The 72089-nt window shown below is 33.0% G+C and overlaps 2 protein-coding genes across 2 annotated transcripts; one reads left to right on the top strand and one right to left on the bottom strand.

The window, feature by feature from the left end:
- The first annotated feature begins 22186 nt into the window (after positions 1 to 22186).
- LOC143229523 (coiled-coil domain-containing protein 6-like) lies at positions 22187 to 57326 on the top strand. The gene is made up of 8 exons (XM_076461985.1): positions 22187 to 22741; positions 29349 to 29498; positions 41592 to 41823; positions 45385 to 45546; positions 45699 to 45855; positions 48082 to 48185; positions 49092 to 49237; positions 52217 to 57326. Exons 1-8 carry the CDS (start codon positions 22529 to 22531, stop codon positions 52361 to 52363), a joined length of 1311 nt encoding a protein of 436 aa, XP_076318100.1. The 5' UTR covers positions 22187 to 22528; the 3' UTR covers positions 52364 to 57326.
- On the bottom strand, positions 57318 to 70378 carry Tim23 (translocase of inner mitochondrial membrane 23). The gene is made up of 8 exons (XM_076461986.1): positions 70162 to 70378; positions 62155 to 62222; positions 61221 to 61314; positions 60941 to 61028; positions 60383 to 60441; positions 60052 to 60162; positions 58587 to 58735; positions 57318 to 58297 (listed from the first exon to the last, which is right to left on the bottom strand). The coding sequence occupies exons 1-7, from the start codon at positions 70226 to 70228 to the stop codon at positions 58620 to 58622; spliced, it is 603 nt and encodes a 200-aa protein (XP_076318101.1). The 5' UTR covers positions 70229 to 70378; the 3' UTR covers positions 57318 to 58297; positions 58587 to 58619.
- Between the last annotated feature and the right edge of the window lie 1711 nt (positions 70379 to 72089).

Below are 72089 nucleotides of genomic sequence, written 5' to 3'. Positions count from 1 at the left end.
GCGATGTCTACCGACAGTTCTTTTTCGCACATAATTAAATTCTCATAAAGCTTCCTTGTACTGCCAAGTGAACCAATGTTTTTAGCAGATGTTAGTCTAGGTGACGTGTTGTCAGCCACAGCGACACAGTGAAGCCTAATCTGTATGATCTTTTGATAGCAGAGAGAAAGGGATATCATCATCTCATTGTGCAAAAGAAGACAAGAGAAATGAAAAAAAAAGCTTTCGTTGTCTCCCGCCCCAGATCCATGAACACAAAAGTGAGAACATCCCAGAAAGAGAGGATTTGAGAGAGAAAAAAATGTTTTGTTTATATGCTAAATTATGAGTTAAGCCTAGTCTCAAAATGCTATCCCGTAGCGTTATGGACCGTTTAGATGCAAATCACTCTTTTCATTGCAGCTCATACCATTCTTAAAGTCGGTGACAAATGACTTAACTATTTTCTGTCGGTAACGGGATACATTATTAACAGCAAGAAGCACTGTATAACGTACTTGACAGTTAGGGAAGTAGTTACAAATGCTCAGAATCATTTACTTTAGGTATTAAAATATTCCACCTACTGTTAAGTATAAAATAGTAATTTATTTAAATGAAAATAAACGAGTTAGCAAATAATTGAAGAATATTTTAAACGACATCCTGACTGGAGAAAAACTAGTCTTATAAAAGCGATTGAAATTATATGCAAAAAGGATATTGATTTTTTTTCCAGAAACTAGGTTAAATAATATCAGATATTACACTACTAACTGCTTGTTTTTTTACTGAAAGGCAGTGAGATTTTTGTTCTATTGAAATCAAATGATCTAAAAACATCTAACTAACTGCTAAGTATGCTTTTTACGCCTGGAGACAGTGGAGACAGTGTTTAAACTGGTAGGAATGAAAAAAAGAACAAATTTCTGAATGTTAAAAAAAATAAATTTATCTTACATTAGGCTAGATACAAACAAATGTGTTAATAATTTATGAGGAACTTCTGCGCTGATAAAAGATTTAAAATGCTTAGAGAGCGTTTGTTTGTTTATTTCTGAATTTCGCGCAAAGCTACACTAGGAATATCTGCGCTAGCCGTCCCTGATTTAGTGGTGTAAGACTAGATAGAAAACAGCTAGTCATCACCACCCACCGTCAACTCATTGGCTACTCTTTTACCAACTAATAATGAGATTGATCGTAACATTATAACGTCCCCACGGCTGAAAGGAGAGCATGTTTGGGATGAGGGGGATTCGAACCCGCGACCCTCAGATTATGAGTCGAGCATCCAAATCACCTAGTCATGCTGGGCAACATAAAGAGCGTTCACTTGGTTCACAGTAATATTCGATGTATTAAAAACGGGGCATCGCCTCCCCTCCTCCAAAACAAGTGTATTTAGGTTATGCAGTATGCCTCTTCTATCACGCAAGAGTAAGAATTACACTTAAGACCCTGACTTACATGCATGCACAGCAATCGATTTGTATAAATATATAAGTACACCTTACAACACGATCTCGACCCCAAACACGACAAATACACAAACCATCCCATAAAGGCTTCAGTTTCCACTTAAATTCAACCTGATTAAATATATAACGTTTTTGCCCTGATAGCGAAGTGCCTCTTTGAATGGGGAATAGACTCATGTATAGTTATAACGGAAAGGCACTGCTTCAACTTGGAATTCCGTGGTTACAGTTAATATAGCAAATAAGGTGTTCTACTGCATATGTACTTTTTTATTTATGTACTGGATTTATTGATTCCTAACTTTACATAGCTTCAACTACACAATATTTGTTGATTCCTAACTTCACATAGCTTCAACTATACAATACTTGTTGATTCCTAACTTAACAGAGCTTGAACTATACAATATTTGATGATTCCTAACTTCACAGAGCTTCAACTTTACAATATTTGTTGATTCCTAACTTCACAGAGCTTGAACTATACAATAGTTGTTGATTCCTAACTTCTTAGAGCTTCAAATATACAATACTTGTTGATTACTAACTTCACATAGCTTCAACTATACAATATTTGTTGATTTCTAACTTCACAGAGCTTCAACTATACAATATTTGTTGAACCATATCTTCATAGCGTTTCAAATATGCAGGACTTGTTGAATCCTAACTTAAGCTTCAACTTTTATTATATACATGAAATAATCACAAACAGTATATTTAAGCTTTGTTTTTATTTCGTGAGAACGTTTTTATCTTGACAATTTATTCAACCAGAAATGGTAAAATTAAATTAATTAAACCTGAGAAGAGGTACATCATTAGTCGGACTACATCTGTCTGAAGTATAAAATTAAATTAATTAAACCTGACAGGAAGTGAATCACTAGCCAGACTATATCTGTCTGAAGTATAAAATTAAATTAATTAAATCTGAGAAGAACTACATCACTAGCCGGGCTATATCTGTCTCAAGTATAAAAGTAAATTAATTAAATCTGAGAAGAAGCACATCACAAGCCAGACTATATCTGTCTGAAGTATAAAATTATATTCATTAAATCTGAGAAGAAGTACATCACTAGCCGGAGTATATCTGTCTGAAGTATAAAATTAAATTAATTAAATCTGAGAAGAAGCACATCACAAGCCAGACTATATCTGTCTGAAGTATAAAATTATATTCATTAAATCTGAAAAGAAGTTCATCACTAGCCGGAGTATATCTGTCTGAAGTATAAAATTAAATTCATTAAATCTGAGAAGAAGTACATCACTAGCTGGACTATATCTGTCTGAAGTATAAAATTAAATTAATTAAATCTGACAAGAGGTACATCACTAGCCGGACCAAATCTGTCTGAAGTATAAAATTAAATTAATTAAATCTGAGAAGAAGTACATCACTAGCCGGACTATATCTGTCTGAAGTATAAAATTATATTAATTAAATCTGACAAGAAGTATATCAGTAGCTGGTTTATATCTAAAGTATAAAATTGAACTAAATAAACCTGAGAGAAGGTGGATCACTAGCCGAACTATATCTGTCTGAAGTATAAAATTAAATTCATTAAATCTGACAAGAAGTATATCACTAGTTGAATTATATCTGTCTAAAGTATAAAATTAAATTAATTAAACCCGAGAGGAGGTGGATCACTAGCCGGACTATATCTGTCTGATGTATAATCTCGTTGGAAATATTCCAAAGTTTAGTCTGCAATTAGTAAGTTAGTAAGTGTAAGCTTAACTATTCTTGTTATAAACTTTTGTCATTGAGAGTTTAGAATATTGAGGTTTCTAATTCTAAAGGAATTGTTGAAATAGAGATCATTAGGATATCAAGACTATACTTAATATTTTCCTACAAAAGGAAAAGAAAAAAAAGAGTGGGGTAAATAAGGCTTAGGAAAGCTCACCTGGCTCAATTTAATATTCTTAAGACACAAAGTATTCTAAGGCGTATGCCAGTCAAGAGAACAGACATGTGGTTTGGGACTGCCACCCCAACCGTATGAACAGGCACTCAAGTTCGTGTGCTTTGTACCATGCATCAAAAAAACATTAATTCTTGGTTGAAACAAAAACTGGGTGAAAAATAGCATCAAGATTTAACGTGTCACTTGAGTCAGAAGAATATACATTTATCATCATCAGTCGGAAGCTAACCAGCGACACCAACGGCGAATGAAACAAGAGGAACTTCATTCATTTATATTCTGCACAGGTTAGAAAATTCCCATGACGTAAATACGAGCAACAAATTAAAACCCACCAATAAAACTTTTAAATTCACAATCCTGTACTGCTTTCAACAAGTTAAAATTATATATTACATATTGTGTGTATATATATATATATCACTGTGTCAGAATTAATAAATTATTAATAATCGCGAACATATAACTCGTTACCCAGCACATATATATCACAAAACATTCATTATACAAGTGACATAGGCTGTTATGATTAACTATTCTGTTTAAAATTAAAATAATTAGCTAAATACATTTATCATAATTATTTTTCTTTGACTACTGTTTATAACATAGAAAACTGTCTCTATACAAGATAAAAATTACAAGTCAGTTAGTCAGAAGTATAATATCCGAACTTAATTAGTTTGCAAACATTTCTGTCGTCTTACCTCTTTGAAATTTATAAGTTAGCTGTTGTACGAATGCCAGCATTAGTTTGGTCATTCCCAGGGATACTTCACATTACGTTTTTTGTGTGTGTTTTTTTCGGGGGGGGGATGAGAAAGGAAGAAAATAAAAGATTATAATTTTATAATTTAAACCATGGGAGAAACTGTTATTTTGAACCCATCTCTAAAGTTGAAGTTTGAACAGTTGCACGCTGTTCTAACTGACATTCTAAACTTATTAGCATTATAGCATGTCTGTATAATAAAGTTATTTACTGCCTAATAATAATAATAACTCAGACAGACAGCAAACAAACTTCGCCAAGCTGCCATAAACGAACATTACACTAGAAAAATTCAAGCTAATTCACTCTATGCACTTGAACCGTTTAGCATAAGCTAGTTTGTACCTCGAGTTTTATGGCAAACCTGACATATCTTAGTTTTCAACACACATTAGTCACTATCCATTTTCAAAGTTGCTTTCTGAATGTCAAAACTTATGTAACAAACAAGTGAAGATAAAAGAATGAATATTTAGGTGTTTCTATGTATATTGAGTGAGGCTTAGATTTCAGTTTACTAGTTCGTGACTTGTTTCTTATTTACCTGAAACTCATCTTGTTTCCACTTTCAACTCAATCCCTCAATCTCATAGAGCATCTTGACAAGCTTTGCCCATCACTTGATGGAGACAAATGATCTAAAAAGGATTACACTCGGCGTCTCTTTCTAGGGATCTTCATTGTCACAAGCGTGATCTACATGCAAAGAAACCTCTTAACAAATTCCGGTGTGCTTTGTTTTTATACGTCATAGGGTGGCGCTAGTTTTAGTTAATACTTAACAGTATGTATACATGTACCTCTTATCTTGCTGCCTCACCCTTAAAGGCCTCCACGGTAACCAACATTTTAGGCTTCAGAACAGGTGGTTAATCTCTCTACTCTGCTGTAATTAAATCCCTTGTCCTAGGCTACGAAACCGTGTCACTATTTTTGAATCTTATTTTACACCAGTCGAGATATTCTGTGTTTACATACTCAGAAGAAAAACAAAACACTGAAGTGTAGACAAACACGATTCACCCCATGGCATTAAACGAAAGTTTGTTTCTTCGTAAGACTTGTTTCGCGCGTTATAAACAAGAGAGGTATATTTACTGGCTTCAAGGATAGCATTCACAAACTCTTCTCAATGCTGTTATAACTGTTCCACCTTTAACATAACGTACCTTTCTGCTGGAAGTAGCATGGTAATTAGCGGGTTTCCGTCCTGTTGCCACAGAATCGTCCTTCGTGCCCTGGAACCGTTGGTTCCTTACAAAAGTATCGGTCAAACCTCACTGTTCCATTAGAGTAGCCCAAGAGTTGCTAATAGGTTATTACCTACTACTATCATTATTACGATAAACTACCTCCATCTAGTATATCAGTTCAAGATTAGGGACGGCGGTCCTGAGTAACTTTTCTCGAATATCGAAACAAATAAAACATATGCCCGTCACTGTTAGCAGAACTTTTTTTTTTCAGATATTACAAGTAGGCTTACACGTAAGAACTAATCGAGTGCTATTATAGTAAACACATATTTCTAGCTTCCATGTAAATCCACTCAAATATGACATCCGAGAGCAAGCACAAAAATACATTGTAGACAGACATGTGGAAAACATGAATATTTGATTGTAATAATTATTTTAAATGCATCGTTTATTTGTAGTACTTTCATTCGTGATACAGCCCAGCATGGCCAGGCAATTATAGCACTCGACTCGTAATCCGAGGGTCAAGGGTTTAAATACCCATCACACCAAACATGCTTGTCCTTTCAGCCGTGAGGGTGCTATAATGTAACTGTCAATCCCACTATTCATTGGTAAAAGAGTAGCACAAACGTTGGCGGTGGGTGGTGATAAATAGTTGCCTTCCCTCTAGTCTAGCGCAGATAGCCCTCGTGTAACTTTGCGCGAAATTCAATAAAAACCAAACCATTCTTGATACTGATGAAAAAATACTCGCTTGTTCGAGCACTTTTCACAGTCAACTGTTGTCAAATTTGTAACTACTGTTTTTGTTGACAGTTTTTTTTAGAAGTGAGGGAATTTAAATGTTTGGTTTCGTAGATTAACTCATTTTAATAACAACTCTAAAATAGGGGTTCGAGCTCGGTACAGTAACTATCGTGCCGATGAGAGGTTCCGTGGTTCGAGTCCAAAATCAGTCGCATTCTGTACTTTGTAGCAGTTGAGTGTGTTATAAGAAAGACAGTCAAATCACACTCTTCGATCGAGAGTTGACGGTGAGTGGTGTTTAGGATCTTCCTTTCCTCCAGTCTCTCCAGTCTAAAAATAGGTGGCGCATATAGACCTCGTGTAACTTTTCACGAAATATCACCAAAAATAAACAAAGAAAACTAAGCCTTACCAAGTAGTAGATAAAGGAAGTTATGCTATTTGTCGTCACTGGGATCACATTTGCAACAATAAATCTTGTCATATTTCGACTTCTTAGTTACGAATGGTTTTCTCTATTTGTACCTTACACTTTTTTTAATGTTTCATTTTTAAATGAAAAATTTATGTAGCTTCTATAGTGCATTGGCCTGGCATGGCCAAGCGCGTAAGGTGTGCGACTCGTAATCCGAGGGTCGCAAGTTCGCGTCGCGCCAAACATGCTCGCCCTCCCAGCCGTAGGGGTGTTATAATGTACGGTCAATTCCACTATTCGTTGGTAAAAGAGTAGCCCCAGAGTTGGCAGTGGGTGGTGATGACTAGCTGCCTTCCCTCTAGTTTTACACTACTAAATTAGGGACGGCTCGGTGCAGTGGGCTAACAACCTACTCACTTAAATACCTGTTGAAGAATCCGCAAGTGATTGCGGCCCTATGTTCCTTGATGGAATCTAACGGTGATAACTAACTAACTATACTGCATTACTGCAGTTTCATGTCGTTGTTATTTTCTTTTTTTTTTTTTTTTGTGTTTGTTCTGTATTAGTGTTGCGATTGTCGATAGTAGATGGCACCAGCGCCTTCGTAACTAAATTAATGCGTTGTCGAGGTGCAGGCAGCTGTTGCTGATAAATACAGTTTGATATCATGTTTATGCAGTACCATTAATGGGCACTATATAACGTAAATGAACTCCATAACAATAAATCCGCAGCTGGTAACCTTCTCATGATGAATTTGCTTTGGTATTACGGAAGGTGGAAGAAGTTGGACCCTCATCTAAAACCTATTCTCAAAAACAGATTGTATGAATAGAATTTTCGAACTTAAATTTTGCTCCACTTAACGCTGAACTAGATACTCGTAAACTGAAACCTATCAAATAATTTAGACGCTCAGTACTGTGTGTTATTGACAGGACTGACAGTTTAGCAACATTTCTTTTTCTATAGCTTGAATTATGGTAACTTAAACTACAAGATATTTTCATCGTATGTGTGTTAAGTAACACACGACATATAACATCTCAAATTTTTATTTAGTTTCTTCCTATTTTGTTTTCATTCCTTTTTCGGCCAAACCTTGTCTTCACACCAAAAACGTTTTTGATTAGATTAACTATGAGCAACTTGATTAATATCTGCTAATACCATTAAAGAGCGTAAAGAGTCCTCCTGCCTGTTTGTTGGTACAGCTTATTTTCAATTAATAAATAACGTCTTTCATCACAATCTGCTGTTGAAAGCTCCTTCAAGAGATCCGGCATGGCCAGGTGGCTAAGGCACTCGTCTCGTAATCTGAAGGTCGCTGGTTCAAATCCCCGTCACACTAAACATGCTTGCTTTTTCAGCCGTGGGGGCGTTATAATATGACGATCAATCCCACTATTCTTTGGTAATAGAGTAGCCCAAGAGTTGGAGGTGGGTGATGATGACTAGTTGCCTTCCCTCTAGTCTTACACTGCTAAATTAGGGACGGTTAGCAAAGCTACATGAGGGCTATCTCCACTAGTCTTGGGCTACTCTTTTACCAATAGTGGGATTGACCGTACATTATAACGCCCCCACGGCTGAAAGAGCGGGCATGTTTGGTGCGACGGGGATTTGAAGCCGCGACTTTCAGATTACGAGTCGAGTGCCTTAACCACCTGGCCATGCAAAGCCCATTTTAAAGGAAGTGGTACTTCGAATAAAGAAATTTGTTCCTAGCCCTAGGCAAACTTACATACAGCTAGAATATTAAGATACACCGAATTTTATAACCATGGTAACGTTTTCTATATTTTCTAACGTTTAGCACGAGTCACGAGGAATAGTGAACAATCACGAGACGAAAGTAGGCTAAGGAATTTTTTTTAATTTGGAAATTAACTAATAAACACACAACGTTACATAACGTTATTCGTTGTCTGTATAAAAAAGAGTAACTGATAAATAATATTCTAACTGTAATTATATTTTAATATTTTATGAAAGTGTGTTTCACTTTGCTTTCTATATCAACACAAACACTGCGAAGCGAAGATGGAGACAGTAAGAGTAATAAACCCTCTTCTAAATAGACACGAGAATAAATATACATTTACTTAAACAACAATAACAAAAATTCATATTTTAGAACTTAATGTAAAACGGAATATTTCATGTTCTCAATAATAACAATGAAGTTAACATTACAATATCTAGTCAGCATTTTCGTGCACAAATAACTTTTGTGTTCGAGTCAAGATCTATTAAATAACACAAGCTGAGAATTGTTTTCTGATACAATGATCAAACAATTGGTTTTTAGTGGACTAATCGGCTCGAATTGGCCAGATGGTTAAGACACTCGATTCGCAATCCGAGAGTCGCGGATTCGAATTCCCGTCACACCAGATATGTTCGCTCTTTTAACCGTGGGGCATTATAATATTACGATCAGTCCCACTATTCATTGGTAAAAGAGCAGCCCGATAGTTGGAGGTGGGTGGTGATGACTAGTTGCCTTCCCTCTTGTCTTACACTGCTAAATTAGGGACTGCTAGCGCAGATGGCCGTCGTGTATTTTTACGCGAAAATCAAAACAAGCCAATACAGTAATCAAACAGTTGTTTTGATATACAATATTTAAACGTAAGAATAGACACGAGCAGCACGAGATTGTAAAAGAAATTGTCTCTCTTTACTTTTTTATTCATATACCACACTGACTTAATAATAAGTTTAACGGATTATAACGTTAAAATTTAGGATTTCCTATTGTGTAATTTTGCACTTAACACAAAAATTTAAAAAGTTTACACTACTCATTGTAAGCCGTATACGTGTGCATGTATGTACAATATCAACACTAAATTATTACAAATTCTGAAACGAACAGCATTCAGTCACACAAAATACTCTCTGACTGTACTATTGACTGAGCTTTTTTCTCATTTTTTGAAGAAATCTCCACATACATCTTCTGCCGAGATGTGAAGAGGACATATATTAGGTTTTGGCTTGGTTTGGTTTTAATTTCGCGCAAACATACACGAGGACTGTCTACTTTAGCCATACCAAATTAGCAGTGAAAGACAAAATGGAAGGTAGCTAGTCACCCACCGCCATCTCTTAGGCTGGCTACTCTTTTACCCATACATAATGGGATTGATCGGACCATAAGAACGCTTTCATGGTGAAAGGGAAAGCATGTTTGGTGGGGCTGGAATTCTAACTTGTGACCTTCAGATTGCGTGTCAAACGCCTTAACTACGTGGCCATGCCGGGACGAATGTATTAAGATAGAGATGGTGATTGGACATGAAGTTCTTAAGATAACAACGACCATTATTAATTAACGCTATTAGGAGAAAAGCTTCAATGGTTATACACAAATATTTGAAGGCACCACCCCATAAATCCTACATCTAGGTGTATGACACCAGAGAAGAACCCTACTTAAATCATAAAAGATTAATTAAAGACATATCATAAAAACAATTTGTAATCACAGTTAACTTATTAATGTTACATCAACGTAATGAAATACTAAAGAATGTAATTCGTGATGTTTTTAAAGAAAATATTAAATAATTATTGAAATTAATTGAATGAAATATTTACGCTTCGATTGAGGCTGATGTCGCCTCATTATTAGCAAAGATCTCATCTTAGATTTTAATAGAAGAAGGTAAAGGTTAACAAAGATCCATGAATCGCTGATACTCGTAAAAGCTCTTAGGTTTTCTAAGTTTAACATGTAAAAACATTCTATTTTGGGAACATTTTCTGTGATTATTTCAAACATAAGCCCGGCATTGCCAGATGGTTAAGGCACTCCACTCGTAACTCGAGGGTCGAGAGTTCGAATCTCCGTCACACCAAACATGTTCGCTCTTTCAGCTGTAGGGTGTTATAATGTAACGGTCAATCCCACTATTCTTTAGTAAAAGAGTAGCCCAGGACTTGGCGATGGGTGGTGATGACTAGCTGCTTTCCCTCTAGTCTCACGTTGCTAAATTAGGAACGGGTAGCGCAGTTAGCCCTTGTATAGCTTTGCGCGAACTTCAAAACACAAACAAACAATTTCAAAGGTTATTTAATAATTATTTAAGTAACGTCAAACTATCTATTTGTTGTATCTGTTGTTTTGTTTTTCCGAAACGAATAAATGATATTAAAGAAAGTAGGGAATCTATCCTTCCACTTGAATTTTCCAAATGACATCCTTGGATATTAGTTAAAGTATGTACGTGAAATACAGTATTTTTTGTGGATCTGCTTATATCTTCTTTTTATGCGAAATCATATTTCAGCCAAGTTCTCTGTCTCAGCTACTAAAGGATGGTATGAGAATTGTTGTTTCAACAGTACTTATGGTCAAATGATCAACTCCAAACAAGTTCCAAATAACTTAAGCTACTTAAAGTCACATGTGTGAAACGTCAAAAAATTGAATGATGAAACTGCTCTTGATAATAAAACCTATTTTAAAAGTATTACACAAAAATGGAGGAAAAACTAATTCACCAAACACATCGTTTTGTCACCAAGTCAATGAAATAATTCGTTATTTAATTTGTGTTACTGTTTTGTTAAGCTTAGTCTTAGCAGAAGTAAATCTTTCTTGAAAATATGTCTGATTTTCTTCAACTACTCTAAATTTAGATTCAGTCTGATTCTAATTATGAACTGGATAATACAAACAAAACAATAACGGCTATTTATAACAGAAACACTAATGCTGTGGGTCACGATGAACATATAAAGAATCGTAGGACAAGTTACGTGTATTTAACTTGACATAATTTGCGCTTTGGTAGAAAGTGTGTTCCTTGAAGTGCTCGTGTACATTTTAAAACGAAGAATCTTGGAGAGAAGAGTATTTTTCTGCTATTAAAATCTATACCTCTTAATATTCCAATTTGACGCATACTTCTTTACGTTTTATATACTTGTTCCAAAGATCAAAAATAAAGTTTAAGTTAATATTTTTTTAGAAGGGGACGGTAAAGTTTCATAATGAATTTGTTTTATTCATGAGTTGATTGTTTGAATTAGAAAAAACTTTATTAAAAAGTAATGTTAATACAATAATGTATCAATAATATGAAAAACTACTTTTTGTTACATTTTAAATAACTATGAAGCTTTGTAATTAATAATTAAAAATATAATAAAAGTTACAAGTATCAACATTTCTAAATATTAACATGATACATTCTTACTTTTTAAAACATAGCAGGATAATATCTGAAAACTGTCTAAAAAAAATAGCCCAACCTTGTGATTTATGACCACCAAAACGTTTTTGATCCATCAACTAGGTACATATGTTATTTGGTTGTGACTAAAATAACTACATGACATTTCTTGAATTTTCTTAAATGGACCAAATGAAAATGTGTAAAAATTAAGAGGTTATAAACTCTGAACCAAAAAGTCCCCCGTTGGTACAGCCGTAAGTCTACAAATTCACAACGCTAAATTCAGGGTTTGATTCTCCTCGGTGGACTCATCAAATAGCCAAATGTGACTTTTACTATAAAACACACACACACACACACGCGAGAGGATAAAAAGAAACATCGTCGTTAGTGCTGTTATCTGTTGGCCGAAAAGAAAACTATATTTGTACATATACTCAGCATAGAAAACTACTTTTTCTCGTGCTCAGTACAAAACAAGTAAAAATACTAATATTGTCATCTGTAAAATATTATAGCGCGGCTTCAATGCGTTTTATTAAGAAATATAAAACTTTAGTGTTAATTATATCAAATAAAGGATTCGAATTTCAGAAAATATAATAATGTGATAACTAAATCACTTTCAACAATAAGAAAATTTTCATTACAAACTTTTTTGAACAAATATCTTAAACCATTACTATAAATGTGATTTGTTTTGTTCGTTTGTGTTTTGTATTATGGGAAGAATTTTTCTCTCTTTTAACACTTTCTCAAATTACAAAGGTAATTCACTAATAGGAATATTTTTGTAAAACTAACCTTTTCTGTAAATAATTTATTAGCCTTTATCAAGTTGATTTAGTTGGTTTCATGAAATAAGTTGAAGTGTCATATTTAATAAAAGACTACCGCTACTCATTTCTGTCGAGAGTATATTAAAGAAATTAAACCGACTTCATTTTCTTTGATGATAGAATATAAAGCGAAGAACAAGTCGGTCATAACTTTTGTGTTCTTCAAACATACTCACCCAAAAAAATATCAAACGTAATATCTTTTGAAAGAGTTTGATGACGTCGACAATTTATAATTGATTACCGGAATGAATCAGAAAAACAAAATTAGTTGAAAATTGCAACAAAAAAATATAGCCAAAAAATGTTAGTAATTATGTAATACGTGTGTTACATTTTTAAAGAAAATGTGAAAAATAAGTTTCGACGCATGCGTCTAAATGTTTTATGTATTTTCATGTCCAAATTATTAAAAATAATTTTTTAATTAGTCTTTCTTCGCTCTTTCTCTCTTGTTTGTTTGTTTTTGGAATTTCGCACAAAGCTACTCGAGGGCTATTTGTGCTAGCCGTCCCTAATTTAGCAGTGTAAGACTAGAGGGAAGGCAGCTAGTCATCACCACCCACCGCCAACTCTTGGGCTACTCTTTTACCAACGAATAGTGGGATTGACCGTCACATTATGACGCCCCCACGGCTGGGAGGGCGAGCATGTTTGGCGCGACTCGGGCGCGAACCCGCGGATTGCGCAGCGCACGCCTTAACGCGCTAGACCATGCCAGGCCTTTTCTCTCTTTTACCTTTTTTTTTTCTTTAAAGAAGAAGGTTTAACAGTGAATTTGTTTTACGCATAAATTAAATATTTATTTGACATATTTAATTGCGTGAGACGTCGCTTTTCTTTCTTCTTTTGTGTTAATACTGTTGCTATGCGAAACTTAAGTAAATATTAAGTATCATTACATAACATTCCGCTAGACCAATGTTTCAGTTTTTTAACTTAAGCCATCTCAGTTGGGAAATTCTTCAGATTCGTTTAAACTCGGACCGGCATGGCTAGATGGTTACAGTGAATCCCCGCCCTACCATACATCCTCGTTCTTGCAGCCTTTCAGAGAGTGATGATGACACGGTCAATCCCACTATTCGTTAGTAAATGAGTAGCCCCAGAATTGGCGGTGGGTGATGATGACTAACTGCTTTTCCTCTAATCTTCCACTGATAAATTATGGCGATTAACACAAATAACCCTCATGTAGCTTTGCAGGAAATTCAAACCGAACGGATCTGAGTCTTGTAAGTTCTACGAGACATTCTTTGCATGATCAATTTCTTTTGCTGTTGACGTACCACCCATTCGCCCAATCTTCATTACTGGTCCAGTTTCAAATTGTAACTTTTTGCATCATATAAAAACATGTGACTAAATTATTATTTATTCAGTTGGAGTATGTTTTATACTAGACAATTTACAGGCCTTCCTTGTATCAAAATATAATTTGTATAAGAGCATGTAATTAAATTATTATTATTTATCCATTTAAAATACATGTATGCCTTTATACTAGGCAATTTATGTATTTTCTAAGCATCAAAATATAATGCTCAACATACAAAACATTACACTAAGAATCGTGTAGCTCCTCCACCCAGTACATGCACACTGAGAACAACGTAATAATATGACAAAGAAATACAAAAGAAAAATAGAAATAAAACATTCCAAACATTTTCAACTAAGTTAATAATAATGGTTGAAAATTTGCCAGTATAAATTAGTTACATTTATACGTCTTCCAGTGGCACAGAAGTATATCTGCCGACACACCGTTAGAAACCGAGTTTCGATACCCGTGGTGGACAGAGCATAGACTGTGGAGCTTTCTGCTTAATTTCAAACAAACAAACACATTTATATGTGATACTTCCAGTAACAAATAACACTCCAACCAGCGAGAGACACTCACTACAAACTTTCCGCTAACTAACAAGAACACAGCATAGTTTGTATGTATGAACAAATTGAAATGTCACGACACTTAATGAAATATTGATTCATCTCTTTACTTACATTTTTATATGCTCTCTATAATTGTACTTTTGGTTTTCATCGGTAGTTCTATGTGTATATAATTTCGTTTTTGTTGTATAATCGTTTCACTAAATGGATCAGGAAGAAAGTTTGTGATATTATATCTTAAAAAATGGCAATATAACAATAATAAATAAGATGGGTGGTTTTGAAGTTCGCGCAAAGCCACACGTGGGCTGTCTGAGCTAGCTTTCCCTAATTTGGCAGTGTAAGAGTAGAAGGGTCCGGCATAACCAGCTGGTTGAGGCACGCGACTCGTAATCTCAGGGTGGCGAGCTCGAATCCCCGTCACCCCAAACATACTCGCCCTTTCAGTTCTTTCTAGTCGTGTTTGTTTTTGAATTTCGCGCAAAGCTATGCGAGTACTATCTGCGCTAGCCGTCCCTAATTTAACAGTGTAAGACTAAAGGGAAAGCAGCTTGTCATCATCACCCACCGCCAACTCTTGGACTATTCTTTTACTAGCGAATAGTGGGATTCACCATCACATTATAATGCCCCCACGCTGAAAGGTCGAGCATGTTTGGTGTGACGGGTATTCGAACCCGTGACCCTCAAATTACGAGTCGAATGCCTTAATGACCTGGCCATGCGGGGCCAGTGAAGTTATACCAACAGCAACCAGTTGGACTTAATATAGTAGTACCTTAACGTTTTAGTATTTATGTCCAAACGTAATGCTGGGGAGTATGGAATGCCAACTGCAAGAACAGCTTTGCTATCCGTTATGTATGGTACTCTAATTGTTATCTCTCTTACTCTTTTTATTACCTTTTGCAAGAAACCAACTCCTCTTTTCTGGTTGCAAGAAGTGGAAGGTAGTAAGGATGTGAAGAGATGTGGGTTTTTTTCTGAGCACGTGAGGCTAGCAAAATTGAGGTTAAACTGAATAGATTGTATTAGATATTTGTTCTGTGGGTAGATTTTTATTTTCTATTTTTCAAGTACATTGTTCACTTATTTATGTCCTCCGCTAGTACAGCGGTAAGTCTACGGATTTACAACACTAAAATCAGGGGTTCGATTTTCCTCGGTGGACTCAGCAGATAGCCCGCTGTGGCTTTGCTCTCAGAAAACACACACTCACTTATTTATATGTTTTTTCTTCTCTACAAAATTAAATCTAATTATATACATAAATTACTGTACATATATATTAGTACTACACATTGTATACTGACTTATAATAGCCTGCCTCCAGTTCCTGCAAAATGACTTTAACCTTTCTGGATTACTTTCGTAAGATATATCTCGGTTCATCAGTAACGATCTCGTAGTGCGTTGGTATCTAGAAATGATCCAACACAACTCATTTTCCATTTCAGACATCATGAAATAAATACTCACCGATAGAACTTAGCTAAAGCGTTGTAACTACTATACATCAACTTACACTCAAGGAACACAACTCTCTCACCACATGTAAAAACTTTCCAAATGTATAGGAGGGAATCAGGTAATTGCCAGTCAGTAAGATCTTCAGAGGTTTAACCCACTCAGCTGTTTCAAGGGAGTTATTCCCTTTAAACATACAGTGACATTCCACCTTAGAAAATTCACTTACTAGCATGGTAACCAATGATCACTACATCCTTTGAGTCGCTAATTTTTCAATAATTTGATTGTCCTGTCGTATGAAATAAAACACATGTCAATCAAAAAATGTAGTATGTAAATTACGTTGGGAAATACTATCTCATATCTGAAAAAACAAGGCATGTAAACTGCTTTTACAAACTTCTAGCTACCATATTCATTTATAAAAACCGATGGTGTACTAGTATTTAATATACTCATTCCATTATCTTAATGTGTTTTTTTACAATCAATCAGTTATCTGAGGGATATCTCCTTCAGTGAAACTCGATCAGCAGTTAATCTTATAATCAACAAACCATCCCAACTGTGTAATAATCAATGTTAATTAGGCAAGATAGTGCGTACGCTGTACTGTAAACATCACTTGATAACTTAAAAGCAAACATCACCTCCTCCTTTCAGTTAGTAGTCTTGTAATTAGTAAACACCCTTTTTTTCATGATCATCCAGTCCCAACCATATCGACTGAAAAATCTACATTGACAGCTTGGCCGACTATTGGAACCGTATTTTGCCTCTAACTCCATTGTTTCCTCACGTTGCTAATCATGGACAACCAAATAAGTACTTTTATCTTTTTATCCATCATCAGGTGAATCAGAATGAATAGGGACATCATTATCATCATCTTACAACTCATTGATCTTAACCTCAGGATCCTTATCAAACCAGTATATAAGAGGTTTGTCTATAATGTATGGATACAGTTTATCTATGTGCTTCATGTGCACCCTCTTTTCACTGTAACTCGTACAGCAATGGACCAATCTGCAAGAATATGAAATATAGAACTATCTAGTCACATCTGAACTGCTTCTTTACTGCTAGCATATAACATACTTCAATATAATTTCAACATTGGTACATCCATTCATTTACTGTTTTGTCATAACGCTTCTAGTGTCATCAAGCAGCTTTTCCAAGTTATTGAGTGGCATTATTTATGTGCACATTAAGTAATGCAGCTTTAACTGAATCATGTATTCCTGTAGACGTTGTTGAATATCTGCTCAGGGGAGAGGAACATACATCATATAAACAGGGAGTACTATTTCTCAGTCAAATATGTACATGTTCAGTAAGCAGCCTTTAGAGTTAAGTTTAGCTTCCCTGCATATCGACCGAATGCAAGGCAAGCATGTTTTCTAATCAACTTAGACAGAATTAACAAACTTAACAAACATATACTTGGTAGTTTGTATTACAAATTCTGCCTAACCATCTGACTAGATGTGGTAAGATGAAGTACATGTCTTTGCCCACGCCTAAAAATTTATACAACTCATGGGAGGAAATGGTAATTGAAATTAGCTAGCTGATACTTGTGGGTCTCTTCCATTTCTCCAAACTGTGCTATCCAATGCTTTGACAACACTTCAGCTATGGACTACAATGATGTATCGACCAATAGATAAGACTCAGTATACTTTATGAAGCAGTCAGTGGCAATGGTGTGTACCAATGAACTCTTTCAGTCCTTAGGAGTGTATTAACAATATTCTGTTTTAATGGAAAAATATCGCGTTTTCTTAGCCAATTCTTTCTTTGGGTGGCACGCATCATAATATTCACATAAGTGTCAAACATTTTGACTCTAATGGGGCCAGAAGAACCATGTAAAACGTCGGAACATGTGTGAGAATTATTTTGGTGTCATCAGCCTTTGTATTATCCAAAGTCTGAAGAATGTGTCCCCATGGAGCTGTGGAGACCACTAGCTGCAGTACAATTAGAGAACAGCAACTTCTGGATACCGCACACATATCTTCCTACATTTATAACTGATCATACAGGTACGACATACAGGTAATGTGCATCCATGCTATGTTTCACCATTTGTACTGGTTGGGTTTGACCTTGTTGTCTGGAAAGAAATTCCCGTGCAAAATCCGTGTTTTGAAACTTCCAAAATGTTAATCATGACATCCATCCACCAATTAAATCTGGTATTCTATCGGCTTGAAATTTATATGGTATAAGTTGTTTCAGCTCCCATATGATGTTCAAGATCAGGGCATCCCATGAATGAACAAGGTCTCATCATACAATAAGATAGTCCATCCATGTTTCTTTATTGTGGGCTGGGGTGATGCATTATAACAAAGTCATTTTGCAACATTATTATCCAATGTTCTGTCATCCATTTCACATATTTAAAGATCATTAACCATTTAAGTGAAGCATGGTCTATCCTAATGGTTAACCTCCTACTAGTAGTGACAATTATGTCTTATGACAACTACCACTAGTAATGGACTGGGACTAAAATCGGCCATAGCATTTAAAACAATCTGATCGAATTTCAAGCTATGGACTCTATGTCAAATTATTTTTCTGTACTTAAATGATAGTTGTCTTGTTTTGTGCTAGTATATTTTTAATAAAAATACCTCTAAATAGTTAAGTATATCTCATTTGTATTCACTTAAATTAGTTACTTTATAGTATGTAAACCTATGAGTAGTTATAAATTCTCATTCATATTTTTTACGATTTTTTCAAACGAAACGAAAACGTAAAATATTGAACAGACCTCAACCTGCACGTATTACTGAAACAAAGTAATATATTTAAATAACACCTTTTTCATTATTTACAAAAAATTATTCACTTTACACACCACCATAATCAGCGACTACTATGTCGTGTACAGAACATACATCCTGGAAAGCAAACCACACTAATAAAAAAATTGTAAATTACTTTACGGAATAAGGAAATTTTGCAGGAGTTCACTCACAATTCTGCAATTATGTCAGTTACTCCATCCAAACCAAAATTCATGAGTTTCTCTTGTTCTGTTACTATTAGTATGAAGGACTCCAAATGCTCTTTTGATACACTGTTTCTCAAGTGGTTCTAGATGAACTTCAAAATGGGAAAGCTTCTCTCACAGATAACTTGTCTGAAAGACAGTCAGTAAGAATTTGTAGAATAAGACAATCACGTTATAAGCATCATTTAATAAGTTTTATCACCATACAGTTTGATAGCAACAAATAAGCAGTACTTATATGAAAAGCAAGTCTTATCCACTAGCTTCATTTCCATGTCATTACATCCTTTACCCTTTTTGTCTTCCACACGTATTTCTCTTGCCAACTTGAGAGTATATTTGTCTAGTGCTGATGTCTTCAATTTGTACCAGTGTAAAGGTAGACTAGTTAATTCACAATATAAATTTTCAGATGTGACTCTTTCGTCAAATATGAGCAAATATTTTAAATATTTTGCAGAGGTGGTATCTGAAGTTCATAATCTCTTATGTTAGAGAAGTTCTTTGGATCCAGATTAAAAAATAGTTAAAAAATGTGACCAATTGTCAAAACATTAGCGACGCAAACCAGATTTTTCTCCCATTGCAGACCCAACAGTGTAAGTTCCATTAATCTGTTGAAAGAGGTTGTTATATTACACGAGCCAAATAGCATGATGTGATACTCCTACAAGCCATCCCTTATGCTAAAAGTAATCTTAGGTCTACTGCCGTTATCCAGCTCAAATGTCAGAATTCAAATGCTAGACCTAAATGATTTATCTAATGAGAACTACTGTTTCGACATTAACTGTGTTATAAGCACTAGCTAAGACCCTAATACCCCAGGGAAACTTACACAGTGGTTGCCTTATCAGACATCGATTGTTTGTATCTATTTGTCCCAAGACACTATCGTTCAACCTAATCCGCTATCTGGTCCAATATATATATTAGCATATTAAATCAAAACGTGAATAAATTTCTATTGTTTCATTGGGTCTAGATTATTTTATAGTTTTCAACAAATAATCTCAGATGTGTTGATATTCACGTGCTTGCCTCTGAAAGCTGTGCAATAGATGCAACTATAGCGTTATTACTAGTCTCAGTTGCTTCCACTTCACTTACCATAGTTATGACTATTCCAGCATAAAGCTGGATAGTTGAATGTCCATAATTACGAATCAACACTGAAACGTCATTTTTTTTTGAGAGATAATTGTCCAAGCTAATTCTGCCTGTTTTAAGGAAAGGAAATAGCTCATTAAATGTATGGCTTCTATAACTATATTACACAGTATCAATACTCTAGACTTCATCTATAATAAACAACAGAACATCACTTGTGTACAGAGAGATACTGTCATTCCCTCTGCTGCATACGCTCATGAAGCCCAATAATTGACAATGGGTGGTGATGGCTAATTGCCTTCCTCAGTACATCCATCTCCAGAATGTCAGATGCTAGTTATGAAGTAGAAGATAGTATCTTCTTTGTGCAAGTAACATTTTCTGCACACTGCCATGATATGTCTCCATTTATGTTTAATTTATCGCCATTTGCCACCGTGAAAGCCATCCAGTCTCAAGAGAATTGGGTTGACTACCAAACCTTTTGGTGCAAACTGTCTGCTGTTCTTCTCATACTGCATTAGTTTTCTTGTGTTTTTGTGGCAGGATTTACCAATTGCTGTTGGTTCTTCTGGGCCTGTTGAGCCACCATTCAAAATTAATAATCTTACCTACTTTGTTGCTCAGACTGGGGAAACAGCCCTGGCTGGTAGATATCATTCACCAATAACACACCAACTCCTTCTTGACTTGTCTTGACCAGAGCCTCATGGCCTGGAATGCCTCTAAAAACCGCCATATATAGTTTCATAATCTCAGTCGTGTGTGCTTCACTTACATCAAAAGTGATTCTCAAAAGTAATGCATGATCTGCTATTCTGAGTAATCAGACCTTAGCTTATTTTCTTGATTCTATGGTTGCAAAGCAATCGACGACTGTAACCTTTATAATATCAGTGAAGTCCCATGCACAGGAGAAAACTTTTCATATACTCAATATCTCTTACACAGCAGTTTCTGTCGGCAGTAAATGCTCCCTCTTGGTTGTGGATATGTGTACTTCGCGTATAAAACATTATTTTGAAGTAAATAGTGTTGATTTAAATACGGTAATTGAACATTTCAAGTAAAAGCAATACACGTCTTAACATAAAGTAGAAAGCATTTGAATAGAATCATGTTTTCATGACGCCAAAAATTTGTCCATCCTACCTCCTCTACGATATTCTTCGGTTGAATTGATCTCCACAAAGAGTCTTAGATAGGTCTGATTTATAACGAAAGGATAGCCAGGATAGATTGCAAAATATGTCTTCATTTAACTACTAATTGAGGTTAAGCAAAGAAAAAACAGATTGGGTTTGATGTATGACACGAGATGAAAACAATCTTTATTCAATATATAAAACACTAATGATCGCCTGATACTGGACTCCTGTAACTGATGTTCTTCCATGACGATATTTTTCTCTCTAATAACCACATCATTAGGGATTCTTTGTAGAATGTTAAAATCTATTATCTCTTACTAAACGAGAAACGTCCAATTTACCAATAGCGATTAGTGATACCCACGTGATTACTCATTCATTTTCAACATAAAGAGCAACAAAGAAACAAGGGTAACTAGAACGTATACTTAACAATTTATGGACCATTTGTTACTCGAAAAAGCATAGGTTCAGAATAAACAAAACGTTTTAAAAATTAATTATACAGTAAAATAAAAAGGTATAAAATGCAACAGGTCCGATGCTAGCAGGTGAGTCGGGAAGGCCACCCTCCCTTAAAATGTCGTTAGCTCCCCAAACTAATGTTGTTCATCAATCTAATTTTAGATTTGGATCAGTTATATACTTCACTGCACTCCTTCCCCCTTGCCCCAATTTAAAACAATAAACAAAAAGTGGAGCAGGGATGGAACCGTGGTATGTCTACTTACCATTATAGTTCAGATTGAATATATCAAATACTGTTCTTGTTATCCATAAATATTGTCTTTATGATGTATCTTTCATGCATAACTTCCAATAAATGTTACTTATGACAATGTTAAAATCTATTTAAAACCTAATTTTTCCTATAAAAAAGATTTGAAATAACTCTTCCTCCAAAACACAAAATAATCATACGAGTGTCTCAATCAACGTTTTATGTAGGCGCATAATACATTATTCATCTATGTGCTTTAGAGAAGGATTTATTCAACCATAATTTCTCTATTTCTACGTCTTGAATGTTGTTTAAAAAAAAAGTCTTACAGCTTTTAAGAGTGAAGTAAAATTATTAAAGGTTATTTTACAACAGTTTTATTTTTTGTTAACTGCAGCTGTATGACGAAACAGAAAGCCATGGGGCGAGAGTAGTAAATCCCATGCGATGGTATTTTTTCGTTTAGTGAGGGTGTCAAACAAGTAACGGACGTTGAGATGTTTGCTTAGAGTTTGTTTTTAAGGAAGTTTAGGCCTCGTGTAGGACATATAAGCTATCTTTTTGAATATGGCTGATAGCGCCAGCGAAAGTGATAGTAGTTCTGTTGATGGTGGATTAATGATGCCTCCATCTCCAGTAACACGTGAACAGTTTCAGAAAAGGAATGAGTCCTTACTTCAAGAAAACAAAGTGTTGAAAATGGAAATCGACACTTACAAGCAACGAGTCAAAAGTCTTATTGAAGAAAATCGAGCTCTTCGTCAAGCAAGCGTAAACATTGTGAGTTTAATTTATTAATGTAAAAAACTAATTTGTATTTTGATAAGTAATTGACATGCCAATAAGTCTACTTATTATTAACTCTTGACAATCTTGATTGCGTTTTGCCCTGTCACATATGAGATTGGTGACACCGATAATGAACATTTGTCTGTTCCTACTCCATGATTCATGTAAATGCTTCAATCTCTTTTTCTTTTTTTTTGTTTGTAGTTACTATTATTAACACTAATAGCAATGCTGCCTATAAACATTTACACTTGATATTAACTAATTACTTAATTCAGTCAGATGCATTGATTTCTCTACTATGCAACATTGACTGGCTTCCCTGCAACATTTACTGATATAAGTTGTATTTTCACTCAGAGTTCAATATGTCAGCAGAAAATAGGTATATAGCTGATAGTCAATATTAATAAGGAAAATTGTATCGAATTTAAACTTGAGATGCTTTTGCTTGTCCAATCAAGTTAACAAAATAGAAATAGGTTTATGGTCATACCAAATATTACATAAACTTTATTATATATCTTGGATGTTATACCAGTGTGAAGGTTTCAAATAATGGTATATTTACTAAATGCAATGTACTTAAATCTATTTAGGTATATCATTAGCAGTGGGAGGGGTTGGTTGCTATTTTGATGTCATGTTGTTTCATATGGTCATCAAAATTTGGAAGAACCTGTTTAAAAAAAATAAAATAAAATAACTGAAAACATCTGTCAGTGTATTTATAGGTAAGTAACAATACTAAACTAGCTTAATGCATAAAAATGGAAAACAATTTTATTCTCATGTAATGTGAACATTTTGCATTAAATCATGTCATTTTAAAACTATGAAGTGTTTACCTGGATCAGTGGCCAGTGCTTGTAAAATTGCTGATCAAGTTTCAGTTATGGACATAGAGGTAATATACGAACACTTAAACTTATCTTACTGGAACTGGACCTCTGCCACAATGAGTCATGGTGAAAAGACTGGCTTGCATGTAAGTTAACTTTGCTAGTATGCAGAAGTTATCACAGTAAGAATCTTGGCTTTTGAGTAAGTTATTCTTGTGTGAAGCCAAAGTTGAATTGGAACATTCATAGGTTAGGTAGACATATCTTTTAGCATAAAGTATATGCATATACCATTGTATCTTGTTACCAAATCAATTTAATAACAATTCAACTATAAAAGAATTAGATTGTTACATTGAAACTATGTTGCTTCAATTGTTTGTTAAATTTCTTGCAAAGATATGTGGAAGCTGTGTGTTCTACTTGTCCCTGATTTTGAAATGATAGACTAAATATCTTATCTAATAACCACATTTTCTAACTATATATCGTGAAATTTGTATGGAATGCAATGTAGAATTTCAGCTACACTTGTGTTTTGTATATTATACAAATATCACTTCGCGGGCTATCTGCTGAATCCACCAAGGGAAATCGAAACCCTGATTTTAGTTGTAAATCCATAGACTTACTGCTATACCAGCAGGGTGCTTACTCTTTTATACCTTAAATATTAATAATAAAGTTAGTCACTTAAACTTGTACTTTCACTATTTTTACTAATTCTGTAACAACACATTCATCCTAGGAGTAGCACGGTAGTATGTATTTTATAACTTGGCAATAATCTACTTTCAAAATTTTTTGAAGTAGAGACAAATATATACATGGAGAGATTTGAAACAAGCTTGAAATGCAGTATGTGTGTGAAATTTTCTAAGTAATAGTTCATATCAACATTACTTCTTTGTCATTGCATAAAACATCACAATAATTGACATTTTTTAATTTTTTTTTCACAGTTTGAGATTGAAATATTTTTCTATTGTCATCACTGTAAAATAATTTTTCATTTTTTACATGTAACTTTTTGTAGATGTAACTGAAAAAATTTTAGAATTAGAGACTTATTTTTATATTTTTTATATGAAAATAAAGGAGATAAATATATAGTATATAACTGGCAGTCTTCCACAATTATCTCTTATTTTTGGTATCACATATACAGCTCCAAAACTGCCAGACAGTGTGAACTTTCTTGATATGATGTTATCCCATTAACTGAAGACATGCTACAATAATTGTATTCAAGTTACATACCAATTTGTTTTAGTGAAGACCAATATTGGAAGAAAGTGCTGTCAAAACTAAAACATTTTTGTACTCCTTTCATAGTTCTGAATAAGGAGTACAAACTGTTGCAAAGTATCATTTGTTCTGAATAAAATATATGAAGAAGATTTATTAACATGGGTGTCAGATTAAAGGACTGACGTGAAAGAAAACCTTTAATCATCTTTGAGTTTGTGTCCTTTGTACTTCTCTCAAAACTTGAATCAAAATTAAATCTTGCACTGATGAGTATATAGCTGAAGTCTTCAGAGATGTTGCAGACAGTGTTGAACCAGAGAAGATCTATGCCTTGGTCAAATTATGCAAGTGTACTGATAGTTGCACTAAAAGAGAAATATTCTCACCTGTCTAGCTCACATGTTGTGATCCTGCTTGTTGAGGACAATCAGAAATTCAGAATTGTGAATGAATGTGCAGAAGCAAGCAAATGGACTATAAAGTTTTACAAGAAAAAATAATTCCTCAATAAGTATTCAAACATATTTAAGTTTAGGTAAGGGAGAGAGAGAGAGAAATTGCTCATTGGGGATCAGTTATGCAATTCCATGGTAGTCTTACAGGTCAGCATCTTCACCCTTGCCCATATTCATAAAATACGTGCTGGAAGGAAGTTTTTCTGGCTGTAATTGAGTGAAGTGTTGGGCCTGTTGCCTCTAGTCTTGATTACTATTACAAATTTTAAGATGGCTAACCATATCTGTTCAAGGTTGTAAACATCTTGAAGAAGATGGCAGTACTTTTGAAAGAATTTTTTGAGGTAACCACCTTTGTTAACAGCTAAAGAACGATGTTTGATATTTTTCAAGTTGCATGTTGGACCCAAAATAGAGATCAAGACTTGTAGATAAGTGAGCAGTATGGAAGTTTAGGCACAATAATAAAGGTAGCTAAGCATATTCCAAATGTGGACCTTATTGTTATTTCGTATGATTTGGCTAAATAGAAAGACTAGACACAAATTATGAGATAGAGAAGCTTGAGAAGTATTTGATCTTTGGCACAATGAAAAGGATGTTGGGTATTGTCAGTTGACTAAACTTGCTATGCTAGAATTAAACATTCCATCTACTGCCAATGTACAGAATTGCTAAACTTCTTGCTGCACACCATAATCTGCACTTATTGTAAAATGCCCTAACGAATGGCAGCAGTGTTGATTAAAAATGAAAAGCAAGTTTGGGAATTGAACTATTGGAATTGAAGACTGGAAATCAATAAAATGATTTATGAAGATGAAAGATCAAGAAAAGATGCAATGAATAAAGACTAATTCTGAATGTTACTACAGAGATTAATGATTTGGGAACTATGTATAGTGACTGTTCGGGTTTGAAGTTTTTTGTTTTGTTACAATTAATAAGAAATACTAAAAATTAAATTAAAAATCACTAGAAAGAAAAATAATCCCTACTATATAATTAATATGCTTTGAATTTCAAATCAAGAAAATGTCTTCAGTAAACAGGTTACTGGAACTAAGATGTTTAGCTTTGGCATTATTTGTTAACAGCAATATTTTTAGATACTAATATTAAATAATTATTCCAATTTTGAACAAAAGAAATAAATGTTGAATTCTTAAGAATGCAGAATTGTAGGGAAATTAGATTCCTACATGTCTTAAATTATTTCATTCAAATAACTCTTTTATAATTAATATATGTTAATTATATATGGATTTTAAGTGTGATTGAAAGGAATTGATATATTTTTTAACAAATTAATTAGACATTTAAAATTTTGTCATTTATCTATCATAGGCTCTTAGCATTTCCAACTGCTGCTTAAATAATTAACAATACACATGAGATACCAAATAAGTATTAGAAGTTTTATAACACTTTGCAGCAAAATTTCTGTGCATCTTCATAACACAGCATATTTAAAGTTTGTATGTTTAGCATAATGTTATGTTATTCATACATCTATTAAACTTTCTTTTAAACTTGCTCAGGTTTACTGCCTACACAAGATCAAAGACAACCCATTCCATAGATCAACCACCATATTTGAAAAAAAAACTGTATTAGCTTAAGATGTCTTCTACCTTGCCTAAATTTATATTAGTGTACCTTAGTTCTATAATTCTCACTGTTAAGTGAGGAAGATGTTGATGCATCAGCAGTATCAATTCCTTTTACAGTCTTAAATGTCTCAATTAGTTCCCCTTTAACTCTTTTTTTTCAAAAGAAAACAATTTTAAGGATCACAAGCTCCCCTCATATGACAACCCCTCCATCCCAGGTACCATTTTAGTTATCCTCCTCTGAACCCTTTCCAACAGTTCACTGTCTTTCCTAATGTAATGAGCCAAAGAGGTAATATGATATTCCAAAATTAGCCTAACCAGTGACCTGTGCAATGAAATTATAATGTCTTTAGACTTGTATTCAATATTTGTGTAGGTACAACTTAAAATTCTATGTCCTACCACTAGCAGCAGTACACTGCTTGGATGGCATAAGAGACTGATCAACCTTTACACATAGATCCTTTCTTTCATGGCACTGTTATGGTTATTCCCAACCAAATTATACTTATAATTCAAATTATGATAATCCACATGCATTATTTTTGTATTTATTATAATTACAACTCTTCTGCCATTTATTTGCATAACTCACAAAATTATGTAAATCCTTTTTTAAAGTAGCAGCATCCTCTTCATAGTTAGCAACACCTAAAACTTTTATCATCTGCAAATGTAAGTAATTTATTCACTATTTCTTTATCAGTGTCATCGATGTAAATCAAAAACACCATTGGTCATTTGAAAGAACCCTGGGGTACACCACTTACAGCATTAATCCAGTTTGACTGAACTCCATTTCTAACAATCTTCTGCCTTTTTCCATCATGTCATTCTTCTATCCAGTTAGTTAACTTGGGGAAATATTATCCAGGGGCCTTATTGATTTTTAAACTTCCAAATTTTTTTATATCAAGCTCAGAATTAATGCAGTCACTTTATTCAATCATTTCCACTTACCAGCTGGACAAGATGTGAAATACTACTTAAATCTTCTTTAATAAAAACAGAAGAAAAACAAACTTAAAAACCTGCAACATTTTGTACTTGCCAGATATTAGCCTTACTTTATTGTTCCTCAAGGCTCCTACCTCAATCCTAACATTTTGTTTATCCTTAATGAATTTAAAGAAATAGTTACTGTTAATTTTTACATTTACAGCCAACCTTTTCTCATTCAGTCTTTGTGATGTCCTAATTTAATGTTTCACTAATATTCTTGATCCTCTGTAATCTTCAAACTCTCATGTCACAGCAGTAAATTTAAACTTTATTTCTTTTAAACTCTGTAAGCTAATCTATTTTTTTAGTTGCAGCAATTCATTTCTTTCTAGAAGGAGTATTTTTACCTTGGATGTATAAACATTTATCTTTTAAATTTTTCCACTACTGATGAATGTCTCCAAAAACTGCATTACCTGTTTAGAGGACTTGCAATCCTAATTTTTACATCAAGGTTGCAAGAAGATTGTGACATCATTTTAGGTTGTCAACTCAACAGTTGGTATTTAGAAATTCATGCCATTTTCATAGAAATCTACCATTGAAAATAAATCATCTGACTTATCTGCATTCATTCTGATCTTGGAAGGAATATACAGTACTGATATTGTATAACAAATCTGAATGTATATTATTTAAGTCAGTATCTTGCTTCTCACTTAGTGTTACACTTAATACTTTTGTTTATACCATTTTTACTTGTTGATTTGTTTATGGTAACCCTTTTTCTCCAGTAATCTTTGTTAATTAACTTGTTTGGTTATTTATTACATATAACAAGCAAATAGTAACTGACTTTTTTTATAAACCCCAAAGTACAGATAAGTAAAATTAACTTGATAATGAAAAATTTTTCTTATAGTAATAAATTTTTATCCAGTGGTAATATCATCCACAAACTATAGGACACGTGTTACGTGATGTTAATGTTTTATAAATGTGTCTTAATGATAGCGTTAAAATAGTATTTACAAATTTCAAATAAAAATTTAAATTTTGAAATGATAAAAACAAATTTGCCCTTAAAATGTATGAAGATCATATTTTTAGCTGTAACTTTCTCTAAAATTTAGATGTATATAAAATATTAGTCTATAAATTTATGAAATTTCATTATTTAATATAAATAAACCTAAGGAAAATGTGATACCCAGCTTCCTTTATATTTGTACTTTAAAAATAAATCTTAATGTGATGACTTCTGAATTATTGAATAAGTCTCAGGTTCTTAAACAAATGGTGAATCATTGTTTTTGATTATGTAAAATTAGGTGTTAACATTCTTTATGTGTTATTTTTCTTATGTAATGTGGTTGCCTTTGAGTTCTGCAGTCTGTATAAAATAATTATGGTTATTTGTATATTTTATATTAAAGTATTAATTCAGAAATTACTTAAGTATATTTAATAGTTGATATTATTAATGATATAGCAAGCCAAGGCTGAGCAAGAAGAAGAATTTATCAGTAACACGTTGTTAAAAAAGATCCAGTCATTGAAGAAAGAAAAAGAAGCCCTTGCCCTAAACTATGAACAGGAAGAGGAATGCTTAACCAATGATCTGTCTCGCAAGTTGAATCAGGTTTGTAATGGTAGTAAAACTTAATGCAAAAAAATAAGCATTGTTAAGATTAAATTTGGAAAAATGTGTCATTTCTGAGGGTTGTATATTTAGCTGGTCATAACAAAACATTGAAAAGTTTTTTATAATATTTGTCCTCTTGCTAAGCTATTCTCAATCTGTTATTTAGAAAATTAAAATATTGTTTATTATTTATATGATAACTCTAAGTTTAGTAATAAATGTTAAAATTCAGTGTCTCTCACTTATTTCTTGTTGTATTAATTGTATATATTATTATATCACAAACTTGTCCCCTGAGCAGCTGCTGTTTAATAATGCTTTAGATATGATAAAGGTTTGAGCCCTGAATATATGCTTTATGATGGTTTTATTAGAGATTACAAGATGGCTGAATATTTTAAAAAAAAATTTCTTTTTTAAAAGTTAAGATATAAATATTCAGAGCATCTAGTGAGAAGTATTGTAATTGATCTGAATTGATGAATTAATGAAGTCTTGTGAAAGTAGAACCTTGATACTAGTGGAGTGCCTCAGAAATCATGACAAGGCCCTTTTTTTTGCTATTTTCTCATTTATTAATACATTAATGATATTGATAACTAGTAAGTTAGAGAAAGTGATATTTCCACTATGATAAGGAAAAAAAAAAAATCAACAGGTATTTGTGATACTTCTCTTGTCAAGAAAGAGTTAATAATAGATAAAGCACCAGGACCATAAGATTCTTCTGAAGGTTTGAAAGAATGTAAAGGATCAGTTAAGTAAGCCCACCCTTTCTCTCTCAATTATTAGTTGTAGGTCAATAGATACTAAGTAGCTGCCTGAAGGTTGGAGAGTTCTAATGTTACTCTTATTTTTAAAGGACTGTTTCCTGCTTCTTCGACCCCTTCGTATGGATTCGTGTACTTGATGAGAGGACCTTCCAGGGAAGTTTGGTTCTTTCACTTTACCTCCTCTGGGATCTAAACATCCATCCATGTGTTTGCTGTGCATGGTGACCCATAAAGGGGAAGAGAGGATCCTGGTGATTGAAGGGTCCAACCCTAACACACAACTTTGGCCTTGAATTCCTGTAGATGGGTAGCCTTGGGGTGGCCCCTCTTGGGTCAATTGGCTGGTCCACTTGGGCTAAGGCCAACCAAGTACCAGTGTTGGATGTTCTCAACGGATGTTGTGGACATTGTATCTGATGCTGGTGTTTGGGTATAGGGCTAACAAAACCATGGCATTGCTACAGTGTCCTTGTTTGACATTGTAATGTGTCCTCTCATAGGGCTCTATGGTGATTGGAGTCAGTGGGCACTGAAATTTCCTTTTTTATTATAGATTCTTCAAATAAAAACTTAAATAAAATAGTGAAAAATAGTCCATAGGTAAACGACCATGTCTTGAAGATTCTGAGCATCAATCTTCAACATCTGTAACACCTGTTGTACCTCATTTTCTTATCCTAAATTCTCTTTCAGACAAACCTTTAGGGCAAATGTCTCCCTTTTTTATTCAGAAGGGACTAGAGGGACTTGCTGGCTTTCCAAAGTCAGTAAAGAATCTTCAATTTGGTGACATATTGGTGGAAACATCCACATCTCAACACAGTGAACTCCTCTTCAAAGGTGACTGGGGATATACCTATTGAGGTTGCACCTCATGCTACTTTGAATTCATCATGAGGAGTTATTGTTGAGAGGGATTTGAAGAACATCCCTGAGTCGGAGATTCTTGTTGGTTTCTCCACTCAAGGAATTTCTGCAGTCAGGCATATCTCCACTCGCAAAGATGGAATTGCAGTGCCAACCAATGTCCTCATTCTGACATTTACTTCACCACATCCGCCTGCCACCATCAAGGCAGATTATCTTAATTGCAGGGTACAGCCATACATTCCAAACCCTCTCCGATGTTTCCAACCTCAGTGGTTTGGTCACTCAAAGATGCATTGTTGTGGTTCCTTGATATGTGCTCATTGCAGTGGCAAGGACCATGATGCATATGAGTGTGAAACAGACCCTCATTGCCTCAGTTGCAATGGTTCTGACCCATCCTAATTTCATTCTTGCCCTAAATGGTTGGAAGAAAAAGAGGTGCAGTGTTTGAAAATGATTCATAACATTACTTATCCTGAGGCTCAAAAGTTGCTGTCCACCACTTCATCTCGGACGTATGCTGCTGCACTTCGTTCCATTACTACAGTGGGAGTGCAGACAGATCTCTCTATGTCTCCAAAAGAATTGTTCCCAAAACAAATAAGTCTTTTGACCTCTATGGTTAAAAAAGTTGATTAATCAACATCAACACCCATCTCTGTCCCTTACATACATTCCAACAAATCCCAAGATCCACTTTCTTTTGTTCCTAGTACAGGCATCTCCTTGGATACATCTTCTCCCACCCCAAGATTCAAAACGATCATTCACTGGAGTCCTTTTCCAACAGCAAAGACCTCTCCAATTGATCCAGGGCAGGATTCATGGAGGTCAATAGACCTCCCTTGAATAAAAACAGTAAAGAAAAAAGACATGGTTGTAAACAGAATGGTTCTTCACCCAATTCACCTAGACATAAATAAAAATGGCCACCTTGAGACAATGGAACTGTTGAGGTTTATGTTCTACTCTGGATGATGTCAAAACACTGATTGCCTCCTACCATCCTGTATGTCTTTCCTTACAGGAAACATTTCTGAAACCTTCTGATACAGTCACCTTTCAGCAGTTTTCTTTGTACAGAAATGACAGGCTGTGTGATGGACCAGTGCATGGAGGGATGGCACTGTTGGTTGATCAGCGTGTGCTCACCCTGTCTTTACCACTCGTAGCATACCATCACTGTTTGTTCCCTCTACCCCTTGCCTGGATAGATGTATGATCAATCAGACCTTGATGCTCTCATTGAACAGTTGCTGTCTCCCTTTTTAATAGTGGGGAACTTTAATGGACATCATCCCCTCTGGGGAAGTGTTGATATTGATAGGAGGGGTTGCTCTATAGAGCGTTTGCTCTCTGATCACAACCTTTCTCTTTACAATACTGGTTCTTCCACTTATTTTCATGCACCTGGTCAGTCCTTTATTGCTATTGACCTCTCAGTTTTCTCCCCTTCACTATTCTCCCAATTTTTTATAGAGGGTTGATAATAATCCACGAGGCAGTGATAATTTTTCTATAATTTTGAGAGAGACTGATCGTGGTTGATGTTACCCGACCCACGTGCCCAGGTGGAAGCTGGATCACACAAACTGGCCCTCTTTCACTGCTCTTGTGGAACTTGATCTTGCCATCGTCTGTCAGCCATCAATAGATGACTGTGTGGCAGCAGTAACTGTCTGTATTACACAAGCAGCTGCTCAATGTATTCCTAAAACCTCAACATGTTTTCCACAATATCCTCATCCATGGTGGAATCTTGCCTGCCACATGGCACTGAAGGCTCAAAATGGGCCGGGATACTTTCCTTAAATATCCCACACTCTCAAACTCATTGCTTTCCAGCAGGCCTGCAAACATGCTAGGTGGATAAGATGTCAAAGCTGGAAGGAATCTTGGATTAAGTTCACAACTAGCATTTCTTCTACCACTAGTTCCAAAGATTTGAAAGGTCAGTCAGCAATATAATTCTGTCCCCCTCTCATTCTTGCTCCCTGATGACCAGGAAGTAGCTGATACCCAGATCATTGCCAATACTCTAGGTGGAAGCTTTTACTGGGTATCTAGCACTTCTGCTTCTTCCTCCACCTTCATAGCCATCAAGGCTCAGGCACAGCGATCACCTATTTTCTTTCGAGTTGATTGTCTCTATGACTATAATCGTCCCTTTACACTGATGGAATTCAAACTGGCCCTTCATCAGTCTGGCAGTACATCGGTCAGATCTGATGATGTACACTATAAAATGCTGCACCATCTATCTCCTGCTTCTCTTGCTATTCTTCTGATTATCCTGCCAGATCTGGTCAAAAACAATGTTTTTTCCTGATGCCTGGCACTAGGCTATTGTCCTACCTTTCTCTAAGGCCTGGGAAGGATCCCAAGATTCCATGAAACTACTGTCAAATTGCTTTGACCAGCAAATCAAAACTTCCTCTCACCCACGCAGTGTGGGTTCCAACAACAGCACTCTACCATGAACAACCTGATTTGACTTGAAATGTCAGTCAGAGAAACATTTCTCAGATGACAACATCTTGTATCAATATTCTTTAACATTGAGAAGGCTTTTGATACAACATGGAGGTATGACATTTTGTGAGACCTCCATATATATACGAGTTTCGTGGCCATTTGCCCATTTTTATTAATTTTTTAATGGACAGGCAATTCCAAGTTTATGTGGGTTCAATATTTTTGCATTCTTTTCGGCAGGAACTTGAAGTCCATCAGAGTTGTATTTTGAGTGTCACACTTTTCATTATAAAGATTAATGCCAAGACTGAACAACTCCCTCTTACTGTTGCAAATGGGCTTTATGTTGATGACTTTCACATCTCATGTCAGTTGTCGAACATGAGGTATATTGAGCAGCAGCTACAGACTGCCCCCATTCATTTTCTGAAGTGGACCACAGCAAACGTCTTTAACTTCTTTCTCTCTAAAACAGTTTGCATGCACCTTTGCCCTGATCCTGAACTCCATATTGCAGAGATGCCAACTATTTCAAATTACTGTAGACAGTAACCAAATGAGTGTAGACAGAGCCCTTTCACAGTTTTAGTCCTTTTAGATTTTCCAGAAACAAGACAATCTGGTGAATGAAGCCTCTTTTTCTCCATCTTGTGAATGATCACATTGGTGTTTTTATGCCGCTTAGAAAATGAGAAATACCCATCTACGCGAGTGCTAATTGGCTGACAAGCACTGATGATGTAACTATGGATTCCCCCACATACCCAGTATGGAGAAGTACCGCACTCAAACTATTGGTAGACATCGGAGATACAAATAATTTTTATTATTTCAAGCACAAACATGATTATTGCAAGTAGCCATTTGGACTATGTCTTTTATTTATTATAAAATTTATTTGTATCTCACTAGAAATTTTCTTTTCACCCCTTTCAAAATCTGGGGGAACAATTTATCACTTTATTGTATAGGCCTATATAATATATAATAATTTGGGAGTTTCAACAACTCGTAATATTTGTCTGCATGAGCATATAGTCGTAATGTATAACCAAAATTGTAATGATTATGCTCAATTTGTAATGGTTGGCATCTCTGGTATCGATGAAGTTGTGCTGCCTATGGTCCCTGAGACAAAGTTCTTGGCTTATCTTTGACCATAGACTGACCTTTATACCACACATCTAGCAGCTACAAGTCGAATGTACAAGAACACTGAACATCCTCCGTGTCCTCTCTTCCACCACTTGGGGAGTAGTTGGGTGTTCAGTACTAAAGATATATCGTGCTCTTATTTGATTAAAACTTGACTATGGATCACTGGTCTATGACTCTGCCAGGACCTCAGCCTTAAAGATACTGGACTCTATTCATCATCAAGGACTTTGGCTCCACACCAGGGCTTTCTGCACTTCCCCAGTTCAGAACTTATACACAGTCTCATGAACCTTCTTTGCACCTCTGCCGTTTGCAACTGCCTTTACTATATGCTTTGAAAGTTCATTCCTTACCAAAGCATCCCACCTGGGGTTGTGTTTTCCTTCCTCAGTGGGCCATACTTTTTCAGAAAAGACTATCTGCCATTGTTTCTTTTGGCCTTTGTATCCAGGTGCAGTTGAATGAATTGGGTCTGTCCTTGGATACAGCAATGTTATCAGCCCATCCCACCGTGGCTTATTACAGTCCCCAAATGTGACCTATCTTTAAGTCATCTGAGAAAAGCAGACACTCCCAGTTGGAAATACTGTATATTATTTGCTGAACACCTTTCGAACCATCCTTCCATTTCTATTTATACAGATGGTTCAAATCAAGTGACTGTGTGGGCTCTGTCATGGTTTGTTCTGGTTTGGTGGTTGCAAGCAGAATCCCTTCTACAGCTTATGTGTTCACTGCTAAACTGTATGCCATTTCTCTTGCCCTGGATCACACAGAACCTAAGCAGTACCCAAATTGCACTATTTATACTGACTTGCTTAGTTCTCTACTGGTCCTGGAATCGCTTCACATTAGTTCACACCCTGTTCTTGCTGATATCCAAAACTGACTGGCCCATTTCTCTTTAACATCTACTTCTGTCCAATTTTCCTGGACGCCGCACCTTATTGGTATTTGCGGGAATAAATTTGCCGACACTGCAGCTAAATTTATCTGCTCTGGCACTATCAATGTTGTGCGTGTTTCATACATGGACTGTGGTCCTGTATTTAGGGCTCGGCATCATGCCAGTTGGCAGTCGACTTGGAGTGAGCAACGTGAAAATAAGCTTTTCCAAATAAAAGCCTCTATTGGACTTTGGCTGTCTTGCTTCCATAAGGATCGAAAGAGGAAGTTGTTCTAAGTAGTCTGTGCTATGGTCACAGTTTTTAACTTGTCGTTTTCTTTTATCTGGGACTGATGCACAAATGTGTTGTCTGTGTAACACTCAGGCCACAATAAGCCACATTTTACTGTCTTGCCGTCATTATAACTCAACAACAGCACTGTTTTAAATATGTTATGTCCCAAGGTTTATCCGTAACATTAGACAGTGTTATTGGTGATGGTGACACTGTCCACCTTAGAAATGTTTTTAGTTTTTTAAAAGCCATTAATCTTTTTAATGCTATTTAAGTGTATTTTAAGAAGCAAAGTGCATCTAGTTTGATTTGAAATTAGAAAATGACTGTAACATCAAATAACTCAAATCCAGGACAGGAAAGGCCAACTTCAGGTGACTAACTCTGCTGTTTGAACCACCTGTTAGTTATCCTAGTGAGTTATAATTAAAATTTTGCTGCAAGTCTTTTAAAACTTTTATTACTTTACTTTCTGAAAATGGCCATCACGTCAAATACCTCAAAACCAGGACTGGAAAGGCCAACTTCAGGTGACTAATGGTGGTTTTTGAACCTACCTGTCAGTCTTCCTGGCGAGTTATAATAATTACAGTTATGCTACAGAAAGTTCTTTACAACTTGTATTACTGTAGTTTTTCTCTTACTGCTGTGGACTAGATGTAAAAATTGGATTTAATGTTATTGTTTTTAATTCAAAAATTAAACTTTGTTTTGTTTTACCTTAATTTCCTTTTATAAATTTTAATAATTTTACTTTAATTTTAACTTTTCACTGGATGTTTGGTGCAGATAGCCGAGTTGCTTTGCACCATAAAACACCAAACCAACCAACCAACTAACCCTGCTTCTTTGAGTATATATTGTTGTTAGGTGAGAATTACTTCTGCTGCATCAAATACTATAGTTGTGCCTGCTTCTACCCTTTTGTTGTACTGTGCTGCATGATAAAGGAGTTAAAGAAATTCTTAGTTTGTAACCATATCGTATCTTAATGGAAAATACCAATCATATGTTTTTCAGGTAGCAATACTAAAGTACCTCTTCTCCAGCATCTAACTCTACATCATTATTCCAGACTTAAGGATCCATGAAATGTTTAACTCTACATGCATTGGGGTTGGGGGAGTCAAAGTGTACAGACCATGACCTTCTATAAAAATCCATTCAATATGATCACATATATTAGTTTACCTTGCATTGTTAGTTTTGCAACAGTTTATGATAGAAGAGTAAACTGTAGATATGCATTTTGGAGGTTTTAGAGGTTATGTAAGTGTAACCTGCCAATTGTATGATGGACAAAAGTTCACCTTACACTCTTACTTCTCAGAATCTGAGTTAGACTTACTTCATCATTGCATAGGAATAAGTTGAGTACAGATACTTTTGTAATACATTTGAGTTTTTTACGTACAAATGGCTTTACATTTTACTCAAAACTTGCCATATGTGGTGTAGGTATGTTTAGTCAGTATTCCTTTTGCAATATGGGCTCAATCCAGTGGACTGATTCCAAGCAAATTCAGTCAATGAACAAACCCTGTCAAGATACATAGTTTAATGAGTGTTTTTGAAAGGGAATACTGAAGTAATTGGCACTTTTTTTTCTTAAATAATATAAACATTTCTTTGCTCATATGTGCATGTAGTGAGAGGCTATTCAGATCCTCTACATTACATCACCTGTGAATAGGGTGCATTATATGAGCTGCACATTCATAACAATGGCTGTAATAGTGCATATGATAAGTTAATTTCACATTCATTATGAAATAATTTTGTAATCTTAAATTACCTTAAAGCAATGAGTATCTCATTTATTTTATCTATTTATTAGGACACTGATATTCTAGTGGAAATCTGTATCTTCCATATTAACATTTTTTTAAGACATTTAAATTTAAGCCTTAAGGTTTGGATTTTTTTGTTAACAGAATTTCTGGACATAGAGATTTTCATTAATGTAGAAAGGGTATTTCATGCTTAACCAACACAAGAAAATAGAAAGTGGTGTTCTCTCTTCTAATCAACAACATTCTCTTGATGAATTCAGTATTGCCTATTTGATGCAGACTTCTGGGTACTTTCTTGGAGTGAGTAGATGGTGACATACTTTCATCCTTGTCACTCATACTCTCTTACATACTATCATAAATGTATTTCAAACTTTAACATTGTATATGAGTTAGTTTCTCAACTTAAAAATAAATATGAAAAGAACACACCTAAATCTTAATTTTTGTCATTCATGTGGTAAGTTGAATGCAGCACTGGTTAAAATTAGATGTTTGTAATGTCAAAATACTACATCTCTAGTTTCATACAAATTAGGAACTCAAATTACCAATATTGACAAACTGAAATATAAAATAAAACTCGTGTCTTTTTATTTTGCTGATATATGACTTATATACTAAAACAAACATAATGACCTTGTTCACCTCTTTCCATATATACTTCAATATATAGCATGTGAATAACCAATCAACAGCTTAGGATGCCTTTCTTGTAGTTTTCTCAGTCACCTTTAATCTGTTAAAAGGCTACCATGTTCTTTCAAACCAAAATTTCAAGGAGGTTGGTTGTCTTGAGTCTGCTCCAAGATTCTGGTTTTTTTAGACCTAAATACAACTTAGTTATTAGGCTTGGTAAATTATAGTGAGATTCTATAGTATTGTTGTAGTTAGTTATGTTTTTTTTTTTTTGTTTATTCAACTGTATATATGTGTAAAACTTAAATATTTTATTTCATATCCTTCACATGCAACACTTTAAAAGGCTTAGCAACCTATATCGAATAACAACTGAGTTTAAAGGTAATAACTAGAAGAGATAATGGTTTCCTTTACTTCTTAATTTATTGCTCTATATTTTAAGAAAAATAAGTTTAACAATTTATTTCTTTAAGTAATAACCTTATATATGTATATAATGTATAATGATTGAAATGTGGTTATATATTACAAAGTACTAATCCACTAAAATATGGCCAAGACAGTGTCACTTTATGAAGACTAAAGGTCAGTTTTATGTTGTTGAATATGGTAATATAAGTGCACATGCTCTGTGTCAATGCAAGGTATGTAATGTTAGCCAGATGCCACTGGAAGATCAATATAATTATAAAATATATAACATTATAGGAGTTAAACTACTTAGACTAAACTTTCATATTTTAGTGTTATAATTTATAATTAGTCTACCACAAAAAAGCATAATTTACTTAATTTCTCTATAATGATTATGATGTTCATCAAATTTACAGATCTCCTATAGCAGGGGTTCCCAACCTTTTGGCACTCGTGACTTGAAAATGTAATTGATGAAATAAAATTAATGTTATCCCAAGCTACTTCTAACAAGGCTACGCGATTCCCCTGCCAAGGCTTTGCGACCCACCGGTTGGGAACCCCTGTCCTATAGTTAAGAGTAGGGAAAATAACAGACAAAATATATAAAGTCATACTGAAAACAAACATTTGAAATGTGTTTAGGAGGTTTTAAAGATTAAACAAATAATGAGATATTATTAAATCACAATATCACTTTTAATCACTTAGCACTTGGACTAGTTATTAAACCGACTCTATTTTCACTAACAAATCTTTAGCAAAAGTACTTTATTAAAAAAATCTTTTTTGTTGTTATTTTTTAATAGTACAAACGAAATTAACCTTAACTAAAAAGTCTACCAGATTTTGTGAAAATGCAGACATTGCATCAAAATTTATAGTATAAATACTTGTGCAAATGAAATAGTACATACTATACCAAGCCCATTATGAAAGGATTAATATATTCATGAGAAATAAAATCCTTCTAAAAATTCTATTGGTTCTTCATGTCCAAACATAATTTTTATTTGCTTTATTGTTGTATTAGTAAGAAAATATGAGTAGCATAATGTAGCTCATGACTTTCATAGACCATAACAACTACTTAAATTTTCAATACATGTTTTTACTTCATGTAGAATTATACTTCATTGCATAATTCAGTAGTATCTTCTTTCTGGGTAATTCTCAGCAGTTTAAGAATAGTCTTAATATTTCAACAGGTATGCACACTATTTCTTTCATGCACATCTGTATATAAAATATAGTTGCAAGTATTCATGCATCATGGGTAATTATTCATCTGACTATGTGAGCAACATGCATAGCAAAAAAATCTAGCATTTTCACAAATCATAATCAATTCAACATGGTAGGCTAAAAGCAAGCTTTCCAGGGCAGAAAATACTTAGTTTCACATCATAGTTTATGAAGATAATATAAGACATTAATTTTAATTTCTACAACCCATGAAGTCATCATTTGTTTCTCAATAGGCAGTAGATATTTGTATTGCTGACATTTTAAAATGTCTTAAGAAGTACAAATCATTGGTTATTTGAAAGGATGGAACTCTTCTAATGTAACATAACCTGTCATGGACGATTTGTACTCCAAATTTTTGTTTTTACCCTGAGAAAAACTAGGGTGTACTTTACCCTAAATGGTGAAAGTGAAAGGGTACATTGGTCAATAAATTGGCATTGTTACAGCAATGTAAGGTAAAATAAATATTAAATACAATAGTTTTGTATTGCATATTAGTATAATATAGCTTTTAGACTTTAAGGTTGCAATTTGGAATGGCAGTTGAAAGTTAACAGAAAACTCTTTAATGCTTATTTATTATTTATTTGTATTTAATAACTATTGAGGAATTCATGGAAAAGTTTGCACATGTCAAGTAATTAGCTCTCAGTTGAATGTTTTGCCAATAAATTAGTAGACCATGACCAGCTAACTGCTATAACATTAAGTATTAAATGAATAATATACTTGTATATTAATGTATTGAAATTTGATGTTTATTTTTACATATTCAGTTAGAAGTAATATCAGAAAATGTACTTATAAAGTATACACAAAATGTGTGTGTGCAAAGTATGAAAATATGAAAGTCACAATTATTATGAGCTGCAGTGCTTAAGCTGGAAAAATATTTAGGACATACAAAACAACATCACTAAACATTTCATTAGTAACAGATTGTAGTAGAGTGTTAAGAATTGTTATAACGTTCTATCATTGGACAGGTTCTTTTGCATCATTTGATTAAAATATTAAATCCACATAACAATAAAGAATTAATTTCTTCAGTAATGTCTGCTGCAAGATATATTCACTTTAGCAAAAGTTATAGACCTAAATTCAAAAACATTTAAATGGAAACTGTGATACTGATGTATACCTAAATTAGTTGTACATATTTCAACAGAAATTCCTCGTTATTTGATCAAGTAACTGAAAAGATGCAATAGCTCTTACTACCAACCTTCAACTGAATCACTTTCTGAATTAATATACAGATTCACTTATGATCAAATTTATATTTTACCCTTGTTTCTATATACTGCATGAAATTTCTAGGTTATTACATCATCACATGATGACACTTCAAACAAACATTAAATTTAAAAAATACATAAATATAGAGTTTTTGTTACAAAACTTTTTAATTATGTTAATTTTGTAGAATTTTATATTACTTTTCTGTCAGTATCTAAGGTTAAGCTGACTGGTTTAAAACAAAATTACTGATACGTATTTCAAGATCAAGGGTTCAAATTCAATTGTTAATAGCTTCGTCAAGAGAAAGTCCAGCTTGAACAAACTCTGGAGCAGGAACAAGAAGCCATGGTCAACAAGCTAATGCGAAAGATTGAAAAATTGGAAGCAGAGACTTTAGGAAAACAGGCCAACTTAGAGCAGTTGAGGCGAGAGAAAGTGGAGTTGGAAAACACATTGGAACAAGAACAAGAAGCCCTGGTTAATCGCCTGTGGAAACGTATGGATAAGTTAGAAACAGAAAAAAAGGTGATAATTTTCACTACCTTGTCAGATGAAGTATATCCATATTATCTTTAAATTAATAAAAACTTTTGATTTTACTTCCCTTTGTAACATTTTAGCATTCTTACATAGCTAGTTATTCAGTCTCATTTATTCGTGAGAACCATTTTTCCTGAGGTATGCTGGTCTTGGTGCCGTATGGGCATCATATTTCCAATCTTATTGTTTTGGTTTTAACCAAAAATTGCCAAATATTAATGTAAAATATTTTATTAACTAAAAAAAAATGTTTTAAATTTTCTTGCATTTCAAAACCTGGTATTAAGAAATTGGGAATCATATTCAGTGATATTTTAAGAGGAACAAAATTTTTTCCTCACATTAAGCCCAATATATCATTATACTTGTAACCATGATTAATGTCCCAAAAATAATCAGCTGATTGAAATTAGTGTATGTAATTATTCAAACTACCCAAGTGATCACAATATTATTACATTTCATATTATTTTTGATTAATTCAAAATTGTTCAGTTACTCAGTGTTACCACTAACAAAAATAATCAATTAATCAAAATTGGTGTTTCCAATAATAAGTGACAAACCCAAAATATTAAAATAAGTATACAATTAAAGAAATTTTTTAATTAAAGCCAATCTTTGGTCCCTAAATGTTGATTCTACATGTTTCAACATTTAACCCATAATTACAAATGAACTTGCAAGACCTGTCATATTGATCCCTTCTTAACTAGGCATTGTAACCTGCATGTAGGTTTACCATTTCTGCATGATTTTCAGAGAAGATCCTACCATATTCTTATGCAGATATTTACTGGAACTTTGACTATTTAATACCATAACATTTTACTACAAAGTGGGACCTATTCGGTCATCTCAACTGTTCTATCCTCTAAACTAAATTAAAATAAGTTAATAAATAAATAAATAACACATTTCAATCAGCTCTTCTATTTCATATACTTATCAAACTTTTTTCTTAAACTGACTTAAATTTATTGCCTCTGCAACATCCAAAAACAACCCATTCCAAACACCACCCTGTTAGAAAAGTAATATTGTCTCAGCAGATGACTTTTACCCTGTCAGGATTTATATTTGTGTCCCCCAGTCATACTATTCCAGCTGATAAATGTGAAAAAACAAATGATGTATCAACACTATCAATTCCCTTTACAATCTTAAATCAGATCCTCTAATTCTTTCTTTTCAAGAGAAAACAAGTTGAAAGATTTCATCCTCTCCTTTCATGACAACCCTTCCATCCCAGGCACCATTTTAGCAACCCTTTTCTGAGTCATTTCTAACATTTCAATGCCTTTCTTAAAGTAAAAGAGTTCAAGACTGAACATAATATTCCAAATGTGGTCTAACCAGTGATCTATACAATGAAATTATAACTGCTTTTAGACTTGTATTCAGTATTTCTGTAGATACAAACTAAAATCCTATTTGCTCTACCACTAGCAGCAGCACACTGCTTTAGACTGATTGACTATTACACCAAGATCTCTTTCTATTATAACACTGAAGGTTAATCTCATCCAAATTATAACTTAAATTATGATAACCCATGTACATTCATTTGCATTTATTATAGTACATCTGCCATTTATTTGCCCAAATCACTAAATGATTTAAATGCTTTTGTAAAGCAGTAGCATCATTTTCATAGCTAGGAATGCCCAAGAATTTAATGTCATCAGGAAATTTGAATAATTTATTCACTATTCCTTTATTAGTGGCCTTGATGTAAATCATAAAAATCAGTTATCCTGACTGAACCCTGCTTGTAACATTATTTCAGTTTGATTGAACTTTATTTATAACAACAGTTTAATTCCATTTGGCCACTCTTCTGTCAAATTTGATAACTTATCTCCCATACCTATAAAGATAATTTTTGTATGGCTTCTATGTGGCAATTTGTCAAATGCTTCCTGAAAAATCTAGATACACCAAATCTACACCCTTACCCTTTTCTGCATAAGCACTAATCTTTTCAAAGTATCTAATATTTGTAAGGCAAGATTTTTCTGTAGTGTTGACTATCAAATAAAGTTCTAAACTTTGTTAAATTACTTTTCAGAACATCTTTTAACAGACTTTTTCAAACTTTTCTCACAATTGACATAGGACTAATGGATTTATAATAACTGGGGAAATGTTTATCATCTCCCTTGAATACAAGTTACATTAGTTAGATTCCAATCCTCTGGTACCTGTCCACTATTCAAGGATTTACAAAAAATAGAAAGTGCCACTAAACTGTTAATTTAGAAGTGTCTTAATTTTACTTACCAAAATTACTGTATCTAGTTATTATTGTTATTTAACCTAAATTACTAAAATTATAACATTAATATTAATAACTTTCTGAAATCTATAACAGTTTAAGGGCTTGACTTTTGAACATCCTTCCTATTCAGTTATGTCCTCATAATGTTTAAATTTTATTATTTCTAAACATTTGCAGATATTATTGGTTCTAATAATTAACTCTTTGGTTGAGCCAACATCACTATATTTTACATTTGTGTTTCCAATTATTACTATTTTCTATTCTAACTATCCAAGTAATTGAAATATTAACTAATAGGTATTACTTCTTTCATTGGTGCAACTGCATATGACAGTATACATGTTCTTCTTATAAACAGCATGCAAATGTGAAAATGTGGCTTACTGACCACTGATTATATAACTAGCCACAGTAATGCTTGTTGTTCATGTTTATCATGTATGTATCTTTAACTTAATGTATTATTTATTTATTACAAGCTACAAACATAACCAGTGTTACTTAGGGTGAAATTGCTTTAATAAAAAGAAATTAATAAATGGCAACTTGGCATTTGTCTTTATTTGCTAAAAAAAATTGATTACTGAATAACTTACCCATTTAAGTGTGTTTGTCGGAAGAACAAACATGAGGTCGGTCTTTAAGTGCCACTGAAACACTTCTTAATATAGTAACCATAATTTATTGATTTCTTATTATGTTTTTCTATAATGTGTTCTTTCTAAACTTCCTTCTATATCAGCAGCAGCTTGTTTTAAAAGCTTAGTGTTTTTGTTTTTGTAAAGTGTAAAACCAAAGATGGAATTTTAAAAGAATTCTGAAACATCTGTAATTAGATTTTTCTTGTGTTACCATGTAATATTTCTTTTTATGATACTTCAGTTTCCATCTTATAACTCACTGTAATCTCTGCAAAGGAGTCATCTAATATTATCATAAGTTTTTTTACTAAATAGTAAATGTTACTGCCTTTATTTTTCTAGGGTTATCTGCCACAGTCTGAGATAATTTATACTAGTTTTATGATGTGAAATCTAAGGTCAATTATTTTAATTAAAAACTAGTTCATTTAATTTTGAGCATAGTAATCTTGTGCAAATTCATAGGGATAAATCCATGGGATGTAATCATATATTCAGCTTGTGTCAAGTTTTGTACAAAACTGCATATATGATGCATTTTCATGTATAACAGTGTAGAGTTTAAAGTAACTTAATCTTGCTCTTGAATTTTATGCTTTGTGCAATTAATATGTTCACAGAATGTTAAGGGCTAAGCTTGATCAGCCTATATCCAGTTCACCCTGTCCTCGTGAAATAAATGATTCAGGAGAAACTGCAGCTAACCTGACCTTGCATATCCAACGACTGAGAACTGAAGTGGAAAGATTGAAAATGCAGTTGTTGAATGCTCAACAAGAACGTATGTTTAAATTTATACATTTTAAAATGGATAAATGGATTGTCACCAAATTATCTCGATTTATCAATAAAACCTTACACTATTAGAACATTTTAATTCCTTTTTCCTTTTATATTTTTAATTTTCAAATTTGAGTTTTTTTATTTTATCAGATTCTGAAAAGATGGCCCATTATGCCACTGAAGAAAGACAGGTTCGTGAAGAAAATGTAAGATTACAAAGAAAGTTACAAATGGAAATGGAACGACGAGAAACCCTGTGTCGCCACCTGTCTGAAAGTGAGTCTAGTCTTGAAATGGATGAAGAAAGGTAATTTGCATACATAAGAAATATATTTACTAACTTAGTGGGGGTTATTTTTCAAAAGGGCAGTTGGAACTTTCTCTAAACTCTAGTGCTCGGTTTTCCTACCTTTTACCTTTACCTCTTACCCATTTCTTTTGCTATCCACCTCCTCTGTGAGTTTATACAACTTGATTCTGATACTTTATACTTTACTCAAAGTTTCACGTACTTCTTTTTCCTTACTTGCTTGGTTCCTTTGTTGTTGGGCCCTTTAGGATGTTAATCATCTCCATTTTTTTACTCTGTGATCTCTTTCTAGCTCTTTTTCTTCACTATTAAATCTATCGGGTTGCCCCTTGTATCAGGTCCTCCAGGCTAGAAAGTAGACTACACATCCCCCATTACCTTCACCTTCTGGCAGTTTCTTTCTCTTCAGTTACCATCCACCTCCAATTTTGTTACTATTTTTGAGCAATGCCTCTGTTACTTCCTTATCTGTTTCCACTCTTATACAATTCACTTCTTGGAACTCGTGCAGTGGCAAATAGTGCTTAATAGTGTGTACTTTTATAAATCTGCATTAAGTCATTAAATGCATTAAAACCATCTACCCTGCCTCCAAATGTGCCCACTGTTGAGATGGGATTTTCTGCAAGACAGCTAAGATGGCATGAATGTGTGTGTGTGTTATATGGGCTAATGTGGAAAAACCAAGTATAGGTGAGTTACTGCCTACATCTTTGACTCATGCATGCTTTGAAAATTAGGTTTCACAGTTGCCCATTGCACTTTCCTTAGTAAAGAAATTTTTTTGGCAGTTATGTTCTAGACATCTGTTTGCGTCTCTTCTGCAAGAATTCCTCCTCTCTAGTCTTTACATAGAGCACAGGAGTCTTTTGCCACCTTCAGTTCCTATCCATTGGGATAGTTGACTCAGAGTTCCTCACCAGTTGTGCAGTCTTTCTGAAGAGATTTCAAGTGTATAATATAATGTGATGAGAAGTAAGGCAGGGGTGTTCATGTCAGTTTTGTGTAGGTCACCTCTTTAATACAATGTCATTTTCTCATTGGTTTGGCCAGCCAAATGGGGCAAAGTGTTCTCCTATAACAGGAAGGGACCTTGATTTCTGTTCCTGTATATTTGGCATGTAAATGATACAACAGAACACATACCAAATTGTATAGTCTTATTGCCCTATCCACACTACATCTTATCTAACCAGTTGTATGCAAATATTTGGTTTATTTTGCACATCCCTGTAACATAATGGTTTCTTTGCCTTTCTCCTTTCACACTTTCATCTGGGCGAAGAATATATGTTGTGTGAGATTGATGTCATCTCCTGTGAGTTTTGTCTCTCTAAGGTTTCATAATGAAAGAGGATATTAATCTATGTATTTGTAATTATTGGCCTTTCCACCATATCAATGTAGGATTCTACCTGCTGTAGATGTAAGGATATCATTTCAAAAATTAATATTTTACTTACCTGAAAATGTATTTATGATACATACTTACCTCTATTAACACCTTCCCACTCATTCTCCCTAATACCAATCCACATTATTCTTGCCTTGTCTAAAAATAAAGTTGTAATCCAGGTGCATATGAGGAGCTAATATGCATGGCAAGGAATAACTACTGTGTGAAGAGTGGTAAGTATTGATTCAAAATACGTTTTCAAGTAATGAAAAATGTTGACATTATATCAAAATATATAATTACTAAATTATTCAGTTTGAAAACAAATATATAGTATCAACAAGTACAGTGCTGTTAACTGTGTTTGTAGTTTCCTCTTATAAAGAATAGATATTTTGATAGTAACCACTTAAGATACAATTGTCTAATGAACTTCTGTCAAAATCTCTAAACAAAGAAATGCAGAATGAGGATGAAAATATGAGGGACCAATTGTCGTAAGCAGGAACTTTCTGTAATGCAGTAATGTAGTTATCATGTAGTTTATGTGTAATACCTTAACAAGGCTTAACAAACTGTAATAGAGTAAAATCACTAGTTATTAATGTTACATTAATCAGATTGTAAATTTGAATAGACTAATTAGAATATGATGTACATTATTACCATAATGAATTTTCTGTGAGCTTTTATTTCAGAAATGCACATGTAGTTACAGGTTTCAGTAGCAAACAATGTTGGTAAAAGTTGATGTATCCTTGAATTGCTGGACTGAAAGAATAGTTAAGTCAAATTAACCAATACGATCATTTGATAAAATTTTACAGACAGTTTAATGAGCTATCTCATGGCCATAGTGTACGCCAGAGGACAGTCTCCAGTCCAATACCATATGCTCCTTCACCTAGTTCTTCTCGCCCTCTCAGTCCAGGTAACTTTAGTTTCTGAATTACTTTTCCATTTTTTCCTAAAATTATATCTCAATTTTAAACTACAGTCCACAGTTTCAGCCAATAATTATATCTAAAATTACTTTTTTCTCTATCATAGAAATAAATCATTCTACTAGATTTAAGTTGTAGATTAATGCTTAGGTGCAAAATAAATGTATAAGATTTTTAAGTACAAATAGGGATATGATGATAGTCATGAATTAGTCATAAATCCACAAATCACAGCCATAAATCAATAAAAAAAAATTCTAGAGTTTATAGTGAAAAAGCATACATGTATAACACAACAATATCTAAGTTGAAATGTGCATATGTCTCAGTTACATAGTATGTTATATATCAGCCAGGTTGATTGATGAACCATGGCAATGGGCAGAAGGCATTGTCAGCACTCAAATTAGCATATATAGTGTGGTTGACATATTTTTATACATTCTTCTTTACTGTCATTTATAAGTTCGTAGAATTGGTGTCTGGTAAAAAACCATGATGACTCACCTTGAATTTTAACTGTCTTGGATATCATGATTATTTCTTTGTGACATTGTATTACTTCTCTTGCCACCTAGACTTTTGTTTCTTAACTTTTGTAATATCATTATATTGCTTTTGTTTCTATGATTTAATTCCTAACTTTCACAGTTGAGGTATTTCTTAATAGCAGAGTTGTTATATTCATTTCTCATCTTGGTTTAACATTTTTATTTTTGGGTTATTCGTTTATAGTGTTACTGTATTATTTCTCTTTCTGTCTTTAGTTTGATCTTCAATGGTAGATTATTCTGTAATGGCAGCATCATATAGTTTCTCCTTTATGCTTTACTATTTTGTTTTGATTTCCAGTTCTTTATTATTTCTTAGTTGCATTGTGTCTTTCCCTTTAGGCTTGACTTTCAGTAATGTCAGGGAAACTTTCAGCCCCACCAGTCCCTTGGGACGATGTCCACACTGTAATCAGCCATTGTATCATATCATAGCTTCCAGTGCCCATCTTCCAAGCACCTCACCTCATGGACATGGCCATCCAGCTGTAAGAATTCTAAAGTTATCCATCCTTTTGTTGTTTTTTATTCTTTGTTATGAATATTTTATTGAAGTGTAGAAATAATTTAAATTAAGTCAACTTTAACAATCATTGTTATTAGTGTGAGCTTGTTAGCTATGTGATGTTAAATTACATTGTACTTTTTAGATAAAGCACAAAATAATATTGAGTGTTTTATTATGAAGTTGTTTGAGGGAAATATTTTTACATAACATTCACAAAAGTAGTCAGAGTTGATTTTTATAACAAAACATACAGTTAATATGGAGAACTATTCATAAAAGTTTATTCAGTTGAGGGATCATTTGCAATGACAACATACAAATTCAGGTACATGTTTATTTATTCTGCCCAACATTTCAGTTTGTGTCTTTTTCAAAGGACTATCAATGTCATAGGTTACAAAACTGACTACAACTCATTCAACAATACTTTTAGTATGCTCCAGTGAGCAACATTCCATTATAATGTTGATTGTGCCACACCAAACATTAACAGCAAGGAAGCCAACACTAGACTTTACATCAGTACATTTGACATAATCAACAACACCTTATTAGGTCAAACTTTGAGTTGTGACAACTTTCATGACCGAAAATTAATTTTTTTTTTTAAATTTAGTCCATGTGCCCTTCCAATTAACCCTTTTATTATGGGATGGTTGGATTCCACTAAGCTTGTTAACCACAAAAGTATCCATAAGAGTAACTATACTATGACTTTTTATAATGTATGCATGTCTACAAAATACCAAGTTTTTAAATTAAGTACTATGATATTTTAATTAGATTTATCATTATTTTTTCTTTCAGAATGTTAACTATCCAACACACAAAGTAATTTTTGTGTTAAGATTAAAGATAATTTTCTGCATTAGAAAAATTTTCAAATTTCAGGTCTCTAACTCAGATAATTGTCAAATGTTTTTTAAGAAAAAACCTTTTTATCTATTATATTCACTATTGAATCAGAATCTCTCTGTGTTAAATAGATTTAATCAATCTTGTAACCACCATAAAGCAAAATTAGAAAATAAATATAAATTATGGCTTTCCCTTCTAGAAGGACTATGAATAAAAAACTCGAGCACAAATGTTTAGTCTAAATAGCTTAAATATCATTACATTATACATTTTTATATATTTATTATTTTTATTATATTCACCTTTCAGCCATTACTCGCTAATATGATAGAAGTTACAATGTCACAGTGCCTGTGCACTTATGTTACCATACATAAGAATATAGAACTAACCTATACGAAGTGATCTGTCTTTGCTGTATTTTAATGGACAAGTATTTTGTAAAATATAGTCACATTTCAGTTATGATACATTATTATTATCTATAACTTTTAATGTATTTTTCTTAAAACATAGATGAAAGAAGTTAGGCAAACAATTATCTCATCTAGTACTTTCTGTTTCGTTGTACTTGGTTGCTGCTTGTCAGAGGTTGGCTAAACCTTAAGAAATTTTGCACATGGAGAATATCAAACAAAACTTTTTTAAAGGTTATATACACTTTTGAATAGTGAAAAAATTATAAATTACTATATTGATACCATAGAATCCTATTATAATTTATCAAGTTTAGTAATTGATCTGTATTTGGGTCTAATAAATTATGCCATTTTGAACAGGCTAAGGACTCAAATTACTAGCATGAAAGTTTGTCTCATAAGAAAGAGATGATGATGTTATGTTTGAAAATGGCTGAGAAAAACCAGTTGTGGGACATTCTGAACATTCATTGGTTATTCATATGCCATAGTATTAAGAGCATATAAGGAACTGTTTTCAAACATCGAAGGATGTAAGTGGGGCCACTGTGTTTGTACATGAACAATTTCTCAGCATATAGAAAATATAGGAGATTTTTATTTTACATTCTAGTTTTTCAATATCAGTAATTGGAATTTCTAATTCATAAAAAAAACTATAGACTTTTTATTTTGACATCGCAAACAACTAATTTGAACCACTGCTCTATTCAACATGCCATGTGACACAAAAATTAATATTTAGGAATTTTGTTTTTACTTATAAATTAAGAAATAAAATAATGTATAATGTGAAAATTAAAATTATACTCAACAGTTTAATTCCACATTTAATGATATAAAATAGTAGTTTAACAAAAATGTTTAATGCTTGTCAACAAATGCAATGAGAAGATCTTTGACCTGTGACCCATCATGATAGGGTTAACAGATACAATGCCTTGGCCCTATAATACAGTTTTTTTATTTTTAAGTTTTATGGTCTACAATTCTAACCAGCTTATAAATACTTTTAGGACACTTCACTGTTCACCATTCCATTATTAAATACATGTTGTAGTTTTATATTAGTTTTGGTTACTGTTATTTAAAATCAACTTTGTAATCTGTGATGTCCAGACACCCCTGAAATGTCAGACATAATAAAAACATGTTATCTGTATTTGGTCTGTTTTCATTGAGAATGGTTTCCATTCTTCAGTCAGTACTAAAAGGTTTAAAAAAAAATCTTAAGAGATCAGTTTAAGACTGATTGTCTGAATTTTTACATTTGTAGAAATAGTTTATGAAAATATGTGGCTAGTATAGCATAAAGAAAAAAAGACGTTATTTTTTTGATAAAAACTATTGGGGATTTAGAATTACCATACCAGATATAATTGATCCTTTAGACTCATTGTTTTTGAAATGGTGACTTTTTATTTGTTCTTGAACTGTTTTTTATACACATACTGAGAATGGCACAGAGCTTTTCTGTGTTAATATTGATATGTTTTGATAAATGGCTTAGCTCTTAATTATCAGTGAAATGAAACTAATTAAAGCACAAAATGTCATTCACCTTAGTAACTTAGAAATGCAAATATATCATCCAGGAATATCACTACATATTTTTATGCATTCATTTAAGAACAAGACATAACTCCCTCAGAACTTTATTTATAAATATTGCATTTTATTAGTGGACTACATCTGCTATGACTAGGATGCAGCCAAGTCCATCACAAGAGAAGTTTGTGAAGCCAGCTGCCCCTCCTCCAGTCAGTAACCAGGGACAAGCCTCAGTTTTGATCCACACTGAACATCCATTTACTACTGAGAAAAGTTAAAGGTTTGAAGGGTAATTATGGTGCTAAATGACACAAATAATGTACCCTTGGAAAAAAGTGAGAACATTTATGATTCCTTATTCAAAGCTAAAGATATTTTGAGTTTATTTTCAAGATCTGTTGTTAAAAAGTAACAGAGTATTACATGGTGTGAAAGCATTCACTAATTTTTACTGCTATATGATACTAAAACCATAAGGGTAGCTTATCTGGTGAAGATTGCTTAAATGTTTTTTACTAATATTGGTATTTAATACCTTAGCACTGTTATAGGAAAACGGTTTGTTTACCTCATTACTTAGTGTTTTCAAGCTCTGAACTGTGAAAATTGGTAATTCTAGAATAAATACTCAAGCTAAGAGTCTTACATCAGTAAAACCTAGTTTCTATTGATCTCTTGCTTTCTCCAGTCAGTAATGTAACAAAACAAGTAGAGCTGTGAATGGAATGTTTTTGTAAATTCATTATTGCAGAAGCATGTCACCATGTTTGAACAGTCAGTAATATAACTAGACAATTGTGTATGGTTGCACATTAGACATTTCTGTAGATCCATTATCTGCAAATATGTTTCAACATATTTTAATCAGTCTGTAATATAACTAGACAAATATGAGACATTTTGTAGATCCATTATCTGCAGCTGCATGTTAACATGGCTGATTCATCAGCAATGTATTTAAACAAGCAAAACTGTTGTAAGCTGTCTTCAAGTGATTTTTCTGCAGATTTGGGTAATGTAATGTTTATTTTATTTTTTTCATATAATTTAGCCACTATGATGTAGCCTGGGCAGGATTACTTTCTTTCAAGGTTAGGGCACTTGTGATAGAACAAAAGTTTTGATGGCATACATTAAAATAACTCTACATTAGTTGTTTTCATGTGTTGTTAAATTTAGTATATGTGTATGTAAACTGTAATTTCTGTAAATTGAATATTTTCCTACTCATTTTCTTCTCTCATTTCTTAACAAATGATTAGAAGCTACCAATGATACTTATGCTAGATATGGATAAGTTATATAACTATTAAAGATTGACACAATTGCAAAAATTAGACAATGTGATATTTAACTTTCTTTTTCTACATGTACCTTGCTTATAGTTGACTGAAATGTAGAATACCATATAAAGCAGTTAACTGTAACTTAGAGTCAGTGAAATCAGTTTCCTTTCCTTTACAATACATTATGTTCTAAAATAAAATTATTTAAGAGTAAATCTCTGAGAAAGGTGTAACTGCAATTTGTTCTACAATCTCTGTAGGATGTTTATAAAAAATGTTTAAACATGATACAAGTAAAAAAATTTTAAATGTAAATTATAAAACATTGGTTTCATCATCCTTTGAGAGATGTAAGCTGTTTCTTTGTTTATTTTTGATAAAGTGAAAGATTCTTACACATTTTGTCTGAAAATGAAACAAATCTCTTGAATTGTGTTTATGATGTGCAAAATACATCTATAAAAATCTTACTGCTTTACATTTCCTACTTTTGTGGACATAGGGTGTGATTTTTGAAGGCTGTGTAAAACTTCTAGTTTTTTTTTGTGTGTGTAGCTGTCTTAAACCACTTAAATATTTAGTGCCTTTTTTCAAAAGCAAACACAGCAACAACAAATTCTTATAGTTAAAGCTTAACATAATTACTTAATCAATATTGTATGCATCTTATACTAGTATCCTCGTACATATTTGAATGGTAACAGCTTCAGAAGAATTACTTAGATTCTGGTTTATTCCCTGCAAGTTTTATGGAACTTGTAGATATAATTTGTAATTTAAGGGCATTGTAACTTAAAAAAAATTCAGCCAATTGTAGGTACACTTTTTTTGTCCTTATAAAAATGTTATTTGTTGAAGATTGTGTGTCATTCTTTTTGCCCAATTCAGATTAGTTTCGTTTTATTGTAACAGAATTCTGATGATACGTTACTCATCTTCATTATACATGATTGTTTCTTCTCAGTATAAAGTATCTGGCATTTGCTAGTGATTTTTATCTTGAAGTGCTATGATTTGGTTTCATTCAAATATTTTATACTACAGAAACAAAAGATTAATCTTTTTTATTTTATTTTCTAAAGGTACAAAATGGCTTCACTCATATTTTATGTTAATCCTTATAATTGTCCAATACTTTAAAACTACTTTTAACAAGTCCTTGCTATGTTTGAAAACTCGTATATTGTTGAGAAAAATATTAATAAGAAAATGTTACAATGTAAACATTTCTAGTGGACTCAGAAAACCTTTAGCATGCTTGTGTTTTTGTGATGAATCGAAGGAGATTTGTGGATGTTTTGCTTGACAGTATACCTATAGAGAAGTGAACAAAGAAAGATATAGAAGTCTTGAATGTGTACATGGCATGTTAATGAAGAAATTTCTTGCAGCTGTTAACTTTCACCACAATTAGTACTTTAGTAAATATTTTTGAAGAGGATAGAAAATTGCAGTTTTTACCAATAATCATGTGTGGTACAAAAAGGTACATGAAAACAATTATTGTGAATCATACATAGTATAGAGAGTATCAGTGATTATTAAAGATCCTGATTTGTAGTTGTGAATAAACAGATTGCAGATTTTCCTGAATTTTAACATTTAAAAAATGATTTGTCAATGCTAAATAAAATAAATCATAAGAATTTTATACTTCTCATGTTTATAGAATTCCATTGTTATCTGACTTGTGTCTAACTGCTCGTTTAGGTAGACTGAAGTAATTTCAATAATGAAATAGTGGAAGTTTTCATCATTTGTGAGAAAGAGATATTGATAAAATAATAACTGATTCTGGAATTAAGGTGACATTGATTATTTTGCTTGTTTAAATGCTGAATGTATGAGCAATGATATAACAAAAAATCAAACTTGATCCATTTATTTATATAACAAAAGGAATCACTTTCATATTAATTATTCTCTACTTTTAACAACATAGCTCTGAAATGTAATGACAATGAAGAATGTCTTATATATAATGAATTAAATAGGCAACGTCACGTCATGATTTCTTATATGTTGAAATGCAATTCAGGTTTACTTAACACTGTTGATTCAATAAGTATCCTTTTCTTTGACATATTTCTTAGCTTCAAGTTTCACTTAAGGTATACTTAAAATAAGATTTCATTACATTTTCTTTATGATTGTGTACACGGTCACTTGTTTTAATTCAAATTTTCATATGTAGCAATTACTTCACTGAGGTGGGTATTTAGTGGAAGAGCTGATTGATATTTGGAACATTGTTGCTGTACATGAGCTCTCAGTATTCTTAGTTTGTGTATCCTTGAGGTGACAGGAAATTGAATCCTTCACTTACCTTAACATATTATATTTGGTGCTTGTTGATGTATTTGAAAAATTAATCATTTATAAATTTTCTCAAATACTCATGAAATTTGCAACTTTTAATTTGTTTCTGATTTGTTTATTTTTTATTTTTGACTAGCACTATGTTTGTGAACTGTTGTAGCACATCAAGTAATGAAATTCCAATGTTCTTATGATCCAAAAGGTCACTGACAAACTTAGAGAAAAAAGAAATTACAGTCCATTTATTTCAGATAAATTTAAGTTACACTTTCCTAAATGTGTGGATCCTTACTGTATTATGTGAATGAGTAATAGAATTGTACAAAAAGGTTGTCATTATATATATATTACATTGTTCCTACTTTCCCTTAAGCTCTTCCACCCCCCCTAACAACTTCCACTGGACAGTTTGTTATTCTAAAGAATGTGATGGTAAATTATTTTAACATCTGTTCTGCTTTATCTTCACCTGATTATCCTGTGACATTCCTGGCTGAACTCAGTCATAATAACAGATTTTTACTCTAAACTATTGGTCTTTGTGTATTTTTAATAGTGATTTGTTAAGTAAGTTGCATCTCATCTAATGTTAATGCTTTACTGTTTTTTTTATGTAGAATCAAACAGGTGTCTATGATAAACTTTTTCAAAACAATAAAGATTGCCAATATTATTGTGCATCTATCACAAAGACATTGAATGACTTGTAAAATTGAAACTTTCTCAATTTCAAGCCAACCCTTAACCAAAATATAAAATTTAGTACTGCTGTTGTCTTGTATACAGCATGGGGCTTTTGAAACTTACACAAAGGGATAAAAACTAATGAAAGGTTATTATTTATTCAACTGCTTCTAGCAAAATCCATTTTCATCATTAAATATGCTAATGTTATTTGGCCATGAAAGAACTTTTCTTTTATTGTATGAGGATATAACATTTATTAAGTCTACCACCCTACATGGCAGTAGAAAGGTGTCTTCCATATGTATTTTGTTACTTTTGCATCAGTAAGTGGAAACAAAGTCAGTGGATAAAGCTACATTTTAAAAATGTTTTTGGTGTGCACCAACAGTTTTCTTGTTCATGTACAAATAATATTATGCTCATAAAATTTGAATTGAAAGTTTAGTTCTTTAAAATCTGATTGGACAACTGTTGCAAAGTTTATTTACATAAATCTTAAACACTGAAATGAAGTAAGACCTGTAATAAAATATGAAGTTGTAAACAGGTTGTTTTAACATAACTAACCTGGAATGTTGTATGTGAATGCCTTGTTTTTATAACAGATGTTTATTTTCCTGACCTGGAACATGTGTGCACTGAGTAACCAACTTGTTTTTTTTTAATTTAACATTGCATAATTGAATGGTGTGTGCACTGTAGATAGTGTGGTAAATTGAATCTTTATTAGTTTAAAAGCCTTTTTGTTTTCATTTCTTATATAAAATTAAATTAGTGTCTTTTCGTTCTGTCAGCTGCACTGTAGATGTTTCCTTTACCAAACTGTTAGACTGAAAACTACAGTGTTCCTGTAAATTGTGATGATTTATTTAAAATGATTTACAGAACATCTTATGTACAGATGTCTTTGTGTGGGGATATAATAAAATAAGTATCTGGAAACAATGAATAAGTGTTCTTTATTTTTAACATTTTCTAATTTTAACTAAAATTTTCACTTACCCCTATGTCTGACAAAAATGGCAAGTTTTTCTTTAACATGTATGTATTGTCAGGTAAAGAAGGTTTAAATACTTGATTTTCATCTTGCATTCAAATGCCTACCTACATTTTCTATTGAAACTTTATTAAATTAACATAACTACCCAGGATGAAACACCTTAGTTTTTCATGTAATTTTTACAATAGTAGGGTTATAAAATCTTAGTCTATAAAAAATTTAGAAATTTCTCTCAAATGTTAAGGCTGAAATACTTAAATTTTTAAAACCAAAAAATATTTTACTAGAATTTCTGAACTTGCCTATGAGAAGACACAGGAGTATCCCTAAATTATGGAGATGCATGTTAATGTTTCTTCCAATGGACAAAGACTTTGGGAAGTTTATAAGACATTAGTGATAATTAATAGATAGTCTTTTAGTAAAATCAAAATTTGTAAGCTGTAAGAAATGTACTAACTTTTAGATTTTGTTACAACATAACATGTCACCTCACAATAAATAGCATCAATGTAACATATAAATTTCTAACTCTCAATTATGTAATGATACAAAACCAGCTTTTCCTAAAGTTTATTCAGGATGTTTATAATGGGTAAATATAATCATAACACTTATGCCCAAAAACTTTTCAGGGTAAAGTATTTAACTCAGTCAATTTCATACCTTCAATAACTTGTACTAAAATATTTAATGTGATTTTTCTTAAGTCTGGTCAGGAAGAGAGAATACTAATTTATGAAGAATCTGTAAATAGAAAAATTTCAAATTCTATGATAATCTAGAGGAAATAAATGCCAGTTCCATATATTGTTGATCCTAGGAGGAATCAAGTTGATGATGAAACCAAAATACAGATATTCCTTTCAAATTGTTCCATAAGGTGTGGATAAATACTCTGGATGAATGTGTTCAAAATCCTAGAAAACAAATGTTAAAAAAATAGATTTTTTCTTACACCATCTAGTTAAACTATAAACTTGACATCAAAGTTAAAGAAGAGATTACATTTTTTTTTCACTAATGAATAAAATTGTTATTTTCAGAAATGTACAAGTAGATGTATATTAATTTCTGGTTTATATGCTATCCTTACAAAGGTATTGATTTTCATTCTATTCCTAATGTAAACATGGCCTGCTATGAGAAATTAAGTTGTTTTTTTTATTTTCCAAAGTCATTATAATTTAAAAACAGTTGCTTCCACACCTAAAACATAAATGAATTTCTCCTGGGCTAAAATCAAGCAGGGCTTGGTGAAAACATTTGTTGAAGTCTATCTCGCCCAGTCCACATACAGTATGCTGTTGCCAAACTAAAACCCAGAGCTCCTCCAACTGCACATCTTCTAAGGCCCGCTAAACAAAAAATACTATATTGATTACATTTGTAAATGTGTACATTATAATATGCTAAAAGATGCCTTATGCTACTTTTAAATTCCTAATCATTTCTTTTGGTGAGTGGTATAGACATTTAAAAAAAAAATGTAATATGGGAAGTACTCTCACAGTTGAAGATGCTGAATAGAAAATATTTTTTATTACAAGTTCCACAGGTCCAATATACTAATACTTTACACTCCAATGTTCTTTGTTTTCCCTCAATATTTTTTTGAAAAATTAAACGAAAATGCAATGTGATTCCTGAATCAGCTGTTTTGTTTGTAAGCAAATCATAATGACTCACATGCATTAGTTTAGCATTAAGTTCTGAAAACAATAAACTGTTATTTCAAGTATATTCATTCAGTGTCAATCCCTAACTACATAAATATCAATATGACACTGCAGATGATATTCATTCATGAAACTTACCATACCAGACTTTTAAACAGAACAACTATATGAATCTAATTTATTTTAATTACAGTCCATAAAACAGCAGTGGCCAGCCAGCAGCTCCTTAAAAAAGCATATTTCTCTATGCCTATAATTTAAAGCAAAATATTTTGGTTTAAGGAGTACAAGAAAATATTAAAGCGTGTAACTAAAAGGTTTAATTGATGTTCTGTTATATACAAAGTAAAATTGTTTTGATAAAAGCAACAGTATTTATATTATTTTATAAAATAAAACTATTTGTATTGTACAGAACCACTGAGGTGGCACTACTGAAAGCCTCAGTTTTAGCTTGGACTTTGTCAGTTACTTGTGTTCTTCTGTAACAAAAGAGATTTTCAGTCTCTTCAATAATATACAATGCAAAATTCTGGCTTTCTCCCTGCTAAGGATTGGCCACCCCTGTCATAAAATAATGATACAAATTCTTTTATAAGTTTTGTTTTCAAGCCTTCCCTACCAATTTAAAACATTTTGATTTGGTCTGGTTTACTGTTGCTGAAATTACTCAAAGCAAAGAATATGTAAAAAAAAAATACTAAAATAACTACAACAGTTCAATGTTTTTTGTTGCAATTTTAGAAAAAAATCACTTTACGTAAATCTTTCAGTCAATTTCTTTTATTCCGATAGTTAAATAAACTGAAAATTCTACAGAAATATACCATTAAATAAATCATAATCAAAAAAATAATCCTTTATCACTTTGACTTGTATTTGTAAATATTTCAAAAACATTATACCATATTAAATGAGATTTCTTGAATCAAGTTTTAATATCAAAAATAATTCTGTAAAATAAAGAAAATACAGTGTATGTTCTCTGTACTTACCAGATGATTTATACAAAAGACCAGCAGCAGTTGCTGCAGATACTGTATTCAGCTCATCATCCACTCCACGAACCAGTGAGAAAATTACTCCAAAACTACTATACATAACAGCTGGGTATAAAAGCAGAAAAATGGTTCTATTTCAAATAAATGGCTTGTCTAAATGGAAACAATCTTTAATTTTTCTGACACTATCTGTTTAAAAACATATACAACTGTTACAAAACTAAAATTATTAATTTGTAAATAGTATAAAATAAAAAATTAGATTTCTCCCAATTCTGTATAAGAATGTTACCAGCACAGATCTTTTGAAAAAAAACTCATTTACCTATAACACCCAAAGTATTACCAATCCCAGCTCCTCGTTTAGTTATGTAGTTCAGCATCCTGTTAGACGAAAAATATTGCAATTTTTTATTTCAGAAACTCGTATTTGTTTTATCTGCCAATTTAATGTGTAAAACTGAAATGAAAATTAAAGGATAAAAATATTATTTTACTTAATGTGCTAAGAAAACAACCTGAAAATAGCAACATCCTACTCTGAATATACCAAAATAAAACCACTCTGAGAACAAACAAAGAGCATACTGACATCTTGTACAAAGGACCACAAAGATAATATTATGCAGAATACTCACAGTACCTTCTTATATCTCAAGGGCATCAAAAACTTTTAATATGCACATGACTAAAACATACCCCATATGTAAAGAAAAATAAAAGCTACTAACTGGCATGTAATTCTACCAACAATATTAACCTGAACATTTAAAAAAAATCTGTTCACAACATTTTCTAATTTCTTAACAGCACTATCATTTTTCAGCATGTACAGGATTACAACACAAGTTGACAAAACAACAATAGAGAAACAGGTACTTACTGTGTTCTTCTAACACTGCCAACATGTCCAGCAGCTGCTGTTTCTTTCAAACCTGTGTAGAAGCCAGTAAATCCACCAAGGAGTGCCCCTACAGATAAAGAAAATAAATGTTACTGCAAATATTATAATTACATAGTCCAAGTAAAAGAAAGATTAGTTTCATTAACAAATACCTTCATTTCAAGCTCACGTGTTGATGAAACTTGAGTACTTACTAAAAAAAAAGTAAGTTCTCAATATTAACTTCCCAACACTGTACAACTTTTGAAACATTACATACCAGTCATAACTGATCCACCAATCTGGGAAAAAGCTAATTCAAATCTTCCACGTTGACGTGAAGCTCCCTCAGGAAATATCCATTCTGGCCCACTCTGCAAATTAAATCAATATTTCATAAGTATAAAATCTCTGAGTAGATGTAACTGAAATAAAGCTTATGTTTGGTGTTTTGTCATCTTATCTAGTAAATTATAAATATATATACAGTATGTAAACATACATATTTGTTGCTTGCATCATTTCGCATTGTCAAAACAAAAAGAAGGGAAGAGTTTTGTTTCCATTCTGGAGAAGAAAACAAGAATATTATTCAAATCTGGTTGAAAGTAAAGAATAACCTAAGTGTCAATCACATCATTTCTACTACATTTAGCACCAAAAAAGCCTTTTATCCAATACCAGGACTCAGTCTAGAAGAAATATGACAGACACAATAGTGGTTAAATGTGTTATAACAAGAATTAGACATACCTTATGAAACTTATTACGTGATGCACTAATTTATGATAGCAATATTTCAATCATATACATTATTTATCTCAAAAATGCACTCAGTTAAACACTGATATAGTGTTCTATATTTTATGAATGACACATAAGGATTAAAACTTACTACCAGTTTATTTTTATCACCTTTTGCCACAAATCAGTAAAATTCATGCAGTCATTTTAAAACAAATTAGACAATCTAAAGATATTTAGATAATGAGTTAGTTTTTGGTTTCTCTTCACCCAAGAGAAAATACTTTTTTTTTTAAATAACTGAACTATTATTTTTTATTAACAGTACCACTATGACTGAAACTACTGAAGTTACTGTGTGAGTTTTAAAAACAGCCCACTTTGACGGTACAAAAAATATGCTAAAGGTTTTCTTAATGATATCACTGAAACTAGAAATTCAGGAAAGATCGTTAAGGTTAATTCAATACCTGAGATAGGTAGGCTGGATCAAAATTAAGATATGGTGACACTGGAGCAAAATTTCCTCTTGGAGAATCTATGTAAAAGTAAAATATTTAATTAACTGGAAATACAATTTCTCAGCAGCATCTTCTGACAGTAATATTAAGAATAAAATTTCATCTTATTCTGTCATGAACTTCTAAGTGTCTTGATCATGTTATTACTTTCTATACTTGCATGTTTTGAAAGTTTTTGAGAGCATAATTATGAACTGACCATTATGATTTTCACTAAGATTGCTGCACTCCCTAACTGATTTATAAGGTACTGAATCTCAAACCAGCTTCAAAACCACTTCTTTGAAAAGCAAGTTATAAAACTAGTCCTATTGTTACAGCTTCTTTACTGGGATAGCTAATCCTCATCAAAAATTACTTATCTAATCCTGATATTTTTATTGGAATAAGTTTCATAAAACACATTTTCCATTTGCAATGCATCTTATTATGACAACTCTTAATTCAGGAATTGGTAGTATTAGACCAAACTACTGGAAAAGAACTGGGGTCACGGGGCATGCTAGTATACAAGCCAGTTGTCCTAAGCCTTCTGTTAGAGTATATTAAAATTTATCTTCCTCTGGCTCATCTAAGCTGTTCCAATTTCTTCAGCCATAATCCTGCAAAGAATGAAAAAGAAACCATTTTTTCTTACATAAATCCCTGCTCTGTCTTCTTTGAAACTCCTTTGGTGCTGCAACTTCTACCATATTGGAAAGCATGCATATGTTCAAAATAACTTAAATTACAAACTATGGGATACCAAGAAACCTTCCTTAACAAACAGAACACTAAAAATTTAATCTAGTCCTAAATATACATAAACTATTTCCTGAAACTTGTGTGAAGTGGCACATTTTTATTAGAAGGGACAAAGGATTGGTAGGACATGATTAAACTTTCAAACACTGGTATATGTAAGTAATCTATAAATCCAGATTACAATCCATAAACACTTGCAGGCAGTAAAACTAAAGGACACAAGTTTTTGATATAAAAAACTCAAAGATAACTCTAGCCAAGGTACTGTTACTTTTATAATGATGTCAACCAATGAAAAAGTTTTTTGTTATATGCATTAGAAGTTTTTGCACAAAAAGAATTCAAGATGAGAGTGAATTCAGTGGAAGGCAAAATTTGACAGAAGAAATTTTGTTGTTTTTTTGTATAATGACATAGGATGGTTGTAGAAAATAGAACAGCTTAAGTAGGCCAAGTTTCCACTATTATCCCTTGGAAATGAAGTGAAAAAATGCTTCAACTGAAATAATGTCTGCCCTTTCTTTATATTAAATTTATTTCCTCTTGTCCTAATTCCTTAAGAAGTCAACATTACAAAAAAACTAATTTATCAAAATTATTTCCTTTAATAATTTTAAATCCTTCAAAAAATTAATCATCCACCCTTCTCTTATCAAGAGGGAACAAATTAGAGGATATTAGCCTATCCTCAAGTGACAATCTACTGATCCCCAGAACCATCCTAACAGCTCTCTGCTGAACCATCTCCAAATATCCTTCACAAACAAGTGGACACAATGCTCTATATTAGGCCTAACCTTTTTAAATGTGTGGTAAATATTCCTAAATGTAAAATCCAAATAATGTTACACTTGAAATACAATGGCTATCAAGAATTATGAGTTGTACCATCCAATACTGCAAGACCATTTTCCTCATCCATCCACTTAATTAAAAAATTCCTATCAATATTGTATACGTAATTCATATTAATTTATCCATATGCATAACCTTAGATTGACAATTAAATGCCATTTGCCATATGTTTGTCCAACTAACTGATATATTCAAGTATGCAAAATCATAGCATTTCATAAATAAGCAATAAATGTATGAAAGTAATGGCTATTATACTTTTTCACTCTACCACAGAGCTGGATTAGACCAGTCCTAACTTAATACTTAAAATCCAATTACTAACTGTATATGTGTATTACTTACTCTTTTTAAACATTGTGTTTTTGTAAGCTCTGTGAAAATATCTTCATTTCAAATTACTTATGTATCATGTAAAAGGCACTGAGCAATACAGTAAATAACAAAACATTAACTAGATTTGGTAAAATGGGGATTAAAGTAGTAGGCATAAGCTTTAAATTTAGATTTTTGTAGTGTAACATGTAATATAAGGTTAAATGAGTCTTGGTATGTGTAATGGTTCTTTAGGTTTAAATGTAATTCAACTTGCAGTGAGATTGTAAGACAAATTCAATACATTGTTTTATTTCATAAATACAGTCTAAAAACTAGTTAATTGTCAAACTTAAGTTTAACAGTTCTAACAACAAGCTACTCATATGTAATCATAGAATCAAGTTCATTTTAATTCTACAAATAAAACAAATGTTAAAACAAGTTTGGAGGTTAAGCATTCCCAGTTTGTTAGGTGCAATAGATGAAATGAAAGTTTTATTTGAAAACTCTGGACTACTACACACTTAAGGAAGCTAGTATTTAGGATGTTCAATTTATATGTATAGTTTAATGTTGGAGGCTACCCTACCTAAAGATGAGGAAATAGATAAAGAGAAGTATAAGCTGTGAGAAATGATAGCAGGACTTCAAGGGAAGCTCAAGCTTTTACATGCAAGGGAGGCATCAACCAAGATTAACAAGAATATTCAGGAAGTTAGAAATGGTATTATTACAGTTAAAAGTAGTGAACATAATTGTGAAGACATTACTCTGTTGAACAGACTTCAGCCATCTGCTTATGTAGACAAGGAATTATTGAAGGGCAGAGAGCAAAAGAAATAGAAGGATATGGATTGTAAACTTGCAGGTTATAGCTAAAGGCAGTTCCTTCACATGGCATGTGGATAGTCTGTGGAATAAATAGAGAGAAACAGATTATGATACCATAGAGTACAGGTGAAGGACATAACTGACAGAACAAGTGGTACTAGTAACACTGCAGTCTTTGTTACACTCATAGTCTCATAGTATAAGGGAGAGTAACTCAGAGGAGCTGATTAATAGGAACAAGGGGTTGATAAAAGCATTAAAAGTTTAAGGCCATTAATTAATTATGTCAGGGATACTGCCAAGATATAACTGTGGAGCTGAAATTTTGAGTAGGTTGCTTGGGTTAAGTGCTATGCTGAAATTAATATGCAAGTATAATCAGATTGACTGGTTAGACCTATGGGATCAGTTCAGTGGAAGAAGACAATCTTTTTGAAATAGATGGTTTACATTAAGTAAGAAAAGGTCTGGCATGTTTGAAAGGACTATTAACTTAGCTGTAAGGAAATTTTTAAACCAGAACTAGATAGTGTTGAGGGCAAAGATAAACTAAATGAAACATAACAGATGTCTAGAAAAATTTAGCTCAGGAAATCAGTATAAAAATAGTCATAAGAACAGACTTAATTGTTACAATTGTAATGCTAGAAGTATAAAAATAAAGTAGATGACTTTAAGGCACTGGTAGAAATAGAAGATTTTGTATAATTGGAATAACCAAAACATGGTTAAATGCAAATGGTTTTAATTACAGAAATTGCTTTGAAATACATGGTTACAGATTATTCAATAAGAACAAAGTAGTAAAAAGAGGGAGTATTGGCTCTATATTTACATAAAGTGTGAGTTACATCTGAAGTTGAGAATATTGATAACTCAAAAACTTTATAGTGAGATTAAGATTTCAGCTGTTAATGAAGTCATAATTATGGGTGATTTTAATTTCAGATATACTGATTAGGAAATACTAGCTAAATCATGTGGGAGAAAGGTTTCTAAAAGCTGTTCAAGATGGATTTCTTTAACAATTAGTGAAAGAACCAACTAAATATAATGCTATTTTAGATTTATTGTTAACTTCTAATATATAAATGGTTGAGAAGGTAAATATTGAGGAACACCTAAGTGCAAGTGATCATTGCTGTATTAGGTTTGATGTTTTACTACATATGGAAATCAGGAATAATGATATTTTGATCCCAAATTTCAAAAAGCAAATGTTCAAAGGATGCAACAAGAGTTATCGATTGTGAATTGGGCAGCTGAATTATTTAGAGACATTGAGCAACTGTGGAAAATTTTTTCTTAACCTCAAAATTACAAGAACTGATACACAATTTCAAACAGAAATCCACGAAAAATCACCCATACTGGACTATACATTCCTTGAAAAAAAACTATGCTCACCAGATAAAATTAACGACAAAATAAAACAATATTTTAAGTTTCCTCCACAAACCGTCAATATTCAAAACAAATATATTCCTTAAAGAAAATTAGTAACAAAATATGACATTCCAATTAATACCAATTCAAAACCCGACACAAACTGAGGTCTAGTAGCTATATTGGAGAAAGAGGTAGAAAAATGGAAACAAGTAAAAAAAAAAAAAAAAATATAACCATAGTTGGCTTGCAAAGGGTACAAGAGATAAAATTACATAAAACCACAACAAATTTAAGAAACTAAACTGACTGGTATTACAGAAGATTTAGAAGACAAAGAAATTTAGTCAAACAGTAAATTAGGGCATCCCAAAATGATGTATGAAAAGAATTTGGCAAGCTGAAAACAAAAATTTACACTAATAATTTTTTTTTAGTATATTAGGGGTAAAAAAGATGTTAGGATGGTGACAGGGCCACTGAGATGATAGAGGAAGGCTTGTACCTAATGCTTATGAAATGGCTAGGTTATTATATTCTGCTTTTTCTTAATTTTTTATAATGAAGACTTAAACAGTTTTCCTCATCTTGAAGAATGGTAGATGAAAACAAAGTTGAAGACAATGGAATAAATTCTCAGCTTGTTAAAATAAAATTATAAAGTTTAAAGAATAAGGCTCCTGGACAGATAATATTTCTCATAAGTTTTCAAAGAGGTCAAGTCTTTGAATACTGGACAAATACCAACAGAAAGGAAATTAACTTGTTACCCCTATCTTCAAAGGAAGTAATAGAAGTTGTCCCAGTAATTATAGGCTTATTAGTCTTGCATCAGTCATGGGAAAAATTCTGGAGAACTGTTAAAAGATGCTTTGCAAGGTCATTTAAAAAATTTAGAATTTTACTAGATAGCCAACAAGGTTTCACTAAGGGAAAATTGTGCATTACAAATCTTACATGCTTTGAAAAAGTTAGTCCTTATGTTGATGAAGGAAAGGGTATAGGGTTTGGTGTATCTAGATTTTCAGAAAGCATTTGACAAAAAGTATTTTAAAAAATTAATAGGTGTGGAGGATACATTAACTGGATATAAGAGTGGCTTGATGGAAGAAATCACATGGTTGTTATAAACTGACTTCAGTCAAACTAGATTAATGTTGCAAATGGCATACCTCATCAGGGCTGTCTTAGGACCATTGCTCTTTTTGATTTACACTAATGACAAGACGAAGGAATAGTCAGTAAATTACTTATATTTGCTGATGATATCAAGGTCTTGGATATTGCCAGCTGTGAAGAAGATACTTCTACTTCAAAAAAGGATTTAAATCATTCAGAGAGTTGGGCAAATAAATGGCAGATGAACTATAATTATAATAAATGCAAATGAATGTACATGGATTATGATAATTTAAATTATAATTTGGATGAGAATAACTTTCACAGTGTCATGATAGAAAGAGATCTTGGTGTAATAGTCAATCAGTCTAAAGCAGTGTGTTGCTGCTAGTGGTAGAGCAAATAGGATTTTAGTTTGTATCTACAGAAATACTGAATACAAGTCTAAAAGCAGATATAATTTCATTGTATAGATCACTGGTTAGACCACATTTGAAATATGTTCAATCATGAACTCTTTTACTTTAGGAAAGGCCTTAAAGTGTTTGAAAGGATTCAAAAAGGGTTACTAGAATGGTACTTGGGATGAAAGGGTTTTCATGAAAGGAGATAATGAAATCTCTCAACTTGTTTTCTCTTGAAAAGAAAGAATTAGAGGATCTGATTTAAGATTGTAAAGGGAATTGATAGTGTTGATACATTATTTTTTTTCATATCTAACAGTGAGAACAGTAGGACTAAGGGACACAAATATAATTCCTGGCAGGGTAGAAATCACTTTCTCTACATGGATTGCCTTTGGATATTGCAGATACAATAAATTTAAGTGAATTTATGAAAAAGCTTGATAGGTATATAAATTAGAAGGGCTGTCTAAGATTTTTTAGTTAATAGTTTTAGTTTAACTTTAAGGATAAAACAGCCAAGATGTACTAACAAGTCCCTTGTTGTCCTTAAACATTAAGTTTTGTAAATACAAGTGTAAATATTACCTCAGAAAATTAAGGTACACAATAAACAAAGCTAAATAAATAAAATCTTTAAAGATAAATCCAAGTATAAACTGTCCAACAGCAAACACTGACAGTTTGTTCAATTGTAGAAAGGGCATTGGTAGCATCATAGTCAATGTACAACATCTTCAGGGAAAACAGTGATGAATCAGAACAAGTTTTAGAGATTGCACCTCAGCTAAGTCTCAATGAAGGTAGTCTGACTGCTGAGACACATTTTTCTTCAGGAACATAACTCATCATTACTAGTAAAAACAATAATTCTAAACATATAACAAATGTGGTGAAATGATATCTCAAAACTCAAGAGACTAATGGAACAACACAACTTGACATGCACAAAATCCTGATACAAACATTCTTGAAGCTGTACAGGTTACGTGAAAAACTGGGAAAGTCAAAAAACAACAATTTCTCTGAATTCTGAAAAGTAATACACAACACTTGAAACAATATTCCACAATCGTACATTGTTAAAGTATACTGTAGCATGAAAACAAGGTGTGATATTCTTTTGTTAAACAAAGAAATTGTATATAAAATACAAGTGCTTTGAACTACTTTTTTTGCTTTATTATTTTGCAACAATTTCCCAATCTAGTTTCCATTACTCACTGTTTGTGACTTCTGAATGTATGCCACTTGTGTTTAACATGATTATTTCCACTAATTTATGTTTGTACAATATTATTTACCAAACTCTATTTTCCAACTTCACAATTAAGAAATACAACCTAGCATAAGATAAAGGTTCATTACACTGTTCCTATGATGTACACAATTACCTAAAGAATGTCCAATACTTATTTTTATGCCCAAAATATACCATCATAAAACACACACATATAGAAATTCTAAATACATAAAAGAAAGCTGTTCCTGAGAAAGTAGCTTGCTGTCAAATAAGTCATCAAACACAATCTCACTAAGTAATGATACATCTTTTCATCCCATGTATTAGTGTATAATTAATTTATAAACATATTTATATCTATCATACAGTAAATGTACTGTAATACAATGTAAAAAGCATTAATTGTATCAGGGGAATATTTATCACTTACACTCTTTTAACCATGCAGTTTTCAACCAATAACTATTTAAATAAACTAGAAACTGTGATAGTAATGTAATGATGTAATCAATGTAAACTACAAACTGAGCAGGTTTCACATTCCTAGCCTAATCATAAACTTTTATGTTAAGAGTTTGGTAGAACTACTGTGCAAAGGTAAATGTTTAAGTTAGTCTTATTAATATTATTGAATAACAAGCATATGGTTTAATAGTCAAACTGGTAAATTTTAATTTCAAAAGTTATTTGTTTTAATAAGAAGCTACAATTAAACTAAGAAGAGTCAGTTCAGATATAACGTACTTGAATGAGTTCTCGTACAATGCACATCCCATACTGATAAATAATCATTCTGGTTGCAACCTGTTTGTATATTACTTTTTTCTTTTTCTTTTCAATTTTACGTTTTAACCAACTGGTTTTGATTGCAAAACTAAAACGTAAACGTTTTCTACTAATACAGGCGTTGAAAATGGAGATTACGTCATTATATTGAAATACTGTCTGAAGTTAATATACTGAGACTGATATTATAGCGTTTATTCCGAAAATACTTATACCATGAATTTAGCTGAAACAAGAATGAAATTAAGCCTAATTCTACCTACAACTTACAAGGAAATTGTGCCGAAGCGTTCGGTGGGCCATAAACGTTTAAATACCCAGCGTTTTGACGATCCATTATTTAAAATCACTGCAAAAAATTTATCTTTTTATCAACGTCTTTACACTTAAGAATCTGAACGACCTGACATTGCGTTAACCAAATGGAAAGGACATTTTTCTACGCAATGCACATGGAAAGGAGCAATACAACGCCCTCTTCTAAACCAAAACATCATAGTTTGTTTTGAGTGTGATATTACTTCGAAATAAAGTGGCTCGGCATGGCCAAGCGCGTAAGGCGTGCGACTCGTGATCCGAGGGTCGCGGGTTCGCGCCCGCGTCGCGCTAAAACATGCTCGTCCTCCCAACCGTGGGGGCGATATAATGTTACGGTCAATCCCACTATTCGTTGGTAAAAGAGTAGCCCAAGAGTTGGCGGTGGGTGGTGATGACTAGCTGCCTTCCCTCTAGTCTTACACTGCAAAATTAGGGACGGCTAGCACAAATCGCCCTCGAGTAGCTTTGTGCGAAATTCCAAAACAAACAATCGAAATAAAGCTATAACAATTTGAATCATGCCACTCTTTCCTGCTTTGCATACATACAGGGTGTCTAAAAAATGTATACACATTTTTAATTATTATAAATACAATATTTATTAAGATATATCTAGGTTTTATATTCCAAGTTTAAGAAGACAAGTGTAGAATCTTTTGAGTTATCGCAGGTGTTCGAACTGATGACCTTTCTTCTTGATTACAAAAAGGCCTGACATGGCCAAGCGCGTAAGGCGTGCGACTCGTAATCCGATGGTCGCGGGTTCGCGCCCGCGTCGCGCTAAAACATGCTCGTCCTCCCAACCGTGGGGCGATATAATGTGACGGTCAATCCCACTATTCGTTGGTAAAAGAGTAGCCCAAGAGTTGGCGGTGGGTGGTGATGACTAGCTGCCTTCTCTCTAGTCTTACACTGCTAAATTAGGGACGGCTAGCACAGATAGCTCTCGAGTAGCTTTGTGCGAAATTCCAAAACAAACAAACAAAAGATTACAAGAAACCTACTTGAAATAAAATTTATCTCAGAATGGCTAGTAGTGGGCATTAACACTTCTACTGATAAGGAGAGAATAACGTTTCGACCTTCCTAGACCATCCGTTCTGAGATATATGATGACCGTTTTGATCCAGGCACTGCTGATAACTCGGAGAGATGGAATTGCAAACTTCACGAATCATTTCGTTTGGTATTTGGGTGCATTTATTTGAACTGCTGCTCTAAGCTCATTGATTGTTTCAAGTTTTGTACTATAAACCTTATCTTTGACATATCCCCATAAAAAAGTCCAGAGCAAATTTTCATCAAGATAGGCTCTCACCTTACGATGGTAGTGGAAGGTGCTCCATCTTGCTGGTAATAAAACTCCTCATCTCCAAATTGCTCTCGAATGCGTGGCACAACAGGTTCTTGCAGCAAGTTCAGATAAACGAGACCAGTAACTGTGTTTTGAAAAAGAATGGTGCAATTATGCCCAACGCTGATAATCTACACCACACTGTAACCCCTGGTGAGTTTACGTGGTATTCAGTTGTAACATGCGGGTTCTGAGGTGCCCAGTAGGCGCAATTGTGGCGATTAACTTAGCCATTTAACTTAAATGTGGTCTCATCTCTCCAGACAATCTTGTCTGGAAACTGTGCATCCTCTGCAGATTTTGCCAGGCATCACTCACAAAATTCAACTCTCCGGTCAGGATAATTTTCATTGAGCGCGTGGACTAATGCTGGAATAAAACTTTTCCATTGAACGCGCTTCGACATGTGATGGACGCTCGATTTTGGGATTCCTGTCTCACGAGCTGTTTGCCGAACAGATTTTCTTGGAGATCGGTGGAGACTTTCCAACAGCTCTGCTTTTCGTGTGAGACTGGTGAATGACTG

The sequence above is a fragment of the Tachypleus tridentatus genome, chromosome 10 (genome assembly GCF_004210375.1).
Source record: "Tachypleus tridentatus isolate NWPU-2018 chromosome 10, ASM421037v1, whole genome shotgun sequence".
Classification (NCBI taxonomy): domain Eukaryota; kingdom Metazoa; phylum Arthropoda; class Merostomata; order Xiphosura; family Limulidae; genus Tachypleus; species Tachypleus tridentatus.
This window is presented reverse-complemented; position numbering and strand designations above follow the sequence as displayed.

Bases quoted from the DNA above. Each gene is read 5' to 3' on its own strand.
- LOC143229523 (XM_076461985.1), top strand. From the start codon at position 22,529: ATGGCTGATAGCGCCAGCGAAAGTGATAGTAGTTCTGTTGATGGTGGA. The intron at 41,824-45,384 runs AGGTGATAATTT...AATATGTTCACA, and splicing joins TAAGTTAGAAACAGAAAAAA to GAATGTTAAGGGCTAAGCTT. The intron at 45,547-45,698 runs GTATGTTTAAAT...TTATTTTATCAG, and splicing joins GTTGAATGCTCAACAAGAAC to ATTCTGAAAAGATGGCCCAT.
- Tim23 (XM_076461986.1), bottom strand. From the start codon at position 70,228: ATGGATCGTCAAAACGCTGGGTATTTAAACGTTTATGGCCCACCGAAC. The intron at 61,315-62,154 runs GTATTGAATTAA...TTTAATTTGCAG, and splicing joins ATCCAGCCTACCTATCTCAG to AGTGGGCCAGAATGGATATT. The intron at 60,442-60,940 runs GTAAGTACCTGT...TTCGTCTAACAG, and splicing joins GGCAGTGTTAGAAGAACACA to GATGCTGAACTACATAACTA.